This window comes from Theobroma cacao, chromosome 10 (genome assembly GCF_053813885.1).
Source record: "Theobroma cacao isolate CCN51 chromosome 10, ASM5381388v1, whole genome shotgun sequence".
Lineage (NCBI taxonomy): Eukaryota > Viridiplantae > Streptophyta > Magnoliopsida > Malvales > Malvaceae > Theobroma > Theobroma cacao.
In genome coordinates, this window is record NC_142648.1 from 10,153,705 (window position 1) to 10,225,793 (window position 72,089).

The 72,089-nt window shown below is 33.6% G+C and overlaps 1 non-coding gene across 1 annotated transcript; it reads left to right on the forward strand.

The window, feature by feature from the left end:
* The first annotated feature begins 28,105 nt into the window (after positions 1–28,105).
* Positions 28,106–28,212, forward strand: LOC148760364 (small nucleolar RNA R71). The gene has a single exon (XR_016023263.1). It is a non-coding gene; the product is annotated as a small nucleolar RNA R71 (small nucleolar RNA).
* The last annotated feature ends 43,877 nt before the right edge of the window (positions 28,213–72,089 follow it).

Genomic DNA, 72,089 nt, shown 5'->3' on the forward strand with positions numbered 1-72,089 from the left:
AAAGATCCTGGAGGCTGATGTAGCTATGACTTCCACTCCTCCTTTGAATATTTGCTGCAATAAAGTAATGCAGTATCCTAATCTGTGGATTGATTATCAGACCTGAATTACTTTTAGAGGAGTATTTTTCATTCCTTCCAGTGATGATCTCCCACAGTGAGGACGGATCATATTTTTTTGGAAGTTCAAATTCACCTATTTCACCCTTTATTTTCAGCAGGGTCCTTAAATCTCCAGCAGTCACAATAAACTCTTTTCCATTCAAATAGACATTCAAGCCATCTTCTACATAGTCATCAGAATCTATTAATTCTCTTTCTTTTAGAGCAATGCCAGAGTAAAATTCTTTAACTAGACTTGGACTATATGACCTATTCTTAAAGGTGTTGTAACCTTTAATTTTCAGCTCATCAAAGTACTCAAATAGACTGGTCTGGATTTCTACATTTTCCTCAAAACTCTTCCAATCAATAAACTTTTCATAGGAGATTGGTGCATTTTCTATATTCTTGAATCTATACTTATGTAGCTTATTTTTAAATTTTGAAGAATAAGAGAAACTGATACCTTTTTGGAGTGAGGGTTCTGTATCTTTCTTCTTGTCTGTTTTTTGCTTCTTTTCTCTTAGTGTCTCGACTATTTCCTTCATTGAAGTAGGCACGATTTTCTGTTTCTTCTTTTGACTTTTTATTCCAGTTTCTTCCTCCATTGGCCTTTTTTCTTTCTTCTTCCCTGATACTTTTTTACTCTGAGATGTTCTAGCCATTTTGATTCTAGAAATTTCTGAAGGTTTGAGTCGATTTTAGAGGCAACTAGGAAGATTTAGGTTTTTATTTCTAGAGCAACGGGTTACAAAGAAGAGGGAAGAAGAGGGAAGAAGAGGTTAGCAGTAGTTATTTCTCAAAAAACTTCTCATCTTCCTTTAAGAACTGCCCTACTTTTATTTCCTCATATTTTTAAATCTCCCTCTAAAATTTTGATTATTTACCTTTGGCAGCTCTGCTCTATTCCTCTTTACACTTGGTAAATCAAATTTTTACCACAATTTACTCTTATTTCTTTAAACTCATTGTGTCTTATTATTTAAGGATGTTAGGCCACTCTTAGTTGACTAAGAATTCCTTAGTCGACTAAATGCATTCTGTTTTCAATGTGAGAGCCAAGATTTTCTTATAATTCTTTTACATTAACCATCCCGAAATTTCTTCTAATCTCACAAAATCTATCTTCACTTAGTGGTTTGGTAAAAATGTCAGCTAATTGATGTAAGGTATTCACAAATTATATCTTAATATCATTTTTCATCACATGATCTCTAATAAAATGGTGTCTAATTTCAATGTGCTTTGTCCTAGAGTGCTGCACAGGATTTTTGATATATTGATAGCACTTGTATTATCATAGTATATCGGTACATTATGCATAGTTATTCTATAGTCTTTTAATTGTTGCTTGATCCAAAGGATTTGTGCATAGCAGCTACCTAATGATACATATTCAGCCTCTACTATAGACAGTGCCACTAAGTTCTGCTTTTTGCTGGACCAAGACATAAGCATCCTTTCTAAAAATTGGCATGTTCCACTAGTGCTTTTCCTATCAGTTCTGCTACCAGCAAAGTCAGCATCTGAATATCCAACTAAGTTAAGGGTTGAGTTTCTAGAGTACCATATTCTTAGTTCTTGAGTGTCTATGAGGTATCTAAAAATTCTCTTAACAGCTGTTAGGTTTGATTCTTTAGGTTGTGACTGAAATCTAGCACACAAGCACACACAAAACTGAATATCTGGTCTACTTGCTGTTAAGTAGAGAAGAGAGCCGATCATACCTCTATAGAGCTTTTGATCTACATCTTTACCTTTTTCATCTAAGTCGAGTTTGGTGGATGGACTCATTGGTGTGGAAATTGATTTCAGCTTTAGCATATCGAATTTCTTGAGCATATCATAAGTATATCTTTCTTGGTTGATGAAGATTCCTTCTTCACTTTGTTTGATTTGAAGACCAAGGAAGTACTTTAACTCTCCCATCATGCTCATCTTAAATTCACCCTGCATTTCCTTTGCAAAGTTCTTGCATAAAGCTTCATTAGTTGCACCAAATATAATATCATCCACAAATATTTGCAGAACAATTAAATCATTTAGATATCTCTTAATGAACAATGTAGTATCGATGCTGCCTCTATCATACCCTTTTTCAACTAGAAATTTTGAGAGCCTTTCATACCAAGCTCTAGGAGCTTGTTTGAATCCATACAAGGCTTTATGAAATTTGAAAACATGATCAGATTTTTCAAAGTCTTCAAAACCTGGTGGTTGTTCTACATATACTTCCTCTTGAATTAATCCATTTAAGAATGCACTTTTGACATCCATTTGGAACAATTTAAAATTCATGAAACATGCAAAAGCTAGCAACAACCTTATAGCTTCAATCCTAGCAACCGGAGTAAAAGTTTCATCATAATTTATTCCTTCTTCTTGGTTGTATCCTTTTGCTACCAACCTAGCTTTATTTCTAACTACATTTCCTTGCTCATCTCCCTTATTTCTAAACACCCATTTTGTACCAACAATAGGGTGATTTGAAGGCATAGGTACTAATGACCATACATGACTCCATGTGAATTGATCAAGTTCTTTTTGCATGGCCATTATCCAACTTTCTTCTTTTTCAACTTCTTTAAAGTTTTTAAGTTCAATTTGAGATATAAAAGCTGAAAACTCACAAGTTTCTCTAGTTGCTTTCCTAGTTTTAACTCCTTGAGAAATCTCACCAATTATTTGGTCTGGTGGGTGATCTCTCACAAATCTCCAACTCCTTAGTAGATCATCATGCTGATTTTTTGCTCTTTGCAGATCTTCTAGAGGTGGAGTTTCATCTTCTCTTCTAGGTGAGCTTTCTTCATTATTTTTGTTGTTTCCTAAGCTCATTTCCTCCATTTGTTTTTCTAGGACTTCTACATCATCATCATCATCATGAACTTCTTTTTGTAAAGCATTTGACTCATCAAAACTTACATGGACCGATTCTTCAACAATTAGGGTCCTTTCTTTGAGTTTAATGCATATCCTAAAAATATTGCTTCATCAGTCTTTGCATCAAACTTCCTTATGGGCTATTTTCCATTGTTCACTACAAAGCATTTACAACCAAAACTCCTAAGGTGAGAAATATTTGGTTTCCTACCTTTGTAAAGTTCATATGGAGTCTTTGAAATCAAGGGTCTTATTGAGACTCTATTTAGAATATAAGCTGCTGTATTTACTGCCTTAGCCCAAAGATATTTAGGTAGGTTGTTCTCACATAACATGGTCTTAGCCATTTCTTTTAATGTTATGTTTTTCCTCTTTACAACTCCATTTTGTTGGGGTGTTCTAGGTGCAGAAAAATTGTGATCTAACCCTTTTTCATTGAAAAACTTTTCAAACTCATCATTCTCAAATTCTTCTCCATGATCACTCCTTATGCTAACTATGGCTAGTCCTTTTTCATTTTCTACTTTCTTACAATAACTTAAGAATGCTTGTAGAGCATCATTCTTATGAGCAAGGAAGTACACCCAAGTATATCTAGAATAGTCATCAACTATTACAAAGCCATAAGATTTACCTCCTAAGCTAGTTGTGCTTATTAGACCAAATAGATCAATGTGCAACAATTCAAGAGGTTTAGATGTTGACACTATTTTCTTAGTCTTAAAGAATGTTCTAACTTGTTTTCCTAGTTGGCAAGCATCACATATCCTATGATTTTCAAATTTCAATTCCGGCAGTCTAGCAACAAGATTTTTCTTTATTAATTTATACATAGTATGCATGCTCACATGTCCTAATCTCGTATGCCATAACCAGCTATCATTTTCAGCATTTGCAACAAGACATACTTCACTATTCACATCAAGGTCTTCAAGAAAAATTACATACATGTTCTTCAACATTTTTCTTATAAATGAGATTTTATTTGTACTCATATCAATCATTTCACATTTAGTTGAATCAAAACATACTTTAAATCCTTTATCACATAATTGACTAATACTTAGTAGATTATGCTTTAAGCCTTTAACTAGCAACACATGACTAATTTGAGTTTGGAAACTCTTACCAACCGTACCTATACCATGGATTCTGCCTTTTGAATCTTCTCCAAAGGATACGATTCATCCCTTTCTCTTATCCAACTGAGCAAACAGCATTTCGTGTCCTATCATGTGCCGTGAACAGCCACTATCCAAGTACCAAGGCTGTTTCTTCTTGAGTTGAGCTCTTGAACATGTCTCTTTTAAGTCCAACTCAACCTACAAAATAGAATTTCACTTTTTCTTTATAGGTACCCATACTTTGATGGGTCCTTGAGTGTTAGTTGCAGTAAAGGATCCCTTAAGAACCAAAATTTTCTTAACTTTTTGCACTTTTCTTTTCTTAAAACAGTCATATGACAAATGACCATGTTTACCATAATTATAACATCTAGGTAATGCTTTAGCTGAATATTTATTGTGGTATGCATCTCTTTTTGAAGATTCATTTTTCAAACATTTAAGAGTTGCGTTTTCATCAAGAGTTATTTGCAAGGCTTTAGACTTGTTTTCCAGCTCTTGTTGTTAAAAACTCAAAGTCTGTTTTTGAGTGTTCTAACTCAACTTGCAAAATATTTCTTTTCTCAAAAATAGAGGTGAACTCTTGTTTGATTTGTTCCAAATCATTTTCAAGTAATGCAGCATTTTTCTTCAATGATTTGTATTTTGAAAAAAGTTTTTCAAATTCATTATAAAGGCACTGATACTTATCCTATAAATCATCATAAGAATTAATGCGGGGGGATTAGGGTACCTCCATTTCATCCTCTTGTGACATTAAACAGATGTTTTCTCTTTCCTCAAATTTCTCATCATCAGTTTTAGAGCTTGATGTGTCACTACCCGACCATGCAGCAGCCACCATTGCTTTCTTGGATTTCTTATTTTTCTTGGGGGTTTCATCTTTCAGCAATGGACATTCGGACTTGAAGTGACTAGGTTTCTTGCATTCGTAGCAGATCATCTCTTCTTCTTTGTTGGAGTCATTTTTGTTCTTCATTTTCCATGAAGCACCTTGGTCTTTCCTGGAACCTCTTCTAGTTAGCCTTCGATTTCTTCTGCTCATAAGTTTTCTGAATTTTCTTACAACTAGAGCTAATTCTTCATCATCATCATAGAAAAGCTCTTCCAACTCTTCTTTAAGGATGCTGGCTTTAAGTGCAATGCTCTTTTTCTTTTCCTTTGCTTCCCTTCGATCTTCTTATTCTTTTTCTTTAAGCTCCAGCTCATGAGTGAGAAGAGAACCACAAATCTCATCGAGAGTGATGATGTTCAGATCTTTAGCCTCTCTAATGACAGTCACTTTTGGTTTTCAGGATTTTGGTAGGCATCTAAGCAGTCTCTTAACTAATTCATGCTCAGGAATAGGCTTGCCTAGCTGACTTAATTTATTTGTAATGTTTGTAAACCTATCAAACATGCTAGTGATGTCTTCACTAGGCTCCATTTTGAACATTTCTAACTATGTGTTAAGAGAGCAATTTTGGACTCCTTTACTTGAGAAGTCCCTTCATGGATTATTCTAAGTTTTTTCCACACTTGTTTAGCTATTGTACAGCTTGAAACTTTGTTAAATTCAGTGGGGGTCAAGGCATAATGTAATGTGTTGATGACCTTAAAGTTTATTTAAACTTTCTTAGTTTCAGCCTTAGTCTATTCAGACCTTGGTTTGGGCATCAACTCATTTGTCACTACATTCACGGTTGAGGGCATAAAGGGTCCATCAGTTATGACGTCCCACATTTCATAGTCTATAGCCCTAATATAGATTGACATTCTTGTGCTCCAATAAGGATAATTAGAGCCATCAAACAGAGGTGGTCTGTTTGTTGATTGTCCTTTAGCAACTATGGTTTTTTATTGAGCCATTTGGATCTTCCCAAAGGATGTTAAGCCTTAAAAATAGGGAACTAGCTATGATACCAATTGTTGATCCCGTTAATATGTCCTAGAGGGGGGGTGAATAACACAATTTGGCTCTTGACAAGGTGTGGAACTATTTTTCAAAAACTCAAGAAAATAAAAACGGAGTATAAGATGCACAACAATTTAGAGTGGTTCGGTCTAAGACCTACATCTACTACCTTGATTATCTAACCAAGGATTTTCCCAACAATTCACTAAGAATCCGGTGAAATTTACAAGCTTTCACCAAGCTTTTACAATGGCTTTTCGCAGGCTCAGCCAAAACCTTTACACTAGTTTTTCACGGGCTCAACTAAAGCCCAAAGTGGTTTTCCAAGGCTCAACCACAACTTATAACATTCAAGCTTTCCCAAGCTAGAACAACCCCTTAGAGTGACTCCCTCACTTTAAGTATACAAGAAGAAAGGTTAAAGAAAGTACCTATGATCACAAGTTGATCTGAATGGTACAAGATTGAGTGCTAAATACAATGGCAAAGAGTAGGCGTTCAAGTGTAGACAAATGCAGTGAAGCTTTGCTAGTTTTTCAACTTTCTATAGCTCAAATCTCATCCAAGGCTTCTAAAAACTTATTTCTCATTGTTGGAAGACCCTTTTATACTTGGAGATGCAACTCTGATGGCAGTTGGAAACAGTTGAGGATGAGTTCTAGCCGTTAATCTATCTTGTAGTGCTCTGGTTCAAATTACAGACAGAGAGCTCTTAATCGACTAACTTGGTTGACTAAGTTGATTCTGTTTCTGGTTTGCAGATTCTGGCAAAGGGCACTTAGTCGACTGATTTTCTAATATTCCTTATACCCATTCTTTTCAAGCCTAAACACTTAGCTCATTAGACTTTAAGAGGCATTTATTGTTTTTCATCTATTGTAAAACTCTAAGTGGTTATGCCTTAGCCATTAAAAGGTAGATTGTAGAGGTTATACCTTTGCCTAAGTAAAAGGTAGTGAGGTTGTGCTTGATCCTTGGAAAAGGCATTGTGAAGGTTATGCTTGATCTTGTAAAAAGACATTGTAAAGGTTATGCTTGAGCCTTGACAATGTATTTTCATAATGGATTTGAAATTTTATAGTTAGCTAAGGGAGATGATGTAGGCAAGGAGGCTGAACCTTTATAAAAGTATTGTGTCTTTGATTTTCTTTTTCTCTAAACTTAGCTTATTAGTCTTATTTCAAAAGAAGACCAATTTTTCACCAAGGTTGCAAGAATTTTTCAAAAAGCCCAATTCACACTCCTTTGGTTTTATTCATTTGAGCTTATTGCATTAATAACTTTGCAGTTTTTGTCGAAAAAGATCCTAATGGGAAGAATTTGTCCTCAAAGGTCCACATGCTAATTCAGATGTTGGTGTAGTAAAGTTATAGTAGGCACCCTAATCCTAAGTGTACAAGTGAGTATAAGTGGTCTCTTGTCCTTTAATTGCTAAGACTAAGCATGCGAGTAAAACTTCAACTAAAAGGTTATGTCGTCACCACATTTCTTTAGCTTTAAAGTTGTAATAATAATAATTATTATCATTAACTAATAAAATAAAGTCCATGGATTAAAATATACTTTGCAAAGAGAATTATAAAGTTCTATAATTGTGAGATCCTTACTACATCCAAACATGCTGGTCATAATTATGAACTATAATCTCAAGTAAATTCAGATTAAATAATCAAACTTTTTTGCATTCATCATCAATTTCCAAATTGATTAGTTCATAGTTGTCAGTCAAGATTGACATTTAGCATTGTGTCATGACTACCTAAATATTAGAAAAAGTCAAAGAGGTTTGACTCAACTTTTCAATGTTTAGTCTTTCAGTATAACTCAATCTTTTATCATCCAACATCTTAATAAGAAAAAGCATGGCTTATTGTCTACTCTATAATTGTCTTTATGCTTTTAGTTCTCAAAGCTTGTCCTTAACTCCCTCATGAAATTCAAAAAACTCATTTCTCTATAATTTGTCTTAACTCATGGTTTACTAAATGCTGAGCTCGGTTTCACTTGAAGTTTGTTCCCCACTGTCATCCACGTGGACTAGTAAGGCAGCTTGATCCTCACCCACTACAAGCTTAAAATGGATTAAGTTCAATTTAAGTGGGAGTGTTTCACTAGCCCATGCGAAGGTTATTACCTCCCAAAAGCGTAACTACTTAATTGCCTCCTAATAAAAGATGTAGCTTGAGTAAAAGGCTCATGCATGAATGCAAATTTGTTGTGTTTGTGTGAAGGAATGGACTAGCCTTTGACCACTCATCTCATACCTCTCTATCCTAAATATTTGCATTTATTAAAACAAATTGATCAATAAATGACAATAAATAAACATGTAACCATAAAAAAGTGAATAAAGTAATGCTATCTAAGATTAAATAAATTATCATCGATTAATTAATGTTTAGGATAACTTGTAATTATTTACTAGTTTGGCTCTCAAAGTCCCTAGTTGAGTTGCCAAATTGTCGCTATGTGCGAGTTTGAGAACTCGTTTGCCTTGATGTGGAAATTTGGAGTTGCCATTAATCATTTTTTGTAAGGTGCAAATAACCACCTGTTAAACTTTTTCTCTTTGATGAGGTGGTAAATTAATTTTAAGTCTATCTAAGGAACAAAACCTAGTTTGTGTGTTTTTTTGAGTTGGTTGGGAGTACGGTTACGCACGGAGAAGGATTAGTACCCTCATGACGCCTGTTCAATGAACGTTACCAAATAATCACTTATTATCCTAATTTAACTTTAATATTTAATTTTATTCTTATATATCTCTTTATACATTATTCTTTGATTGTACTTTTAATTTTTATTCATTGTTAAATATTGGAGACTTTCTTAACACCCCTCCAACACTCTAGTAGGGATTTTTTGAAAATCCTCCTCTCCTCGATAGTATGCGAAAAGGCATACTTATCCCTTTCGAGGAGGCTTTGTCATTAGGTTTTACTTAACCATTATGATTTTCGGATTTGGATTTTACATGTTTTATTCTTTCTTGACCTTTTGGTTTCTCTTTTTTTAAAAAAATATTTTCATTATTTTTTTACCTTTATATATTCTTTTTATCGATTCATGAATGAAATCTTCATCTTAGAGAAATATTCCAAGACGATCCCAACTCCTTGGTGAAGTCTAAGGATTTCTTCTTACTTAGGGAATTTTTTGAGAAAGTTCGTCTCCACAAGCCCTTAAGAAGATCCCATTATTAGAGGTTGTCACTTACAAATCAGATACACATCATTAACGTACATGATGCAACTATGAAAAGATAATTTGTTTTTTCAATTTTTAATAATGGGGAAAAAATCTTGTATTGAAAAAATCATTCATAGGTCATCCCAACTCTTTGGTGAAGTCTTGAACTTTTTTCTCACTTAGGGAAATTCCTAAGAAAACTCGTCTCTATAAGCTTCTCAACAAAATCCATCATTGGGTTTTTATGCTAATTAACAAGATAATTGACTCGTATGAGATGCAAAATCATGGATGATGCACAATGAATGCATTAATAAAAGTGATATTTGATTTATAACCTTGTGATTATATAATTGATGTTTTACTTTAATTGAATACTTTTTATTCTTATTAGATTTTAAAATCATTATTTGAATTAATGGAGTTTTGGAATATAAAATTAAAATTTTCCCAATGCTTTGGTAAAAACCATAATTAAATTCCTCATTTAGGAAATTCAACTAAAAAATGTGACTCTTCATATTCTAGAAGAGATTCCTTCCTCTGAGTAATTCAAATAACATTTTATTTTAATAATAAATTAACAATAACAACAAGGCAGATGAAATCTTGACAAAAATTTCATGTCCCAATTGTCTTTAATCAAAAAATTCAGTACTATAAATTTTGTTTTCTTTCTATTCATTTTTATATCACAAAATCTAAACATGTATACAATTCCATTCTTTCTTTCATCTATATCATATTCATATGATTCAGAATTCATATAAAAAAGTCATATTTTTACTCCTATTTCATGGGCTTGGTTTTATTTAACTCATGTAAAAAAAAATTCAAGAAAACACAAACAAATTACTTGGTGTAGGGAATTAGGGTACCTAGCTTGTATATTTGTCTTAACTAGATGATTTCACAACTTGTTGATGCCATTGATCTATACTCAGCTTTTATAAGTTTCGAGCCACAATCGATTGTTTCTTTGATTTCCATGTTACCAAAGAACTTCCAATGAACACATTAAAACTTGTGATTGACCTTTTAGAATCAGTGCAACCTACCTAATCATTGTCTCAGTAAGCTACCATTTTCAAATCTAATTTTGATCTCATCAGAATGCCCTGACCAAGTGATCCTTTTAAATACTTTAATACTTTGTGAGCTATTGCTAAGTGTTTAGGTTCGGGCTTGTCCATAAACTATGACAATACCTAGATTGCATAGGATATATCTTGCCTGTTAAATGTACGGTAGAGTAATTTTCTAACCAACTGTTTGTAACTTATTGGATTAGCTAACTTTTCTTCATCTTCAATCCTCACCAACTTGTGATTATAGTCAATAGGTGTAGAAACTGTTTTGACACCAACTAGATCAAGCTCTTCTAAAAGATCTAGAGTGTATTTCTTTTGGCATATGGAAATAACTTCAAATGATCTTGCTATTTCCAGTCCCAAAAAATATTTGACTGTCTCAAGATCCTTGAGTTTGAAAATCATATACACATATACATATATATATATATATATTTATACATATCAATTCTCTAGCCTAGGCATTTTCGTCTAGGCATACCTTATACACACACACATATATATATATAGTTTTCTAGCCAAGGTTCATTCGTCTAGGCATGCATCATTTATCCTAGTTGTGAGACCTCGACCTCCATAGACACGTAATTAGAAGTAGATGCGATAAAACGAACTAGGGGTAATTTTATCATTTTTCTTAGTGATCCCCTAAAAATCTGCTTTTAAACATTATTAAGGCCTAAGTAGGCCTAAGGCATAAATGAATGATGAAAATAAGGATAAAATGACGAAAAAAATAGAAATAATGATGATTTCCAAGGTAGAGGCAAAATGGTCATTTTTCATCTCAAGTTGAAATTTCTAAGTTTCATGACCCGAGCATTTTTAGACTATTATGGATTTTGTCTTAGTGTCAAAGGAGTAAAAAGATTACATAAAGGATTGGAGGAAGACAAAGCCAACTTGTTAGGGGCATTTTCATAATTTAAGTGGAGTTTGGATAAGCTTTAGCTATAAATATCATTTTTCAGAAGCTTCTTCTCATTTTTCCAGTAGCTTCTTGTTCTTCTTCTTCCTCCCATCTCACGTTTCTTTCATCTTCCATGGAAGCTTGATTTGAAACCTCCATAACTTCTCTCAAGTTAGCTCTAATTTTCATGCTTTTGTGCACTTTTTCATAGAACCTTTTGTGCTATTTCACTCTCTCACTTTAAAACCCTTGAAAAGTCTTACTTCCATACTTCCTCTAACTAGCTAGGTGTTTTAAAGAGAGAAAGAAAGAGCTTCTATAATAGCTTGAAAATTTTTAGAAAGAAATTCAATTAGAAAGCTACCAAGGTGAGTAGTGAATTAGAGTTGATTTTTAAGTTGTTGAAAATGGCTAATGGATAGATTTGTGAATGTTTTGTAGTTAAGGATATTTATTCATCTTTAATGTGATTAGAATAGTGAAAGTAAATAGCCGCTTAATGGCAATCGGAAGCTAGTTAGGGATAACTAGTAAAACATGATTTAGGAGATAGCTTTTAGAATTATGGTTATGTGAATTGAGTTGATTTGTGATGCTATTGTGTGTGATAGGTTTCAATGAGACCCACTGGGTCCATGCACTGGTCATGGCCCAAAATTTGGGTCGTGACATTAGTACCATGGTAGCGCATATATTATGCAAAATGCATCACATGCATTTAATTAAATTCCACTCACCTTGACAATCGAAGGCTCATCCTTAGCCAAGCTCTGATTCTTAGCCTCCAACCGTCCTCCAACTCACTAGTGCATCAATAGCCTCTATTCTCCCTTTGGATAAATGAAACCAATATGAAAATATTTATTTCTTAGCTTTCGAAAATATCCTAGCTTTTCAAAAATACTAAAATCCAATATGTAAGCTCAATCTTTCAACAAATGAGCTAAACCATTACCTTAAAAGCTAGGTTGCCCAAATCTAGAATCGAAATCTCCAATGAACTCAATGGGAGAGAGTTTGACCAAATTTGAAAATATTTGAATTCGAAGTTATTAATCGATTAAATTGAAAATCAATCGATAAAAATGCTTAATCTTACCTCTGGATTATTTCCCAAGCTTGGATCTAGCTCAAATGGGCTCCAAATGGCATTTGGGAGCTTAGGGTTTTCTATGGGGTAGAGAAAGAATGAGAGAAAGTGCTGAGAGAATGAAATAAGATAAAATGGCCCGAAACCCCTTTTTATTTTTGCCTTTTCTCTTAGATGTATCGATACATTTGGCAATGTATCAATAGATCTGCCTTAATTTCGAATGAATGTATCAATACATTAAGGCAATGTATTTATACATTTTGGGCAAAATAGTCCCAGGTGCTTGTGCTTCAAATGTATTGATACATTAGGGCAATGTATCAATACATGTTCATCTTTCCAAGAATGTATCGATACATTTGCTAATGTGTTGATAAATCTCGCCCAGATTGCACCTTTCCTACACCCAAACTTCCAAAAAAAATCAGGACTTAACACCCTAAAATCATTTCCTGTTGATCTCATATCTCTAATAACTCATTTAATTCAATTCCTTATAAATATATACTCTAATATGCATCAAATTAAATCAAATCCTCAATCTATAGGATTAATTCATCATTTTCATCAATATTTACCTTAATGTTATACTTAGATGTCAAAGTGCCAAACATTTGCACAACTACATTAAGGATCTTAATTTGCACCCACATTCATAGTCATTTACCTCTAGACATAATTGTAATAATCAAAGCTTAAATAACTCCTTAAATCACTTGGCCATTATCACATATAGGCCATACAAAAAATCAGGGGTGTTACAAGCTTGGTGTTGAAGATGTCAATCCTAATTTGAATTTTTTACTTGTAGGATCGAGCTTTCAAACGTTGATGTCGATCTTATACCCCAGAGTTTGAATTATTTCCCTCTTTCTTTTTCAAGGATCGAGCCATTGAGTGTGAAGGTTGATTTTCCAAGCCTCTAGTGGTTCTTTTTCAATTTTCTTCCTTTTAGGATTGGGCTTGGCTTGTCTTTTGTTGACTCTACAAGCTTCTTTTGCATTTCCTTCATTTTGTATTAGGATTGAGCTTTGTAGCATGGATGTTGCTCTTGAACCAATAGCTTTTTTTCCTCCTTTCGTCTTTTGTGTGCTTAGGATTGAGCTTTAAACTAAGGATGTCAATCTTAAACCAATCCCCATGTTTGCTCTCTGTTTCCTCCAAGATTGACCACTCATCATGAAGAAGCTGATCCTCACAATTGAAAACTTAAAGTTTGAAAGCTTTTTTATTTCTTCTAAGTGTAAAAGACTTGTCAAACATTTTCTAAGACTTTAAGGGATTAAAAAGTGTTCAGTATGACATGATTAGATTAAAAATGCAATAAAATAAAAAAATGTCATACCTACCTTAGATCACCTTGTTGTTTTTAATGCGAACAGAACATTATGAGAAATGCAATCAAAATTTATTACCTTTCCAAATAATATCATAATCAAATGGTATCCTTTTGATGTTTAAAGCCTGTGTACACCCCATAGTGTGTAAGAACCCAAGCCACTCACTCGCTTGGCTTCTAATGTTGTACACACAGCCGCAATGGAATCTTTAGCAGGATGAAAGCTTTCAACTATGCCTTTGTGCCAGCGACATGGACAACAAATTGTCTTTCTCTTCTTTTCTTAGTCTCTAGCCGAATCACATAAGAAATTCTTCGAAAAGGCTCTCACAAAGGATGGCAGCACTAAAAATTGTTAAAAAAAAAACTAATGATTAGAAGTGGTTGAAACGATGACTTTATACTTAGGTTGATTAACTTATTAAGTTTGCTAATAAGTCTTCAATAGTATAACCTCTTATAATATTGGCCTTAGCACTTAATTAAACCATTTTAATCAAGTCCTTATTAGTTAGTTAAACTAGTTTATGATTTAAGTCCAACTTAAATCGTCACATTGCCAATTTAATCCATAATGCAACTTTATGTGTGACCCATTAAGTTCCTAACATGTTGACAATGAAATTGAATTATTAATCTTTATTGATTAATTTAAATGAATCCAATTCATATTAAATTAATCAATTCAATTCCATAGACCAAGATCGACATCTAGCAATGCATCATGACCACCTAATTGTTAGGAGAGTTAAAGGGTTCTTTGACAACCTTTTAATGTACAGTTTATCAATGTAATTCATTCTCTTATCATATATCTCGAAGATGAAAAGAGCTTGGTGCAATGTCTTGTTTTATTGACCTCCATATTTGTTCCTACAATTAGATTATTAGTTTTATAGAGACTTATGAAACTCATTCATAATCTCCTGATCACCTTGGGCAAGGATTTGATTAAGCTAATATCAACCGAAAACTAATGAAATATTTCCCTGTGAATCACTTGGGGTGATGATTTTTATCTTGACCATTCATTCGCCTTTTTATTCATACTATACTCATAAGCATCCAAATTTGGCATCTTTGGTAGGACTTATAAGGATGACATTAAATTATAGTACTCCACATATAAGACAACCTAGTGTCTCAAGTCTAAGGAGCAGTTACATGATTGATACATAAAAAGTATTGCAGAGACACTAAAGTGAGATATAAAATGCACTTTTCATCCCAGGTCATGTTCAGTGAACTTGCTCTCCCATGGCAAACACCCACATGCTAGTTCCAAGTATCTCTATACTTCAACCTATGAAAGTGATTGCTTACTTTACAAGTAAAGAACATAATATGGGCCGATCTTTGAGCATTATTGATGCCTCGTCTTAATAATACAATGATCAGGAGCTTTTAATGATAATGCTTTGATGCATTAAGATATCATAATTGTATTGTAACACCCTGTACCCTCGTATAGTAGCCAATACAACCTTATCGACAAGACGAAGGGTCAATTGACGTAAATCTAAGTGCCAAAGAGTGGTGACGGCTGAAAGGAATATTTTAAAATAAAATATTTCATACATGAGAAAATAATAATATTTTTATCAAGGATGAATTAGCGAGTTAAAAGGCAATTTGGAAGTGAACCGGGACTAAGTGAGATATTTTGAGACCTAGGGAGACAAGTGGAGGATTATGGAATAAAATAATATTTTATTAATAAAATAATATTAAAATTTTAATGTTTTATTAATTATTGAAATTATTCACGAAAGAGGACTATATGACTAATCTAAGTGGAGGAGAAAAAGTAAGAAAGAATTTAAAAGAAAAATGACGTAAGTGGGGCTCGCGTGCTTTTATTTAATAAAGCAAGAGAGGACAAGTATATATTTAAATATTATGGTGACACCTTGGTGAAGTGCAAATTTGATATTTTATTTGTACAAATGTAAAAGAAGAAAGATAGAAGGAAATTGAAATTGAAAGGAAGGATTGAGGACCAAATTGTAAAGGATGAAAAGTATGAAGGGTCCAATGGTAAATAAGGAAAAGTTGAGGACTTATGTGTAATTATAATATTTGAAGCTAAATGGACATTAACTAACCAAGGGAAGTTAGATTATGTGAGTTAATGAGGTGTGCATGTAAATTAACTATTACATGTTAATGATAGCATGTAAAAAGGAGAAAGTTAGTGAGGAACATGTGGGACCCCCACCATGTGAAGTAAAAGGATGGATAGGCCTAAATCTATTTGCATGTAAAGAGATTGGTGCATTAGGTGGCCAAATGAAGAAAGGGAAATATAGATGCATGTGACTTGAATGGTTTAATAGATGACCAAATAAAATATAAAGTGAAGCTTGTGCATGAAATGTGATTGGAGGAAGAAGGTGGTGCAAGGAATAAAGAATGAAGAAAGAAAGAATGAGAGAGTGAAGGTGGCAGATTGAGAGGTTTAGTAAGGATAGATAATGGGCCAATGAACAAGGTGGGAAATTAGTGCATGAAGAACCATTGGTTGGCAAAATGGCCAAGTGAAAATAAAAGAAAATTGGTGCATGTGTTGTGATTGGCTCTAAAGGGTAGCCAAATGAAAATAAAGGAAAATTTGTGCATGTGTTGTGATTGGCTCCAAAGGGTGGCCAAATGAAAATAAACGAAAATTTGTGCATGTGTTGTGGTTGGTTCCAATGGGTGGCCATATAAATACTAAGTTGCAAGAGTAAAAGAGAAAGGTGAATAGGCTTTGGTGAGACTTGAGAGTCGGCCATTTAGAGAAAAAAAGGAAGAAGAGCAAGCTTGAGAAGTTCCACCAGAGAGGAAGAAAAAGAGAAAGAAAAGCGAGAGAAAAGTGGGAAAGGCTCGGTTTTGGACAAGATCAAGAGAGACTGTGAGGTTTCCTCCCTCTATCTTGTAGATTTGTGTTATTTTATCACCCAAGGAGTCTTCAATACTCAAGAGAGAAGCCTTGGAGTGTTGATGGAGGTGTAAAGCTCGGTTTCAAGTTATAAGAGAAATAAGGTAAGGATTATGGTTTTAGCTTGAATAATCTTTGAAAATGAGTTGGTGACTATAAGGAATGTTTTGTGGCAGCAAAGATTTTGCTTGATTGAAGAAGATTTAGTGACATGCAAGCCATCTAAACCATGGATGCAAAATGGGTTCAAGGTGAAAAAGAAATGGTTAGCATAATACTATGTTTTAAGGCCTACGGTTGGTAAATTTTTGAAGAAATGATTTGTGAATCATGTTGGCAGCTTGATGATTGAAGTTTTGGAGGAACATTGGAGTGCATGTGCGGATCAAGCAACCTTTAAAGTAAAAATAAATAATGCTTTAAGTATAGTTGAGAAATCTTGAGAAATGGCTATTGTTGTGTTGATTGTAGACTTGAAAGGCTCATTGTGAAGAATAATGGTTGTTGAAAGAATCTAAAATGCATGAGCTAGTGTAAATGTTAAGTTTGCTTAGTATGTAGTTTGAAAGAAATAAAAATGGAATACTGTGGATGGAGGATTGAGAAATAAAGCTTTGAAAGCTAGATGGACAACTATGCATGTAAACTTGGAAATAATTGAGTGAGATTGGGAATGATTGTTGTTGTCGTATATTTGGTTATAAGATAAAAATATAAGATGGATTTGGATGAAAGTTGCTCGAAAAGGTTGAAATGGGCACTTAATATTATAAATAAGTTGCCGATACATATAATATAAAGAATTACGCAAGTAAAAGATACGAATTCCTTTGGTAAAAATATGTCAAGATGTATGTGAATATGCAAAGGCTAAGTGAAAAAGAATGATGATTTTAGCATGATGTAAGTTATTAAAATGATGATTGATGTTTGAATAAGAAAAAGAAGTGGGAATGATAAACACTAAGTATATTAAGCTTGGTTTATTGCTAGGAATTGTGCAAGTGGAAAAGGAATACCATGGTCATTAACTAAAGGAGGAAACGTAACTGGATAAGTGGCGAAGTGATATCTTGCCATTGTGAGGTGAGTAAGGGGTGTCTATTTCAAAAGATCTATACACTGTATATTGTTATACGTTTATTAAACATTGTCTGTTTCCTTTAAATGCAATTATGGATAGCATGAGTTGTTAGCCTCGATAGGCGATTTTTAAATGGATTTCTAATTGATTATAAACTGTTATTGTGGAAAACATGAGTTGGTAGAAATGTTAGGTGGATTATGGATGATATGACTTTTGAAATTGTTTTGGATATATATATAGATACGCTATATATGTAAAGTGCTTTAAAAACTGGGAAACAAGCCATTTTGAAATGTTTGCATCAAATTCGTGCCTTGTATTTTCGTGTGATATGCATAGTTAAATGCTTTTATTAAATGGTTTAAATGCAAAATTTTCAAGAGTCGGTTTTAGTCCGATCTTTATACAAGTGTTTACACCATGCCTTTTTATGTGAAAAACAATTTGAAATGTTATCAAACCTTGCTTTCAAATGATTTCAAGCAAAAGACTTAGAAACCTCGATTTGGTTTTGAAAATGGTTTTGACAAACCGAGAGCATCGAGAGTAGGCCGAATGTCACATCGGGATCGTGTGACCCTTGTGCATAAGTGAGCTCTAGCTAGAGAACCTTTGGGTCACTGATGGGCTGTTAAATGTGGCTGGGCCCATGGTCTGTGATATATACATGGTAAGGCCATGGGTTGATATATGTGGTTGAGACCACTTGATTTCTCTGATGTCAGCCAACATCATTGAGATTGCTATGGCTGTGGGAATCTGGTGGAGTGGTGCTATTGGATTGTTATTATGTGGAAGAGGGACCACAGATTGATTGTTTAGGATTACCTACTCAAGAGCCTAGGGAGTTTTTGACTCGTTCTCTTTTGCATAGTGGAGAGTTAATGTTTTCTTCTAGCTCCCCTATTTAATCAAAAGCTTTCAATGCTTATTTAATGATCATGAGTTGAGTTATGTGGACGTCTATGTTGATTTTTACACGCCACACATTTTGGGAGCATGCATACTTTTATACTGATATTTGTAATTTTGATGGAAAGTGATGATTTCGATGATTGAAATTTAATTTTTCTCCACTTTATTTCGGCATTGTTTTTCCAAGAAAGGTAATGCATCATGATTTTTCGGCATCATTTTCACAAGGCACAAACACCCTACTTGTTATTTGTTTTTTTAAGGTTATTATTCTATATTCCGATTTTATTATTCAAATGATCTACCTTAAGCTTGTTTCTCATCTATGCCCTGCTCACAGAGCCGATGATCAGTAAGTCTGTAAGACTCACCCCCCTTATCTCCTTTTTGCAGATAGTGATCGGCCTAGCATGAGTTCATCGGCGCATATTGTCTACTGCGGATAGGTAAAGGCATCTCATAGCACTTCATTTCGAGTCGCTCCATTGCTAGAGGTCGAGTCATTTATAGCATGACGTATTTGTAATTAGTGTCAATGTAAATGTGTAGTTTGTATTATAGACTTTAATGTATTTTTATGAGTATGGTGAATAAAGATTACGATGGCTTATTACGATTTATGTTCAATTCTTGATATAAAGAGTTATATGGTTTAAGTTATCTCATAGATTGATGGCATGAATAAGTAGTAATAACTTAGTTTTGATTAAGGCTTGTTCAGGACTTGGCAGGCTCTCTCACAAGACTCAAACGTCGGTAGCGATCAAGGAGTGGTCGTTACATGTATCACAACATAATTCTTTTGCAAGGCATATATAGTTCCTTAGGCTTTATCTACATAAGTATAAATAGTAATTAAATTACAAATTTATGGATAAAGAACTATCTCAATGTTGTTGTAAATAACATAATGTCATACATGAGTATCTAAAATTGTGATTCCCATACAACTATAGATTGGCTTATAGGGCTCATACCAACAATCTCCCACTAGGATTAAAGCTAATCGCCTACGTATCTAATACCAATGTTCTCAACATGGTGATTATTTTTTTTTTGAGACAATGCTTTAGTTAGAGGATCGATAGCATTATCCTCAATGGTTATACCCTCTATGCTAATGCCTCTTCTCCCAATGATCTCCTTGATCACATAGTAACGTCACAATACATATTTGGATTTTTGATGAGAACTTGGTTCCTTTGCTTGCACAATGGCTCCATTGTTATCACAATATAATGATATTGGATCAACAATGCTAAGAACCACATCTAGTTTAGTTATGAACTTCTTAATCCAAACAGCCTTTTTCGTCACCCTAGACGCAGAAATGTATTTGACCTCAATTGTAGAATCTACAATTGTCTCTTGTTTAGAGCTTTTCCAACTAACTGCACCTCCCTTAAGTGTGAATACATATCTACTTTGTGACTTGCTATCATCCTTGCCAATTTGAAAGCTTGCATTGACAAAACCCCTAACTTGGAGTTCGTCTCCTCCATAGACCAGAAACATATCTTAATTTCTTCATAAGTACTTCAAGATGTTTTTCACAACTATCTAGTGATGCTCATCAAGATTAGCTTGGTATCTACTCGTAACACTCAAGGCACATTTGGTATGTGAAATAGCTAAGCTATTCCCCTTTTATTCCCAACTACTATTTACTCCCCTTGTTTGGTTGGTAATTTAGCAAGGAATAGCAATTCCTTTGATTTAGCTATTCTTCATAATTAGAAAAAATTCTTCCTTAACTACACCCACCTCTCCCCATGGTATTAGCTATTCCATGTCTAATGCAATAGCTTCAAATTTTATTATTACTAAATTACCCTTCATAAATTTGGAAATTTACAACCCTCAACTATTAATGATTAAATTATAAATAAAATATTAATACTTAAATTATCCATTATTAATATTTTAAATAAATTATAAATTATAAATTATTAATATTTAAAAATTAATAATCATAAAAACTTTTAACTTATAAATAAAATACTAATATTTTCAAATATTAATTATTAAAATATAAATAAAATATAAATATTTTTAACTATTAATAATCAAATTAAAATAAAATATTAATATTTAAATTATCAATTATTTATATAATGATTAAATTATAAATTATTAATATTTAAAAATAAATAATCTTAACAATATTTAAATTATAAATAAAATATTAATGTTTCATAATGTTAATGATTAAATTATAAATAAAATATTAATATTTAAATGATCAATTATTAATATTTTAAATAAATTATAAATTATTAATATTTAAAAATTAATAATCATAATAACATTTAACTTATAAATAAAATATTAATATTTTTAAATATTGATGATTAAAATATAATAAAATATAAATACTTTTAAATATTAATGATTAAATTATAACAAAATATTAATATTTAAATTATCAATTATTAATATAATGATTAAATTATAAATTAATAATATTTAAAACTAAATAATCATAATAAGATTTAAATTATAAATAAAATATTAATATTTCATAATGTTAATGATTAAATTATAAATAAAATATTAATATTTAAATTATCAATTAGTAATATTTTAAATGAATTATAACTTACATATATTTAAAAATAAAATAAAATAAAAATAATTAATCATAATAACATTTAAATTATAATAAACTATTAATATTTTATAATGTTAGTATTGAATTATAAATGAAATGATATTATTTAAATTATCAATTATTAATATTTGAAATAAATTATAAATTATTAATATTCAAAAAATAAAATAAAATAAAATAAAAATTAATCATAATAACATTTAAGTTCTAATAAATATTAATCTTATATAATGCTAATGATTAAATTATATATAAAATTTTAACACTTAAATTATCAATTATTATTATTTTAAATAAATTATAAATTTTTAAAAATAAAAAATAAATAATCATATATATAATAAAAGGTAGTTGTGTCTTTTTATCTTCTATTTCTTTCTTATTCCAAAATTATTTTTAGCAACCAAACACTACAGTAAGTCATAATAACTGTTCCTACTCCATTCCATTCATTGTACCAACTAGGTAATAACTATTCTATTCTTTTCCCATCTTATTTTATTCTCACAAAATAGCTATTCTATTCCATTCTTATCTATTCCGCGAACCAAACGTGACATCATTGCATAAGATACATCTGGTCTAGTGCATAACATTACATACATGATAGATTCTATTGCTGAAACATATGGGATCTTATCTATGTGATCTCTCTCCTCCTGATTGTTTAAACACATGTCTTTGGAGAGATAGATGCCATGTGACATAGGCAAGTGCCCCTTTTTGGACTCCATCATGATAAATCTCTTTATCACCTTGTCTATGTATGTGGATTGGGAGAGACCAAGCAACCTTTTAAATCTATCTTTATAGATCTTTATTCCCAAAATGTAAGTTGTTTCTCCCAAATCCTTCATGGAGAATTGTTTGGATAGCCAAATCTTAGTAGATTGCAACAATGGTATATCATTTTCCATGAGCAATATGTCATCCATATACAGTACTAGGAAAATAATGGCGCTCCCACAAGCCTTCTTGTAGACACACAATTCATCATCATTCTTAATGAAGTCAAACCCTTTGACAGCTTCATCAACATAGATATTCTAACTTCGAGAAGCTTGCTTAAGTTCATAAATGGACTTTTGAAGCTTGCACACCTTATTGGCACTAGCATTGGATGGAAAACCCTCAAGTTATGTAATGTACACTTTCTCTTGCAAATTTTTATTAAGGAATGCAGTTTTTACTTCCATTTGTCATATATCATAATCATGGTATACAGGAATTGCAACCAAAATCCTAATAGATTTAAGCATACCTACTAGTCAAAAAGTTTTCTCAAAGTCAACTCCTTATCTTTGTTTATAACCTTTTGCTACCAGTCTAGCTTTAAAAGTTTGCACCTTGCCATCTACATCGATTTTTCTCTTAAAGACCCACTTGCACCTAATGGATTTTATCCTTTTAAGTGGATCCACTAAAGTCCATACTCAGTTTGTATCCATGGCATCCATTTTAAATTTCATGGCTTCTTGCCATTTCTTAAAATCAATGTCCAATATCTCCTTTTCATAGGTTATAGGCTCATCATTTATGAGCAATACGTCTCTATCCAAGAGAAATCCATATCGCTTAAGAACTTAACATATACTACTAGACCTTTGAGTGGTTATGTCTCTTGAGGTTATGGTTGTACATCAGATGTCATAACCTCATGTTCAGATTCCATAGGAATATCAATTTGTGGGTCTTGAACTTATTCTTCTAGAACTTTACCCCCACTAGCCTTTTCACTTAAGAACTTTTTCTCAAGGAAAGTGGCATGCCTTGAGACAAACAACTTTTGCTCAGTAGGTAGTGGATTGCCCATTCTTCGCAACCCACTTCTAGGGGGCCGAGGCCTACCTCAAGTGGGAACCGCAACCCACATTATGTGCTTGTCACGACCTTGACCCTTTTTTTTTTTTAGGCTGCCCAAAGGTGGTAGCCCAAAACAAAAGGCTGCGGCCTGCATCTAGTAGGCACTGCGACCCTTGTTGGTAAAAGTCGCCAGGCCATGGCCACAGGTTACGAGCCTCGCGGGCTAGGCCTTGACATACCCCCTTCCCCAATTTTTTTTAATTTTTTTCAAAAAAACTTTTTGATATATATTTTTTTATTTTTTTATGGGGGGTTGTACATGTTCCTGCAAAATAAAAAATAAATACTAATAATTAATAGTGGAATAAATAAAAATAATGAAAAAAATAAAAGAAAGTAAGTTAGAATGCTTGGGTTGCTTCCCAAGAAGCTTTTAATAAGTCTTTGGCTTGACTTTTTCTGGTTTAAATTATGTCGACAAGCGTGATTGAGGACCTTTGAAGATCAAAATCGCCTCCCCAATAATGTTTTACTCATTGTCCATTCACTTTGAAGGTTAATTTATCATCAGCCACCTCCACTACTCCATGAGGATATACTTTCATCACAGTGAAAGGTCTAGACCAATGAGATTTCAGCTTTCCAAGAAATAATCTTAAACGAGAATCATATAAGAGAACATGTTGGCTAGGCTCAAAATTGCTTTTTTGATTTTCTGGTCATGCCATCATTTTGTCTTCTCTTTGTAGACTCTTGCACTCTCATAAGCTTCTTGACGAAATTCATCCATCTCATTAAGTTGCAAAAGACGTATTTCTTTGGCTGCTTGAAGATCAAAATTAAGCTTTTTAATTGCCCAATATGCCTTGTGTTTAAGCTCCACTGAAAGATGACAAGCTTTTCCAAACACTAATATATAAGGAGACATCCCAATTAGTGTTTTATATGTAGTTTTATATGCCCACAAAACATCATCCAACTTTTTTGACCAATCTTTTCTGGAAGGACAAACAATCTTTTCCAAAATTCTTTTAATTTCTCTATTTGAAATTTCAGCTTGGCCACTAGTTTAAGGATGATAAGCAGTGCCTATTTTGTGTTTGACTCGACATTTGCCCAAGATTGACTTAAATTTTTTGTTACGAAAATGAGATACTTCATCACTAATTATGGCTTTAGGTGTTCCAAAATGTGTAAAGATGTTCCTTTGCCAAAAGTTTATCACTACCTTATAGTCATTCCTTGGTAATGCAATAGCTTTAACCCATTTAGAGACATAATCAATAGCAACCAAGATGTATTCATTATTGAAGGATGGAATGAATGGACCCATAAAATCAATTCCCCATACATCAAAAATTTCGACTTCTAGGTTGTTGTTGAGAGACATCTCATGTCTTCTAGATATATTGCCCATTCTTTGACATTTATCACAGTTTTCAACAAAATTATGAGCATCTTTGAAAAGAGGAGGCCAGTAAAAACCTGACTGTAGAACCTTTGCAGTAGTTCATTTCCCCCTATAATATCCTTTACAATCAGATGAATGGCAATGATGAAGAATATTTTCAAATTCTTCTTTAGGAACACACTTTTCAATGATTTGATCCCCATAATGCTTGTAAAGAAAAGGCTTATCCCACATGTAGTATTTGATATTACGCAAGAATTTCATTTTTGTTGACACTTAAATTCAGGAAAGAAGAGTTTACTCACGAGATAGTTCACAAAATCAGCATACCATGGAAAATTTTTCTACTTCTCGACATGAAACAACTACTCATCAAGAAAGGTCTCATTGATCATTGTTGAATTCCTAATTTTTTCTCCATTCTCCAATCTAGATAAATGATCCACTTGATTTTCTGTACCTCTAATATCTTGAATTTCTAAGTTGAATTCTTGAAGCAAAAGTACCAATCTTATCAAGCATGATTTTGTATCTTTTTTCTCGTTCAGATATTTAATAGCTGCATGGTCAGTGTCGACAATTACTTTAATACCAACAAGATAAGAGTAAAATTTATCAAAGGCAAAAACAATAGCAAGCAACTCCTTTTCAGTTGTGGTGTAATTTGCTTGGGCCTCATTCAATTTTCTACTAGCATAATAAATAGGATACAAAATCTTCGCTTTTCGTGGGCCCAAAACTACATGAACTGCATAATCACTAGCATCACACATTAGTTCAAAAGGAAAATTCCAATCAAGAACAGTGATAGTAGGAGCAGAAAATTAATCTCTTTTTCAACTCAACAACAACATCATGGCAAACATCATCAAAATTAAAAGGAGTATCATTTTCTAAAAAATTACACAATGATTTAGAAATTTTAGAAATATCTCTAATGAATCTCCTATAAAACCCAACATGTCCTAAAAAACTACGAATGCCTTTAACAAAGGTGGGAGGTGGAAGTTTTTCAATTGTTTCAATTTTTGCTTTATCTACTTCTAAACCTTTACTAGAGACTCGATGGCCTAAGACTATGCCTTCTTGCACCATAACGTGACATATTTCCCAATTTAAAACTAAATTAGTTTCTTCACATCTCTCAAGTACTCTAGAAAGATTAAATAGACAATCATCAAAATTATCCCCAAAAACTGAAAAATCATCCATAAATACTTCCAAAAACTTTTCAACCATATAAGAAAAAATTGCCATCATACATCTCGAATAGTAGCTGGAGAATTACAAAGTCCAAAAGGCAATTTACGAAAAGCAAATGTTCCATAAGGACAAGTAAAGGTGGTTTTTTCTTGGTCTTCAATAGTAATGGCAATTTGATTATAACCAAAATAACCATCCAAAAAAAAAATAAAAATCCTTACTTGCTAGTCTATGAAGCATTTGATCAATAAAAGGTAGTGGAAAGTGATCTTTTCTAGTGGTTTTATTCAATTTTTTATAGTCCATACACACTCTCCATCCAATCACAGTTCTAGTGGGAATGAGCTCATTATTTTCATTAGAAACTACTACTATACCTCTTTTTTCAAGGACTCATTGGAGTAGACTTATTCATGAACTATCAAAAATAGGATAGATAATACCCGCATCAAGCCACTTGATAATATCTTTCTTTACTACTTTTTTCATGATCGGATTCAACGTTTGTTGATGCTCAATGGTTACTTTGTGATTTTCTTCCAAAAGAATTTTGTGCATGCAAATTGAGGGACTAATTCCTTTGATGTCTGCAATGGTCCATCTAATTGCTTTTTTGTAGTCTCTTAAAACTTAAAGGAGTTTATTTTCCTGTTCATCAGAAAGATAAGAAGAAATAATTACTAGAAGTGCAGAAGAATTTCCCAAAAAAGCATATCTTAAATGATTAGGCAGTGGTTTGAGCTCAAGTGAAGGAGGTTCTTCAAAGGAAGGTTTGATTGGTGAAGTTGTAATTGATAATTCCAAATACTGAAATTGAGATCTTTGGAGACGTGAATGGGCATAAAGATGGTTAACATATTCAAGAACTTTTTCATCAATAATATCACATGAACAATTCAAAGAAGTTTCTAGTAGATCTTGATGATTTTCAATAAACACATTATTTGCTATGTCATCCACCATATTTAAAGCTCTAAACATACTAAATGTTCCCTGTTGATCTTCAACCTTTAAAGCAAAACTCACCTTTTTCCACATCAATTAAAGCTCGAGCAGTTCTCAAGAATGGTCTCCCAAGAATGATCAGTATTTCACGATCTTCTTCCATATCAAGAATAATAAAATCTACCGAAAAAATAAACTTACCAACTTTTACCAAAACATCATCCACAATACCATAAGAATAGGTGATGGATCAATTAGTAAGTCGCAAAGTTACAGAAGTTGGCTTAATCTCTTCCAAACCCTATTTTTTATAAATGGACAATGGCATCAAATTTATACTTGCACCTAAATCACATAACGCTTTAGCAAAACAAAGAGCACCAATAGTGCAAGGAATAGTAAAACTACTTGGATTTTTAAGCTTTGCTAGATGCTTATTCTGAATGATGGCATTGCACTCTTTAGTAAGTGCAACAGTTTCAAACTCCCCCAATTTCCTCTTTTTAGATAGGTTGTCTTTCAAGAATTTAACATATCTTGGCCTTTGTTCCAAAGCTTCAGCAAAAAGAATATTAATATGTAATTTTTTAAATACATTAATAATCTATGGAATTGTTTGTCAAGTTTTTCTTTGTGAAATCTTTGAGGAAAAGATGGGGGAGGTGTGGGAGTAGTTTTTAATTGTTATTTTTTTTTTAATTTTCAACAGATTTTTCAACCACAATTTTCTTTTTTAGCATCTTTTTCAATTTCTTTCTCATTAGATTGAATTGAAATTTTAGAATTTAAATTCTTACTACTAACCTCTTGACTTACCTCTTTCTATTGCAAAGATGGATTGCCTTACAATGTTCCTTATTTTCTCTTCTTAGGTTGGGTTCAATAACTTGGTAAGGTACCATGAGGTCTAGTATTTAAAGCACTGGCAAGTTGGCCTACTTGTGTCTAAAGATTTCTAATTGAAGCTGCTTGATTTTGAATAGAGGCATCATCTTTGTCATAAATGCATTAATCTTTGTTATGAATATATCAGTCATTGTCATGAATTGCATGAACATATCCTACATTAAAGGCTTTTTCTCTGGCATGAGGACTTAAGATGGAAATCCAGGAGGAAAGCTTGACTTAGCTACTGATGAAAACCCTTGGTTGTTACTCCATGAAAATTTAGGATGATTCCTTCAACTAGGATTTTAAGTGTTAGAATAGGGATTGTTCTATCGCCTATTTCCAACAAATTGACAAAACTCATAATAGATGGGACAATTGTCATTGGAATGTCCTTCCTCACAAAATTCACACGTCATAAACAAGTTCTGAATAGCATTAACACTCAGTTTACCTATTTTTTTTGTGAGAAAAGCCAATTAGGTAGAAACAGTATTTATCGCATCTAATTCATTAATTCCAGCAATTTTTCTTGTACCAAATCTTTCATATGATAATTATTGGAAGCTATCTGTTCAAGCAAATCATAAGCCTTATCAATGGATTTACTCATGAGTGCACCTCCAGCAGCAGCATCAATGGTAGTTCTGAAAGGTCCCAGCAAACCATTATAAAAAGTCTAAACTTGCAACCACTTAGGTAATCCATGCTGAAAACACCTTCTTATCAAATCCTTATACCTCTCCCAAGCCTCATGTAGTGATTCAGAATCAAATTGCATGAAAAAAGTGATATCATTCCACATATTTGCTGACTTAGCATGAGGGAAGAATTTTGCTAAGAATTTTTGAGCTAAATCATCCTAAGTATTAATGGAACCAGCAAGAAGTGAATTTAACCAACTCTTTGCTTTATCTCTCAATAAAAAATGGAAAAGCCTTAATCTTATGGCATCATCAATAACACTATTAGCTTTGAATGTATCGCAAACTTCCAAGAAATTTACAATATGAGCATTTAGATCATCATTAGGCAAACCCCCAAACTGAATAGCAGTCTGAATCATCTGAATGATTGATGACTTAATTTCAAAGTTGTTGGCTTCAATAGTAGGTCTTCGGACACTAGAGTGGAGACTTTGTACTCGTGGGACAGCATAATCCCTCAAAGACTTGGTCCCTTCCTCTTGTTGATTAGCCATTGTTTTACTTGGAGTATAAACTTTTTTATTTTTCCTCTGAAATCTTCGAAAAGTCTTTTCGATTTTTGAATTAAAAGGAACAATTTCCAAATTTTGGGCTCTTCGCATACAATAACCAAAAGTACCTAAAAAATTAAAGAAAAGAAAAGTCTAGATTAAAATTAAGAATGCTTGGTATTAATATTAAGAAGAAAGAATTAAAAATCAATTCTTTGGCAACGGCGCCAAAAACTTATTGTTGATGTCTCACGCAAGTACACGTATAGTTAACAAGTAATATAGTGATAAAGTAGAGTGTCGATCCCACAGGAAATTGTTTTAATTATTATTGTTAATTATTAAAATTATAACACTCTAATTTTATCCAAACAATTAAAAACTAAATTAAAAAGAAAAAAAACTAAAGACTAAAACTAATCTAAATTAACTAACAAAATTATTTTATTAAATTTGATTGACTTTTAGACCTAAGATTATGATGTCCCTCAATACTTCATCTGGTTATTGTCTCTCTCTCTTAACTTAGTTTAATGGATGAAATTGCTAACTTAGAGTCCTAAATTATTTACAAGTCTCTATCGAGTTTCTCATGAAAATATCTCTCCTAATTAATTTACTATATGTCTATATAAATTAAATTAAAGACAGATTCATTCAGTTTGTACACTACTTTTGGCTACATTTGTCTTATAGGTGTATGTCTACCTTATATGCAAATCAAACCACCAAATCAACTAAGTGTATTCGATCATACGCTATTCTATTCAAGGTCTACCTAAATCTCCTTCGTGAAGGTTTAGCTTAGGTTACCAATTCAATCTTATCGGTGGCTAGTCAACTAGAAGCATTAAAAACAAAATAAAATAAAACTTAAATCCATCAAACATAAGCAAAAAAGAGATAAATAAATTAGACTACGTGTTGAGTTCAATCATAATCTTAGATAAATAATTTAGTTCGCCATCAAGTCACACATCATCATCAAATAAAGTTTAAACATTAAAAACAAAACCAAGAAAATAAGAGAATAACAAAAAGATAGAAAAAACCAAGAATTGTAATCTTGATCTCCAAATCTCTTTGAATCATTCAAATTCTTCCTAACTTCAATGGCTTTGCAGCTTGATTCTTAGCTTTCAATCCGGTGTTTCGTTATCTCCCTGAAAGTCCTCCAAAAGGTTGATTTTATAGGGCTTTGAAGTTAGGCCAAGTTAAGTGAAGAAAGAAGTCAATTCCAATAAGGATTGCCTCATCATACTGCATGGGCTATGGCCTACTTCCTCTAAAGCCGCATCCTTAACCTTTTAAATAGCAGAAATAGTAATTGTTCGAAGATAGCTGCAGTACTCCAACTTCAACAAGATTTTTGACCACCTTCCATGCCAAATAGGCAAAGTGGTAAACATAAAAGTTGTATATTTTTCTATCAACTTTCCAATGGTTGAAAAATCACTTCATTTAAAGCTCTGTAGAGAGAGTATGGTTGAAATACCAAAACATGTGCAGTGAAAGTCTGCACCTTAAAATTGCTCTCATTCTTCCATTAAAAGTCTTCCTTCATTAAACACCTGCAAAAGCACAACTAAATCAATAACAATCTATCTTAATCATATTAACACTAAATTAAGCATAAAATTAACTAAGATTAGATTGACTCGCCTAAATTAACTAATTTAAAATAATCAAATAAAACCTACTAGTTTTTATGCATTACTACAAGAACTAAGCTAAATTACTATCAAAATTAAGTCCAAATAACTCTATATCAAAGAGTTATCAATAAGCATGATCCACCACTTTCAGTTAATCTTGATTTTAAGGTGGGATAACAAGTGTTACTGACCAAACTAGTCAAACTCTTTCCATGGAAACAAAAATCAAAGTGGTTTGGTCCTTACAAGGTGGTTAAGGTCGATCCGTGTTGTACAATAGATATTTTTAGTGAAGCTACCGAAACATTCGGAGTGAATGGGCAGTGTCTCCAAAATTATTTAGGAGGTGAATTAGATTGCCAAAGATCCTCAATTATTCCAATAGACAACAATAAAAGGGTATCATAATCAAGCTAGTGACTTTAAAGAAGTGATTCTTGAGAGGTAACTCAAGTTATATCATTTTAGGTTTAGTTGTTATTTTAGTTAGTTTTTGTTTTTCTATTTAAATAAGTAGTTATAACCTCTCTTTTACTTGTTTTGTTGAGCATGCGGTTTGGAAAGCATGAAGATAAGGAGAAAGAAAATTCAAGCTTTCAATGCACTGTCACTGTTGATAAGGGAGTTTTTTTTTTTCTTATTCTTTGTAGATTTTCACATTAAAGACAATGTGCAATTTAAGTTTAGTGGAGGGTTTTATTATTATTAGTTTTTGTGATATTTTAGGTTAGTTTATTTTCATTATATTTTTTAATTTGATGCATGTTTTAAAAACTTGAGCTAGATTTAATTGCATCAATTTCTTTTAATTTACCTATCCAATTATGAGAACTTAGTTATATTCTATCTCAATTCTTTGAAACATCTGAATATTGTTTGAGTGTTATATAAATTCTATTTCTCCATTAGTTTTTGATGATAATAAAACATTCCCATTCATTTATGTCTAACAATGCTACTTGAGTGTGTAGGTTGAAAAATGTATGGTAATAATACAATAATCATTAAACAGTAAATATCAAATCTCATGAGGTTGAGGAGCTACAATAAAAGTCACAAAACATAAGCCACTTAGTCGAATAAAGATAGGAAGTCAGCTAAAATTCAAAAATGGAGTTGGCAGGTTCAAAAATAGAATCAACTTAATCGACTAAGAGATATTGTTAGTCAACTAAGTGCTTACTGCCAAAAGTCGAGTTCAAAAATAGAACCAACTTAATCGACTAAGAGGAATCGTTAGTCAACTAAGAGCGTACTACCTGAAACTGGGATCAGAAGATAGAACCAACTTAATCGACTAAGAAGTATGTTAGTTGACTAAGAGCTCTCTGTTTGAAAATTTGAAGTTGAAGGTAGAAGACAGATTAACGGCTAGAACCAACTCCAAACTATTTCCAACAGTCAGAATCTGTCAAGCACCCATCAAAAATGTTTCTTCAAGTATTAAAAACCTTCCCAATGGCTAAGAAACTGATCCAAGGCTTCTAAGAACTAAAAGAGCTAAAAGACTAGTAAAAACTCTCTGCATTCTTTCTGCACTTCACTTCTATCCTTGTAAGAGATTCAAGCACTTCACTTTGTATCACTTAGATCAAGTCAGTGATTATAGGTACACCTTTATTTCTCTTATTCTTGTTGTCAAAAACCAAATCTCGAGCCATGACCGGTGCATGGACCCAATGGGCATGGCCCACTTGGCCTAAGCAAGCCTTTCTATGAAACTTGTTCATCAGACCATCTGCCCCTCATTTACCTCTAAGGTTCTTAATTCATAGTTTTCGAAAATAATTTCTTCTCAAGAATAAATCAAGGCAACCAAACATATACCATTCACAAAATAATATTACCATTTGCCAACTTGTGGTGACATTATCATGCAAACCAAACATACAATGTTTACAACGAATCTCACGAATTACATTTAAATAACCATATACACATACAAAAGACCTTGACTATTAGCAAAGTGACTCTAGCATGGATACTATCATGGGTTGTGCTAGTAAACCTATCATAAGATGAATAGGAGGAAGCACCCTTACCTAAGATCCAACTACCTTCGAGCTTGAAAACTAAAACATGAAGTTGAAAAGAATGAGTGTAAACCCAGTGAGTGAACATAGGAAGGGAACAAGCAAACGATACAGAAGGTTTTCGAAAACAAGATGCACTCATTTTAAAACCATGCAATTTGTATATCATAAACAACTCGATACCATGTTGATGTTTAACTCGTTTTAAAATACTTAGGAAATTCAACTTTCAATAATCAATGAAATCACATTTCAATTTCCAAACATCCCTGCTCTACAGGGCAAGTACACAAACGTGTACGAATTCATGTATACATTTTGTATATATATATATATATATATATATTTTCAAACATTCACTAAATATATCAAGATCATTCCCACACTAGTCAACATGGCTCAACGCATGCAACCACCATCCTCAGCTCAGCTTATGTGCACTCCCACACCGCACATGGCAAATATCATGTACACTCCCACACCACATCATCATCAGCATGTGCACTCCCACATCGCACACCACCGACACCGTCACGTGCATTCCCACACCCCACATGCACAGTTATAGTTATCATACAACATTATCATTATATTACACATTTCACAGCATAAAAACGTTTCATTAAGGGCTTGTTCCCATGCATATTTTAAAAAAAAGACTAATAAAATATTTCAAGTAATTCAGTCAAACACATATGCATTTATCCCAAAACATTTTAATGCAAGTTCACTCACCTATCTTTGTTGATTCTTTGATTAACTCCGACTTCAACTAATGCTCCAAATGGAGATGTGGGGTCTCGTTGGAACCTATCGCACACGATAGTATGACAACCAACCCAATTTACTTGAATATTATTCCAAAAGCTGTTTCCTAAATTAAACTTTACTAGTTATTCCTAACTAGTTTCCAATTACCGTTTGACTAGTCATTAATTTGCACCATTATAGTCACACTAGAAAAAAATAAATATCTTTCAACAATAGAACTGTGAGACCCCAACCTCTATAGGCTTGTAACTAAGCGTAGATGTAATAATACGAGCAAGGGGTAGTTTCGTCATTTTCTCTAATAAGCTCCCAAAAGAAAGTTTTATGATATTTTAAGGTCTAAATGGGCATAAGACTGCATAAATGACTTGTAATGATGAAAACACGAAGAAAACTAGAAATGACAATAATTTTCACAATATGGGCAAAATAGTCATTTTGCACCCAAGTCAAAACTTTTAAAAGTTTCGCAAACCTAAACATGTCTAGACCATTATGGACTTGGTCTCAGTGTTAAAGAGTAAAAAGATTGCAGAAAGGGTTGCATGAGAACAAGCTAACTAGTCAAGGGCATTTTCATAATTTTAAGGGAATGGATAAGTTTGGCTTATAAATATCCTTCTTCCAGTAGCTTTTTCTCCCATTTTCCAGCAACTTGTCTTCTTCTTCCTTCTTCCCTCTCACGTTTCTTTAAAACCTCCATGGAAGCTTGATATGGAGCTTGCATAATTTTCTCTCTCTAACTTTAATTTTCATACCTTTATGCCCTTTTGACTAGAACCCTTGAATTCTTTCACTCTCTCACTTCAAAACCCTTGGTAAAGCTTATTTCCATACTTTCTCTCACTAGTTGGGTGTTCTAGAGAGAGAAAAAGAGAATTACCCCACTTGTTTGGAAGCTATTGGAAGGGGATTCAACTACAAAGAAACCCAAGGGTGCGTGATGAACTAAGCTTGGTTTTTAGCTATAGAAAATGGCTAGTAAATGGGATTATGAGCTGTTTTATTGTTAATGTTCATTCATTTTATAGTAATTAAGATAGTGAACATAGATAGCCATTTAAAGTGGCAATTGAAAGTTAGCTAAAAGATAGCTTTTAGGGTTTATATTATGTGAATTAACATAATGGTGATGTTAATGTAATGGTAGGTTCCAACGAAGTTCCATCATTCCGTTCAGACAATTAGAGAAATTGGAGTCGGTTAAAGACTCAACAAAATACGGGTGAGTGAACTGCATTCAAAACTTGTTTTGGGGATATAATGTATTTGCCAAACATTTGAATGAATTATCAAGCTTTTCATAAAAACAAGTGCCTTGGGAACAAGCTTTTGATAGATTGTCTCCATGTTGTGACATGTGACTATTATTGATTCATGCACTACCATATTGTGTTGATATATATATATATATTGACTCGGCTATGTGCGAGTAGGGAGTGCGCATAAGCCGATGATGACCTCATTATGTGCGAGTAGGGAGTGTGCATAACCCGGTGATGACCTAGCCATGTGCGAGTAGGGAGTTCGCATGAGCTGGGAATGATGGGATGGTGTCATGATGGTGATCGGTATATGTATATGTATACATACGTAAACATGTGTTATAAGAAATTTATGAGTTATGTATATGGATGTAATGTATGTGAAATTCGGCATGTTAAACTTTAGGAAGTTGTTATGTATTTCTTATTGGTTTTGAACATTTCAGCAGGGTGGTTTTCTTTGGGAGAAAGGGAAATTTTTCATTGGTGCCCTGTATCTCGCTGCAGCGAGAAACTCTCAAGTTTGAGAGCCTTCACTAGAACTGGTTCTCGCTGCAGGGAGATAGTCATTGTAGCTTCTCGCTGCAACGAAAAGGAATCTCGCTGCAGCGAGAAACTCTCTGTTTCATTAGCTGAATTTCGCTGCAGTGAAAAACCTTCTGTCCATTTTGCTATCTCGTGGGGTTTTGCCATTTTTTTCCATTTCATTTATACCCTAGTGGAGCATGGACTTCCAACATGTTTGGGGATTATCTAACCAAGTTTGAAATGAGAAAATTTTGAAAGAAACCCTCAGTCGGTTGAGAAACCCTCGTTCGGCTAATAACTTAAATCCCAACGTCGCTACAATGAAAATTCATTCTCACTGTGGCGTAGTTGCAGCGAGAATGCCTTCCCGCTGCAGCGAAGACTCATCGTTGCATTTGACTTGTTGGTGTATCACTGAAGCCTTTATTTTTCAAATTATTGGTTATGTATGGGTTCCTCATTACCAAGTGATTAATCATATAAGGGTTTAATGAGGGGTTTTTAATATGAATGAAATTAAGTTGCATTGTTTTAAAACAAGGGCATCATAATTTTAAATTATTCCTTACAGTATGTTTGTTTGCTTCTTTGTTCACTCATTGGGTTTATACTCACTGTTTTTAAACTTCATGTTTTTAGATCGAGAGGTAGCCGGTAATTAGGATGAGGTGTCCTCGTAGACTTGTAACCATCTTTTGGTAGGTGTCTCGGCATTCAGTAGCTATACATTCATCCAAGTCTCTTCGCTGGAAGTCGAGTATTATTTTGTTGTGTATAGACAAACCTAATGTAAATTGTTAAGATACATGTTGTAGACAATGTATATACACTTGTTTGGTATGCCAGTATGAGATGGCAATGTGTAGTATTATTTTGATTCTAAGTTATGAAATGTGACTTAGTAGTTTATGATGGAATGATAAACATGTCAGATTAATAGGCTTGCTTGGGCTTAATGGATTACGTCCATTGGGCCCATGTGCCGTCATGGTCCGAAATTTGGGTCGTGATAAGAAACGCCCACAAATCTAATTACTAGCCATTATCAACAACTTAAAAATCAACCCTAACTCATTACTCATTGTCACAGCCCAATTCCCGAGCTATGATTAGTGCAAGGACCCAATAGGCATAGCCCACTAGGCCCAAGCAGGCTTTTCTATAAGAACTTGTACATTCGTCCATCTATCATGCATATCTCTTTAAGATCTATACTTAATAGGGTTCGAATGCCAATTTCTTCGAAAGCAATTCATAGAACCCAAGTAAATACTCACATTGGCACCATAAATCAAAATATACATAGATAGTTTGTCAAATGTATCTTAACAATTCACATTAAGCATATATGTGCATATACAAAGACCTTGATTGCCCGCGGAGTTACTCTGGGCGTGGGTACTAACATTTAGTGTCATGGAGATCTACCGAAAAACAGATAAGAGGAAACACCTCAGCCTAGGAATCCAACTACCTTCGAACCTGAAAACTAAAACATGAAGTTGAAAATAATGAGTATAAACTCAGTGAGTGAACATAGGAAAGGAACAAGCATCAATACAGGAAGTTTTAGAAAACACGATGCACTTATGTTGAAAACAATGCAATTTAGTTTAATTTCTTATAACAACGAAAATCCATTTTTACTACAGTGAAAATCAATTGGAAAACATATCTTAAATTTTAACATTCAATGCAAGCACAATATAAATTCCATAACCTCTCTATATATAACATATATAAACATACATACGACCACCGGCATCACCCCAACTCTCCCTTAGCTCATGTGCACTCCCACACCGCACATAGCTAGGTCATCATCAGCTCATGTGCACTCCCACACTGCACATAGCTGAGTCATCTTCAGCTCATGTTCACTCCCACACCGCACATAGCTGGGTCATCATTAGCTTATGTGCACTCCTACACCGCACATAGCTGGGTCATAATTATAACACAATAGTATCATTCAATGCATAACATTGACATCAACATAATGTGGAAACACAAGAATTCATCACATTCATATTTCACAACATAAAAACGCTTCATTAAGGGCTTGTTCCCATGCAAATTTTAAAGAAAAACCAACCAAATATCTGAAGTGGTTCAATCAAGCACATAATCATTTATTCCAAAACATTTTGATGCAAGTTCACTCACCTTACGATAGCGGGATGTTACATCGTTATTAGTTTGAAGGCGTATCTAGCTATTTCTACTTGCTGATCGTTCATTATCTCCTCCAACACGCTACCACAGTACACTACCTTTACTTTTGTACTTCCTAGCAATAATCCAAATTCAATATCTTTAGTGGACCTCATTTCTACTTCTCTTGTTCCTTCAATCATGAATCCTTGTTCAACTAACTTATATCTTGACACATTTTTTACCAAAGTGGCCTTTATCCTTTACTTGCGTAATTCTTTAGATTATGGATACCGACAACTTATATATAACTTTAGCACATATATAAATCTTGTCTAAGGATATTTATCAAGTTTATCCATCATTTCCACAATAATTACCTAGCATATGGTAGAAACTATAAATTTACTTTCATCAAACATTTTCTAAGTCTACATGTACCACCATCCTCATTTACATGTTGCTACCAAGCATAACATTAATATTCATTCATGCACACCAACATCCATAACCTTTTAAACCTTTCCTAACAACACATATCTACACACCAAACTTCCAATTAATATAATTGCCTTCCAACCATACCCATGACATCACAATAACACTACATATGCATACAATCATTCTCATAATATTAAACCAATCATAGGCTTCAAATTGTACCATTAAGCTTACCGTTTGGTTTTAGCTTGGATTTCACCCAACAAAATTCATAATTTCCTCACACCCATGGCCACCAAAGCTGCTACAAAATGATTCACACATTATTTCTCCAAAGATTTAACCAACCATGAGCTTAAAACACAAAAATCCTTACCTTATGTTTCTTAAATCTTGAGACCCACTTGATATTTCTTCACTTACTCTTGAATAACTCACTACCCAAGCCTTTCACTTTTCTCTCCTTTCTTTTCTTGGCCGATTCTCTCTATTTTTCTTTTCAAATGCATGGTGGCAAGGTGAAATGGCATGGGAGCATGAAAATGGCATTGAGAGCATGAAGGTGGAGGAGAAAATATCTTTTGGCTAGAGATAAGAACCAGACATGGGATAAGGACGAAAAGTCAAAGCTTTATTTTGGAAGCTTTGACCAACTAATGGCAAAATTATCATTTTGCCCTGCAAGGTTTTCACCCTTTTTAATTGTATCCTCCCACAATCTTTTAATTCCAATTTCTTTCCTTTTTTCTTCCTTAACACTTGTATCAATAAAATATCAAGTTTATGTTTCAACGCGGTATCACTGCAATATTTAAATATTTACTTACCCGTGCTAGTTTTATTTAATAAAGACACACGGGCTCCATTAACGTCAATTTTCTCCAAAATTTTCTCATTCTTCTTCTCCCCCACTTAGATTGACCATATACTCCTTTTTGATGGAAAATTTTGACACAGAACAAAATATTATTATTTTAATATTATTTTATTCCAACAATTTCCACTTGACTCCTTGACACCCAAAATGTCTTATTATGCCCCGATTCACTCTCGAATAACTTTTTATCTTGCTAATTCATCCTCAATAAAAATATTATTATTTAATTGTTATTTCCTCGCGTGCAAAATATTTTATTCCAAACTATGCCTTTCACCCTTAATCAGTTTTAAACACTCTAATTAACCTTAATTGGCATCCGATAAGCTTTATTAGCCAACATATCAAAGTATGGGGTGTTACACTCACCTTGGTGAACTTGTAGTTGAATCCTTTAGTGAGAATTTAAGAGAGAAAATTCTTTTAAGGGTTTTCTCAAGCTATTTTGAAGAGTCTCTCTCTTTAAAATGTTCAGCTAGTGAGAGAAAGTGCATAGGAAAAACTTTTTGAGAGTTTTTTAGGTGAAAAAGTGAAAGAGAATGAAAAATCCTATGAAAAAGTGTACCAAAAACATGAGATTTGAGGTTACTATAAGAAGGTTATTGAGGTTTTAAGGGTGGCCTCCATGGAAGATGGAAAACTTGAAATGGGAAAGAAGGGTGGGAAGAAGAAGAAGAAGCTGCTGGAATGAGGAGAAAGTGCTAGAACTTTAGATATTTATCTCTAAAGTTAGTCAAAGTTTCACATAATTTACAAAAATGCCCTTTTTTATTCTTCTAGTGCAGTGCTTTCACTTTGACAAAGATTTTGACCACCTTCCGATCAGATCTGGCTAAAGTGGTAAACATCAAAGTTTTAGCCTTGCCTCTTATATTTCTAATGGTTTAAAAATCATGTTATTTGGACTTCTGTAGTGAGAGATATACTTGAAAAATCAAAATATATGCAAATAGAGCAACAGTTAATTATGCACCTTTCTTCACCAATTGAAATTATTTTTGATCCTATTCCTATAAAAACATAAAATAAATATAAATAACATAAAACTAATATTATTAACTTAAAATAAATATTTAAATATAAATTAAACTAAACTAATAAAATAAATAAAAATACTTAAATTTGATCCTAAATCTAGTCCAACTTAGACTAATTAGGTATTTAATCTCCCATTAAATATATGAATTTGATGCACTCAACAGTCTACCTCTAGTTACGCGTCTATGGAGGTCGAGGTTTCACATTTGTATACTTAGAGTGTGCGAGACACTCTAAGGGAATTTATTCAAGCTTGGATTGCTTGATTGGGTGTATAGGTTCTAACTTAGCTTAGAAAGGTTAGTTTGGGTTTTGGTTGATCTTGAGAAAAACCATTATAAAAGGTTATAGCTGAGCTTGCTAAAAGCAATTGTAAAGCTTGGTGGGAGCTTGGGAATTCCACTGTTTTAGTGAGTTGATTTCGAAAATCCTTGGTTGAACAATCAAGGTAGTGGATGTAGGTCTTTCACCGAACAAATCTAAATTCTGATGCATTGTCTGCCTTGTTTCTGTTTTTGTTTTCATTTCTTCTTAAATTATTCTCTCATCTTGCTTCAGACTTCTCATTATTAATCCTTAACGTACACAAAATTAGAAGTCAATTTTGTACGAGCCAAAAAGTGCTATTCACCCCCCTTTTAGCATAATTACTTGGGACCAACAAGTGGTATCAGAGCCTATCCCTCTTTCTCAAGGCTTAACATCCTAAGGGATCCTAATGACTCTTCAAAAATTAGTAGTTGCTGAGGGACAATAAGCAAATAGACCACCTTTGTTTGATGGCTGAAATTACCCCTATTGGAGTACTAGAATGTCAATATATATAAGGGCAATAGACTATGAGATGTGGGATATCATTACTGATGGACCCTTCATTTGTTAAACCTTAAACGTAGTGACCAACGAGATGATTCTTAAGCTAAGGTCTTAATGGACCGAAGTTGAAGCCAAAAGAGTCCAAACAAATTTTAAAGCAATCAAAACACTACATTGTACTTTAACTCCCACTAAATTCAACAAAGTATCAAGCTATACCACAGCTAAACAAGTGTGAGACAAACTTAGGATTATTCATGAAGGGACTTCACAAGTTAAGGAGTCCAAAATAGCTCTCTTAACCCACAACTATGAGATGTTTAAGATGAAACTTGGTGAAAATATCACTAGTATGCTAGATAGGTTCACAAACATCACAAATAAACTTAGTCAACTAGGCAACCAATTCCTGAACATGAAATTGTCAAAAGAATTCTTAAAAGCCTACCTAAAAATTAGAAGCCAAAGGTGACCGCCATTTGTGAAGCCAAAGACTTAAATGTCATAACCCTTGATGAAATTTGTGGGTCTCTTCTCACTCACAAGCTGGAACTTAAGGAAAAGGAAGAAGAAGACAAGATAGAAGCTAAAGAAAAGAAGAAAAGCATTGCCTTAAAAGCCAGCATCCTTGAAGAAGAATTAAATAATCTATCTTGTGATGATGATGAGGAGCAAGCTATAGTTCCAAGAAGGTTTAGAAAGCTTATAGACCAAAGAAATCGGAGATTGGCTAAGAAAAGGTATAGAAGAGATCAAGGCTCTTCATGGAGAACCAAAAATAAAAATGAGTCCAACAAGAAAGATGTCACAGCCCAATTTCCAGGCCATGACCGGTGCAAGGGCCTAATAAGCATAACCCACTAGGCTCTAGCAAGCCTTCCTGTATAAAGCTATACATTAGCCCATTTATCATCCATATTCCCTTTTAAGATCTATAACTCATAATGTTCAAATAATAACTTCATTGAAATCAATTCATAAAATCCAAGCTTATACTTATAATGGTATTCATCAATCATAATATACATAAATAGTTTACCAAACGATTCTTAGCAAATTACATCCAGTTTACATGTACACATTCAAAGACTTTAACTGTTAGTGGAGTGACTCTGGGCATGGGTGATAACACTTAGTATCATGGCAAACCTATCGAACAATGGATATGGAGGATCACCTCGTCCTAGGATCCAATCACCTTTGACTCAGAAACCTAAAACATGAAGTTTAAAAACGTGAGAATAAACATAGTGAGTGAACATAAAAAGGGAACAAGCAAGCAGTACGAAAAGTTTAGAAAACATGATGCACTTATTTTAAAAACAATTCAATTTAGTTTAATTTCTTGTTTAAACCCCATAATTTAGCCTTTGATTATTTAGTCTTTTAATGTTGAAAAAAAATCCATGATTAACCATGAAGTTGGAAGGTGAAAATTATTGCAAATATCCACACAAAATAGAAAGTTTCTCATCGTGGTGAAAATAGAATTTCACTGCAGTGAGAATAATGCCTACCGCGCACACACAAAATATTCTCACCGTGATGAAAATGGAATTTCACTATAGTGATAATAGTGTTTGCCACACTCAAAAATTTCTCGCTACGACAAAAATGGAATTTCGCTACAGCGAAATTTAGGGCAAGTGGAATTATGGGGATTTTTGCTGTATTAAAAATCTGTTCCTGATGGAATGAAAATCAAATTGAACACATTTGACAATAATCAATTTTTCAACATTCAATCCAAGCACATATTATTTTCATAACCTTTTCTATAGCATATAAAAACATATTTATAGCATATATATATACAAGCACATATACAACCACCACCTCACCCAACTCATGTGCACTCTGCACGGCATATAGCCGGAGTCATCGTGTGCACCCCTACATCGCACACAACTAATGCCATCATGTGCTTCCCCCACATCACGCACATGGCATATATCATCATCATCGTGTGCAATCCCACATCGCGCAAAACTAATGCCATCATGTGCTCCCCCCACATCGCACACATAGGCAATCTCATCATCATCATGTGCACCCCCACATCGCGCACAACTAATGCCATCATGTGCTCCCCTCGCATCGTGCACATAGGCAATTTCATTATCATCGTGTGCACCCCCACATCATGCACAACTAATGCCATCATGTGCTCCCCCACATCGCGCACATAGGCAATCTCATCATCCACACTCCCTTACCCCGTTATCACCGACATGTGCACTCCCACACCGCACATGCACGGTCATAATTATCAACACACAACATATATATATATATATACATATACCAACATAATACAATAGCACATGGATTTGTCACAGTCACATTTCACAACGTAGAAACATTTCATCAAGGGCTTGTTCCCATGCATGTTTTTAAGAAAAGACAAATAAATTCTTTCATGTGATTCATTCAACACACATACCGATATCCCAAAACATTTAAATGCAAGTTCACTCACCGGTCTTTGTTGATGCTTTGATTGACTCTAACTTTGACCAATACTCCGAATGGAGATGTGGGATCTCGTTGGAACCTATCACACCCAATAGCATCTCAATCACCCAAATTGGCATTAATATAATTCCAAAAGCTATTTTCAAACTCAAGTTCAGCTAGTTATTCCTAACTAGCTTCCAATCACCATTAAGTGGCTATTTATTTCACTACTCTAGTCACCCTAAAAATGAAAAAACAACCTTAACAATAAAACACTCATAATTCCATTGTTAGCCATTATCAACATCTTAAAAATAAATCCTAACTTATTACTCACCTTAGGGTTTTTTCGTAGTTGAATTCCTTTTCAAAAGCTTTCAAAGTATTATGGGAAATCTCTTTCTCTTTTTCTTTCTCTAAAATGTCTAGCTAGTGAGAGAAAGTATTAAGGAAAGGTTTTTGAGGGTTCTTAAGGTGTAGAAATAGAAGAGCATGAAAAACCCTATGAAAGAGTGGGCAAAAGCATGAAACTTGGACTTTCTATGAGAGATTTATGGAGGATTCAATATTTCTTCTCATGGAAAATGAAAAAAAACATGAAATGGAGAGAAGGAATGGGATGAAGAAGAAAAAGCTGCTGAAAGTTGCTGGAACTTAGATTTTTGTGCTTCAAGTTAATCCAAATTTCACTTAATTTACCAAAATACCCTTAACACGGTGGCTTTGTCTTCCTCCCATCCTTTATGCAACCTTTTTACTCTTTTGACATTGAGACAAAGTCCATAATAGTCTAAAAATACTCAGGTTCACGAAAACATAAAAATTTAAACTCGAGATGTAAGATGACCATTTTGCCCCTATTATGGAAATTATCAGTGTTTTTATCTTCTTCATTTATTTTACCATCATTCATTTATTCCTTAGGCTTACTTAGACCTTAATAACATTAGAAAACTACTTCTAGGAGCTCACCATAAGAAATGATGAAATTACCCTTAGTTCGTGTTATTGAGTTTACTTCTAGCTACGAGTCTGTGGAGGTCGAGGTTTCACAATACGAGGGTACTGGGTGTCACCGTCTCCCCCACTTAAATAGAATTCATCCTTGATTTCACATCGGTGTCAAGTTATTAATCTCACTATATGATCTTATTTTGTTCCTTCCTTTATAGGGAATTTTGATTTATGCACTTCGTTACCTTCCATTCGACTAAAACATTTTACAAGATCAAGGTACGTAACTTATATCTATTATTATCTTTGAGTTAGAACCATGGTATTTTTCACTAATGTTCTCTTTTTTATCATTAAGCCGCCGAGCATGCTTTTGTCTTCCATCATTAACCTCGAATCATAACTCCAGCTTAATCATAGCGATTTTGATCATATATATACTCACTTATGTACACCTAATCATCATCTTATTACCTCATTCCCTGTCAACTCCCTGACATTCTGTCATGACCTGGTACTCCCCTCGAGCCCGTGACAACCGCCATGGTGTCTTGATAGACACTTATTACCCGAAATGCTAACCGAAACCCCGTAAGGCTTTAATATCAATTTCTCATTTCCCTTGTGAGTAACCGCTGCCAAATATCACGTTCTAAAAGATTTTAAACTATTTCCAACTTAAAACAATAAAAAAATAATTTTCGTCTCACAAGGGTATTTTAGTCATTTTTCCTTGAAAATTTTGAAACCCGCTAATAATGTAGTATACGGTGCAAAACACATATTTCATAATCAAAAATAAATTTGGATGTCTAAAACATTGGTTTAAAATAAAATTATGACTACTAGAATAAAATAAAAATATTGAATAAAATATTCAATTTTCTCATAAAATAATATTTTTATAGAATACTGCATAAATAATTTTTACAGCGTAAAAGCAAAATAAATTCATATATATCGTAATACAGTAAGCCAGAGTATTTAATTTAATTTACAGTAACAAGTGGGCCTTTGAATAACCAAAAGTAAGAAAGATTGTGAACCTACAGTTTGGAGGATGCAAATCCAATGGTGGTCCTCGATAAAATCAGCTATCTATAGACTATCTTGAGCCTGAAATGGGTGGAAAGGAGGGTGGTGAGATTATATAATCCCAGTGAGTAAACAAACATAATTCAAAATATCTAAAGTCGAGTAAAAGGAGACGATTAAAATATTACATCTAAATATCCATTTCATAACATAAATATTCATTTCATTTAAATAATCAATATGGCTTATGAATATCTTAAAACTTGGCTGATGCGAAAAACTCATACTCGGTGACACCTTGATCATAGGTATCCAACCAAGTCTGCCAAGGCTGTTACAAAGTTATGTATGCACAAAACATGTTTTTATTTTGAAACATAGCCGTTCCTTGGCATTAGCGGAGTTCATCATCACAAGGTGGTTTGGCATGATGTGAACTCTAACCATGCCTCAGGAGATACCCTACGCACCTCTCCGACCGAGGTACATATATATAACTAGATTTCGTGCCCCTCTAATAGGCTGGTCCACAGAACTCGCACACTGCAACAAGCTAAACCCACCATATAATCAGATTTGCGATAGCATGACATGGCAATTATTTTATTTTACAGCCTCTCAAGGCAAATCAATAGTTTATACATTTTCAGCACATTTACCAAATCAACCATTCATGCCAATATTGCCATAAGCCAATAAATTAAAACCATAAATTTATAACACATCAAGTGGTCTCCAATTACTCTATTTTCAAAACCATCATTTAACCTCAAGACAATTTATCAAATCTCTTCATCTAAACACATTTTGTTTATAAAACATAAAGATTTACCATTAAAATTCATTTTCATAAAATTTCACCAAAACCGAATAAAATCATACTTTAGATAATTAAAATAATGATAAGATTACTCACCTCACAATAGCGAGATTACTACGTCGCTATTGATTCGTATGTGTGTATAATTATTCCTAATTGCCAATCATATGCTTCGTTTGTCACGCTTCCACAACAACTTTCCTAGCAACAATTTAAACCCAATACACTTAGTGCATCAATTCCACTTCTCTCTCTCATTCTATCATAAATCCACATTATTTCTCCTCATTTCTTCCAATATTTTACCATTTAACTTAACACTCTCAACCAAATTATGCATCTAAATTCCTCCGACATCAATAATTCTTCACAACGAATCATTTAAAATTTCTTAACTTCATTCAAGCACTATTAGTAAATTTCACATTTTCTTCTTTACTTTAGTCCAATGACACCTCCTAATAAAATATTTAAATATTGTATTAAAGTAATTTAAATTTAATTCATATCACTAAGAATTAAAAATTTAATTAAACAAACGGCTAACTTAAAATAATACAATTTCATAATAGGCCAAATAAAAGCAAAGAAAATTTTCTTTACCTATTTGGACTAGATTAGTCCAAGTCCAATTTTTTCCACCTTTACTCTCTCTTGGGCTTTTCCTTCTTTATGGCTATTGGGCCCTTTTTATGGTCTCTCCCTAACTTTTTTCTATTGGGCCATGCCCACTTTTCTTTCTTGTTGGGCCATGCCCACTCTTTTTTTTTCCTTTTCTTTTCTTTTCTTTCTTTCTTTCTTTCTTTCACCGTCCAACAGCACCTTGCTTGTCTTTCTTTTTCTTTTCTCACATGCACAAGTTGTCCACAATTTCTTCCTCTCTCTCCCTCTCACCGCAGGCCACAATTTCTTGCTTCTTTCAGCCAAAAATTTTCAACAGCCAAAGCTGCTCATATTGACTTCAAAATCAGCAGCTAAGCTGCTTTATTTCTCCCTAAAAATCAGCAACTTAACTGCACTATTCTCCATCAAAAATCAGCAGCCAAAGCCACAAAGATTAACAACCAAACCGCACCTTTCAGCCTTCAAAATCAACAACTAAAACCATACCGTTCAGCCTTCAAAATCAGTAGCAAAAATTACACTTTTCAACCTTCAAAATTAGCAACAAAAACTGCTCCTCTCACCCTTTAAATTGACAAAAAATAGCTCTCTTTTGCTCCTTAAATGGTAGCAAAACCGCCCCTCTCAACTCAACTCTTCCACCTTTCTTTTCTTCCTCACCTCTCGACCTTCTCTTGTTTCTTTTTGCTTTTTTTGCTCACGCCTTCTTCTTGTTTCTTTTTCTTCTCTTCACTAACCGACTTCTCTTTTCTTCTATGTCTTCTTCACTTTACTTATTCAATTATATATATATATATATATATTTTATTCTCCATTTTGTCTAACTTGGCCGGCCCATTACACCTTTATTTATTTTCCTTTTGTTCCACATGGCCGAGCCCCTTCCATCAATTTAATTAAAGAGTGTTTTGACTGTTTTTATTGACCACATGGGCGGTTGCCCATGTTGGTCTTCCTTTAGTTATTTTATTTTATTATTATTTTTTATATACATACTTGTATTATTATTTTTACTATTTGTTTATTTTATCTCCTCCATTTAATTTCTCTACATAATCCTTCAACTTTTATATTTTAAATTCAATCCCTTTAATGCGTCTAAAAATTTCAATTTTCATATATCTTCCTTTCTCTGTATGTGTACCACCAAAATATGAAAATTGCACTTCAATGCAGTATTACCATAATATTTAAATATTTACTTATCTACCTTGGCTCAACTTAGCAAAACATGTGTATTTTACTTTTGTCGCTCATTTTTCAAAAATTTGCTTGTATTTCTTCTCCCCCACTTGGATCAACCATATGATCCTTCTTCATGACTGATTTCAACATCCGGTTAAATATTAATATTTTAATATTATTTTATTAATAAAATAATATTTTATTCTAAAAATTTTCTCTTGTCTCCCTGGTACCCAAAATACTTTATTTTGCCTCAATTGACTTCCGAATCACCCTTTTATCTCACAAATTCTCCTCTGATAAAATATTATTATTTTATTATTATTTTCTAGCATGCGGATCATTTTATCTTAAACTACTCCTTTCATCTTCCATCACGTTTAAACATTATAATTGGCCTCAATTCGCATCTGATAAGCTTTATTTGTCACCATGTCAAAGTATGGGGTATTAAACATTCATTCCTTCATTTTATCCCCATACACTATTGCATAACTTATGGCATTATAAACATGTCCTACTCATTCCTATACATATTTTCAACATCAGGGGGAATTGAATCTTTCAACCATTCCCTCACTTTTCATGTTTATTTCGTATTTATGAAACTTAAATCTTCTTAATCATATTAGTCCATTTTGCATGTCTTAATCACGCTATAGATTACATTCCCTTGATACCATTTCTTTGACTGTTTCTCTAAATTTCTTATATCAACATAGCTCAACTTCCGATGAGATCTCTTTTTGTTGTACTATCCATACAACTCATCAAATATATCATGTTCAAATTTCAAATCACTAAGAACAATTCTTTACCTTAGTTGGGTACATCATCAATTCCACACATACGTATGTACATGCACTTTTGAATGTCAACATTCCTCATTATGTGTGGGGATCCTTGTGTTCAAGCACCTTCGAGCTAAATTTCGCTTCTATTCATTCCTATCCATAACCAAGATTCAATATAATAAGTCTCATACTACATGTCAACATTCTCATATTTAATCTACGAACATTGGGGTAAAATCAATTTTTGATTGCCCTTTTTAGATGTTTAAATTACCATTCAATTTACGTCTTACCATAAGTTATCTCTTACATAATCCATACGAATTCTCATCATGCCTACGCATAACTTCACATCATTTGCATGCTTATACTCCCTTCTTATCACTTTTAACTATATACTTAAGTTTCATTGTACTATATATCCTTACACCACAATGTCATTAGTCACATTGCACTTACTAAATACATTTTCATTATTTTGCAATCCAGTATGCGTATATGCTTTATAACCTCATTGATCCTTCAAAGGTTCATCTTTTCTTGATCATTGCATCTTATGCAATATCACAATCCGTAAAAGTCATCCTTATATATCCCTTTTGCAATTCGACATTAACTAGTCACTTAAGATTTAAACTCATTCGAATCATGCGTGCCTCATGCATTTCCGAATTCTAATTTCCATAATACATTAGAAGGTTTCCATTATCCAACTTCATTATCAAGGTTACCTTCAATCATCTTTTACACTATTCTTTTATACCAATATAACATCAGTCTCTCTTAGCCAATTTACAATTTGCACTTGAAATGGCAAGACTTCAAACAAGGTTTTTTTTTTCTCCAATACTTCTCAATATCAATGTGAGTATCACTTTTAGCTTACGACGTTCTTTGTGTAATCACATAACTTAATGCTTGTTTTCACAAGACTCATAGAAAGATTCCTCTTGAGTATTTCCTTATGGATACTTATCTGAAACTTATGTCTCATCGCCTATGATCACTTAACCTGTGATTTACTTGTTAGGCTCTTCAGCAAGTTTCAAAATTTCATATATTATTTTAACTGCGTACGTTTGATCATTCCTTTTCAAGAATGTTCATATTTTCCTGAAACACTTAATCACTTATTTGCTCTTTAACATTCCGAGCATATCATTCCAAAAGACATGCACTATTCACCAAGATATTTTAATGCATACTCATTTCTTCAATCCTCAGTTTATATTCATAGATTTCTAGTATGCCATATAATTTGTCTTGTGTTGTTACTAATCCTTTCCATTCAACTAAGTCAAGACAAGATTTGTAATTCCTCATAACGATACTTTACATTAACTCATTTTCTATGTACGCTTGTAATTCTTCATTCACACTTTCATTATTTGGTTTTGACGTCCCTTATCAATGTCTCATATGTTCATCCAACTTTTCACTCACTTTTTTCTTAGCCTTTAACAAGGCTTAATCTTTTGTCTACTTTATTTCTTAGGATTTAACTTTAGTCAACATATTTTTTTATTTTGTTTTCGTCTTAATACTTCACGTGGTAATTTACCTCAATATAGCCATCTCAAGAACTCTCTAACTCCTCTTTTACTTACATGCCAACATATCAGGCAATAAAGAAACTTTTCAATTTACTCGTATAAACACTTTTCCAACACACTTGAAACTCCAAATAACAAAGCTCAACATTAAGATTAATGGCCATAGTTCAACTTGCAAGTTTTATCTTCATGCCACTCACCATTTGCTCGTGCTTTCTAGCCATGAGAGCGTCTTAATGCGGTAACTTTGGGTAATCAGCACTACGATGTTGTAGCTATTAGAATTTACCTTATCAAATTGATTCTTCTGCCTTTAAGGCTACTACACTAATCATTCTTAACCGCATGGCTTTCTCTTAAGCCTATACCATAGTTTCCATCAGCATGTATATCTTCATTTTGCTTATCATATGCTCTAGGCCAAGTTGATACCTTTAACTCATATTATCCTGTAACTCTTATCATTGATCACTAAGTCCCACCTTAGGATATCCTTTCCATATGGTGTAATGAATTCACAACATACATATCACTACACACATAATTATTCATTATTTATGGCATCCCACAATTCTTACCATCCATAATTAATTGTCTTTCTTGTCTAGTAACTCAAATAGTTATTGACTTTTAGTACAAATGATCATAAAAATAATTCATTGTTCTCCATATTCTACATTCACGATCTTTATCAAATCAAGAATTCATCTTTCCCAAGTTCCATAATTTACCTCCAATGGGCTATATTTGTGTCAGATTATCATTTTATAATGTTACGGCATCATTTTTATAATTCCCTCCATACTTAAGTTTACAATCCTTGACTTAATCACGTTACCCATTCAAAGTGTCACCTATAGTCTCACTGATTTCTCCCATTATTCATCTTAATAACTTTCGACCTTTCACAACACACTCCCCATACATGTTAGGGCATTCTCAATCTCATACCAAGCTTATAGTCATATAACCACTAATTAGGCTAAGTCCTTCTATGGGATATCTCCTTCCATATGACGCATGGGGATCACAAGATGTACAACTCCAAGTGTATGTCTACATATTGATAACCTCCATATATTGCATGATCAGGAAACCCACAATTTGCACAACTAGCTTTCTATCACAAGTTCGTGATCGGAACATTAATCTCAACATATCTATTCCACATTGGGTGGCATGTCAAAATCACCCTTTGAACACATTTCACTACTAACATTCACACACCTTTACCATGACATTTAGTGCAAATTTGATGAACCAATGATCTCTAAATAACTCTTAGGTACATAAATATCAAAGTGTACATCACTTTGATTTGCGAGCTTAACTTCACTCATCAATCCTTAACCGTTAACATTCGTAAGGTGGACAATTCACTTATGTCACGACCCGGTACTCCCTTCGACTCTGTGACATTCGTTGCAATGTCTCGATAGACATTCATTACCCGAAATGTCAACCGAAACCTCGCAAGGCTCTCGCATTAGTTTTACATCTCCCTTGTGAGCAATAGTTACTAAATATCATGTTTTAAGGGAATATAAACTATTTTTAAATCAAAACAAACAAAAAATAATAATTTCTGCCACACAAAGGTATTTTGGTCATTTTTACCCAAAAATTTTGAAACATGGTCTACATATGATATACGAGTAATAAGTGTCCATTTCATGTCTAAAAAAAAGTTTCGTTGTCTAATTCATCAATTTAAAGTGAAATTATAGCTATTCAAATTAAATAAAAATATTAAATAAAAAATTCTATTTTCTTATAAAACAATATTTATAGAACTCTGCGTAAATAATTTTTGTAGCGTAAAAGCAAAATAAATTCATACATACAGTGGCACACGCAGCCAGGTATATAAAATATTCTACAATGACATGTGGGCCCCCAAAATAAACATACTTGTACAAGACTATAAACCTGCGATTTTTAAGGGTGCAAACCCAAAAGCAAACCCTCGACATAATCAGCGGTCTACAGATTGCCCTGAGCCTGAAATGGGTGAAAAGAAGGGTGGTGAGTTTATATAAACTCAATGAGTAAACAAACATCATCTAAAATATCTAAAGTCGAGTAAATTGAGACAAATTAAAATAGTTCATTGTACTATGATTCATAATGTTTCAAACTCATTTCAACTAAATAAAATAATTTCATTTCACTCAAATAATCAACATGGCTTATGAATTTCTTAAAAATTTGGCTTATGCCAAAACTCATTCTCAAGGATACCTTGGTCCGGGCATCCAATCGAGTCCGTCAAGGCTGTTAAAGAAAAGTTCATATACACATAAAACACATTTTAAAGTTTAAAAGCATAGCGGTTCCTTGGCGTTAGCTGAGTTCACCCTCACGTGGTGGTTTAGCGTGTAGTGAACTCTAAAACTTTACCTCAGGAGATACCCTTCACGCCTCTAGCACCGAGGTAAAATATAACAGGGTTTACAATGCCCCTCTCTAATAGGCTGGTCTACGGAAACCCGCCACTGCAGTGACTAATCAATATCCCCCCAAATCAATAAAAGTTTTGACAGCATGATATGGCAATTATATTATTACCCAGCCTGTTAAGGCAAAACAAACAGTTCATACAATTTCAACACAATTTCCAATTCAGCCATTCATGCCAATATCACCATAAGCCATTCAATTCAAACCATAAATTTACAACACAATCAAACAGTCTCCAATTACTCAATTTCTAAAATCATCATTCAATTTCAAAATGATTTATAAAACTCATTTCATTTAATCACATTTTACTTATAAAATAAAAGGATTTACCATTTAAACTCATTTTTCTGTAAAATCACAAAAACGAATAAAAACTACTTTAGATAATTAAGACGATAATAAGGTTACTCACAATATCGGGAGTCGAAGTACTCCTAGTCTCGATCTTCGGGTACAATCTCCTTACCTTTATCGGAAGTTTCACCACCTAAACATAATGCACAACAAGCAATTTACTATATTTATACTAAACCGTTATAAAACTAATTTAGGCTCTATATGAATGCATGAAATGGGATGCGAAATGTTCAGATTATTATCTAAATATGGTGTTCTACGTAGCTTCAATTATGTATCGAAATAAAATGGTATTGGCCTAATTTGATCTACACCGATTAATTGGCCAATACATCCAATTCAACTCCAATTAACTTGATTCCACTTCCAACACTCCAAGTCATCAATTACAAATTAAATAATATGTAATATCACAAAAATCCATCATCAATATCTTCTTTGTAAAATTCGGCCATTGAAGGTTTAGTGTAGAACATGTAATTTTCAAGCTTGATTTTTACACCTTATATCATAAAACAACGAAAAACACCTAAATAGCATAAAATTCATCAAAGTCCATTATCCAATTTCTCTCTTGAAAATTTCAACCAAGGAGTGTGGGTGAAGGGCATGAAATTTCTTGCTTGTTTTTCATGCTAAATATCACCAAACAACTAAAAACACTAAGATACCTTAAAATCTATCCAAATAAATCATCAAATCTTCTCTCCCTAAATTCGATCAGCCATGAATCCTTCATGAGATCTTGAATTTTAACCATGGTAATTGAAAAAGAATGCATAGGAAAGGTAGATCACAAGCTAGAATTAAGAAATTTTACCTTTACTTGCTTAATTCCTTAAAATCCAATGAATTTTCTCTTGATTTTCTTCTCTAGGGTTTCTTTTATGCTTTTTCCCTTTTGTTCTTGCCTTGGCCAGCCAAGAGAAATGATATGGGAGAGTTTTAGTTGTGTTTATAAAGGAAAATATAATAATATTAAAGCTTGACACTTGTCACCATGTGATTGGTCCATACATAAAACTTAATAATTAAGCATTTCTTCTCCACCACATAAAATCCCTCAATTATCCAAAGTATAAAATGAATTTCATGGGTTTGACAAGTGTTAAGGTGGTGTAAAATTCCAAAAATTCTAATTACGTCCTTGTGGACACGTAAAATGACCTTTTGCCCTTATGTTCAAAAAATTGTTGGAATTAAAATTTTTCACTTCTCAAGCTCAAATTATGTTCCAAATAGTCAAACTTGATCAAAATTTCATCCACCATCCCAAATTTGCCCTCGAGTGAAAAAATGACCATTTTACCCCTACTTATGAAAATTCTAATTTAACTTCAAATCAATTCCCGAACTCTGAATCACCATATTAAGTCATTTTAAGATTCAATAACTCTCAATTGCATCTTAAAATCTTTATTTGAACTAGTTTGAGGCTTAAATCAACTTAGTTGTACCACTAGGTACACTACCAACTTTTAACGATTTTTTCGAGGTATTCAAGTATGCAAGCATGTAGTCAAATACATGAATGACATGGCAAGTCTATTATAGAGTAGGGCTTGACAACTTAATTGTTGCATCTCGCTTTTACGGCCATAAGATCCAAATTCGTAAACTTAAGATGCAGAAGCTCCCTCTTCGAGCTTATCCAATAGTCAACATTTTCTATATCTTTTACCTTTGGAGAAATCATATTCAAAACTAATCATTTACATCATAGGTTGCATACTGAACCATATAAACTTTTAAATTGATCTTTAAAGCAACTTGTATACTAAGCTCAAACATAGAACTCCATATGACATTTAGACTAAAATCAACACTTCTAAGTCATTTAACTTCAAGCTACCAAATCCATAACTAATCCTTTAATCCTTTGGCTTCATGCTAAGCATAGCAAAATTCAAGCTCATCCTTAAAGCAGTTTGGTTTACTAGCCTTTTTCTTGATGACCACACATTATTTATAACAATCACTAGTCATTCCAGTCAAAGTACGCCCCTTATTACCATTATCTCACGTGCTCTTTTATATTGACCTCAAATACAAGTCATAGTCATCAAATTTTCTTCCCATTGACAATGTTGGGCTCAACCTTTAACTCCACCAAATGAACAAGTTATTACAGACCTATTAATCCAACTCCACTTTCCTCCATCCTTAATTGAAGGGATATACCATCACACTAACCTTTTATTGGGAACGTTTCCTTAAAATCTTCCAACAACATCTTGTGTCTCGAGTGACATCTCAAACCCAGACGACAACACCATTTAAGACCTTTATATGATGTTAGCAAAAGGGTAGGTTACTAAGAATAAGAGTCTATATAGTCTCATCTCTATGACTTGTGCTGCAGTCACAAGCCATAACTAAGACTCTACATTAACTCCGACAACTCCGCTAACTGACATGAGAATTCCTAGGACTCGACAAAACCTAGAGCTCTGACAACACGTTTGTCACAACCCAATTTTCAGGCCATGACCGGTGCAAGGGCTTAATAAGTATAGCCACTAGGCCCTAGCAAGCCTTCTTGTATAAACTTGTACATTAGCCCATTTATCATCCATATTCCCTTTTAAGATCTATAACTCATAATGTTCAAAAAATAACTTCATTGAAATCAATTCATAAAATCCAAGCTTGTACTCATAATGGTATTCATCAATCATAATATACATAAATAGTTTACCAAACGGTTCTTAGCAAATTACATCCAGTTTACATAAAAACATTCAAAGACTCTGACCGTCAGTGGAGTGACTCTAGGCATGGGTGCTAACACTTAGTATCATGGCAAACCTACCGAACAATGGATACGGAGGATCACCTCGTCCTAGGATCCAGTCACCTTTGACTTAGAAACCTAAAGCATGAAGTTTAAAAATGTGAGTATAAATCTAGTGAGTGAACATAAGAAGGGAACAAGCAAACAATAAGGAAAGTTTAGAAAACATGATGCACTTATTTTTAAAATAATGCAATTTAGTTTAATTTCTTGTTAAAACCCCATAATTTAGCCTTTGATTGTTTAGTCCTTTAATGTTGAAAAAAATCCATGATCAACCATGAAGTTGAAAGGTGAAAATTACTACAAATATCCACACAAAATATAAAGTTTCTCATCGCTGCGAAAATGGAATTTCGCTGCAGCGAGAATAGTGTCTGCCACACTCAAAAATTTCTTTTGCTGCAGCGAAATTCAAGGCAAGTGGAATTAGGGGGATTTTTGCTGTATTAAAAATCCGTTCCTGATGCAACGAAAATCAAATTGAACACATTTGACAATAATCAATTTTTCAACATTCCATACAAGTACTTATTATTTTCATAACCTTTTCTATAGCATATAAAAACATATTTATAGCATATATATATATATATATATATATAAGCATGTATACAACCACCACCTCACCTAGCTCGTGTGCACTCCGCATTGCACATAGCTAGAGTCATCGTGTGCACCCTCACATCGCGCACAACTAATGCCATCGTGTGCTCCCCCCACATCTCGCATGTCACGACCCAAATTTCGGGCCATGACCGACGCATGGGCCTAATGGACAAGTCCACTAAGCTTAAGTAAGCCTATTAATCTGACATGTTCATCATTCCATCATAAACTATTAAGTTACATTTCTTAACTTAGGATCAAAGTAATATTAAACATTGCCACTTCATACTAGCATATTAAACAAGTGTATATATATGTTGTCTACAACATGTATCTTAATCATTTACATTAGGTTTGTCTATACACAACAAAAGAATACTCGACTTCCAGCGGAGGGACTAAGACGAATGTACAACTACTGAGTGCCGAGACACCTACCAAAAGATGGATACAAATCTACAAGGACACCTCATCCTAGTTACTCGCTACCTCGTGATCTGAAAACATGAAGTTGAAAACGGTGAGTATAAACCCAGTGAGTGAACAAGGAAGGGAACAAGCAACCATAAGGGAGAATTTAAAATCATGATGCACTTGTTTTAAAAAAATGCAATTTAATTTCATTCATATTGAAAACCCCTCATTAAACCCTTAAATAATTAATCACTTGGTAATGATGAACCCATACATAACCAATAATTTGAAAAATGAAGGCTTCAGTGATACACAAGCAAGTCAAATGTGACAACGAATCTTTACTGCAGCGAAAAGGCACGTTACAGCAAGAATGAATTTTTGCTGCAGTGACGTTGGGGTTAAGTTATTAGCCAAACGAGGGTTCCTCAACTGGCCAAGGGTTTCTCACCAAACCTACTCATTTTAAACTTAATTCACTTATTCCTTAATGTTGGAAGTCCAAGCTCAACTATGGTACCAAAGAAATGGAAAATGGAGCAGTAATCGAACCAAAAAGGAAACAAAACAAAAAGTTTTTCGCTGCAGCAAGAATGAATCTCACTGCAGCGAAATTTTGGTCTCAAAATAGAATGTTTCTCGCTACAGTGAAACCAAACTAGTGAAGCTCTCAAAAACCCAAGAGTTTCTCGCTACAACGAGAATGAATTTCGCTGCAGCGAGAACAGAGCAGCATGAACAAGATTTCCATTCCCCCAATAAAAGCCATCCTGTTAAAATGACACCGACAACATGAAACACATGAAATCCCCAAAGTGCAATATATCAAGTTTCACATACATTTCAATCATATATCATTTTCATGCTCTTTCATTTCATAAGAAAAGATATGCATACATACATAATAACATCCATATCATCATAATCACACCCGGCTCATGTACATCCACCCACATCGTGCACATAGCCGACGTCATCGTGTGCATTCCCCCACATCGTGCACAATCAATGCCATCGTGTACATCCCCCCACATCGTGCACACGGGCACTATCATCATCCATATCTCACACCACCATCATTGCCGGTATGTGAATCCCCCCATATCTTGCACACACACGATTACAGTCATCATACACAATATCAATCATCATGCACAACACACAAACATATATATATATATATATATATCATCATATTGCAATAGTGCATGAAGCTATAGCAATCACATATCACAACATAAAACCATTTAGCAAAAGCTTGTTCCCAAGGCACTTGTTTTTATGAAAAACTTGATAATTCATTCAAATGTGTGGCAAATACATTATATTTCCCAAAACAAGTTTTGAAGGCAGTTCACTCACCGGTATATTGTTGAGCCTTTAGCTAACTCTAATTCCCCTAATGATCCAATTGGGGTGATGGGGCTTCATTAAAACCTACCATCAAATTAACATTACCATAATGTCAATTCATACTTATAAACCCTAAAAGCTATCCCTTAGCAAGCTTTCAAGTACCACTTTAAATGGCTATCTATGTTCACTATTTTAATCACTATAAAAGGAATGAACATACTTAACAATAAAACAGCTCATAATCCCAATTACTAGCCATTATTCATAGCTGAAAATCAAGCTTGGTTCATCATTCACCCTAGGATTTCTTTGTAGTTGAATTCTCTTCCAATAGCTTCCAAACAAATGGGGTAATTCTTTCTTTCTCTCTCTAGAATGCCCAACTAGTGAGAGAAAGTATGGAAATAAGATTTATCAAGGGTTTTGAAGTGAGAGAGTGAAAGAATACAAGGGTTCTAGTCAAAAGGGCACAAAAGTATGAAAACTAGAGCTAGAGAGAAAATTATGCAAGCTTCATATCAAGCTTCCATGGAGGTTGGAAGCAACGTGAGATGGAAGAAGAAGAAGAAGACAAGTTGCTAAAAATTCAAGAAGCTGCTGGAAGGAGAAGATATTTATAGCCAAACTTATCTACTCCAATTAAATTACCAAAATACCCTTCCACAAATTAACTTATTCTCCTCTAATCTTTTATGCAATCTTTTTACTCTTTTGACACTAGGACAAGGTCCATAATGGTCTAGAAATGTTTGAGTTCATGAAAACTTAAAAATTTTGACCCGAGATGAAAAATGACCATTTTGCCCCTATTGTGAAAATTATTGAAACTTCTAGTTTTCTTCATGTTTTCATCATTACACATCATTTATGCGGTCTTATGCCTATTTAGACCTTAAAATATCATAAAACTTTCTTCTAGGAGTTTATTAGAGAAAATGACAAAACTACCTCTGGCTTGTGTTATTGTATCTATACCTAGTTACGAGCCTATAGAGGTCAAGGCCTCATAGCGCACATGGCATATATCATCATCATCATGTGCAATCTCACATCGTGCACAACTAATGCCATCATGTGCTCCCCCCACATCGCGCACATAGGCAATCTCATTATCATCATGTACACCCTCACATCGCCCACAACTAATGCCATCATGTGCTCCCCCCAAATCGCATACATAAGCAATCTCATCATCCACACTCCCTCACCCCGTTATCACCAGCATGTGCACTCCCACACCGCACATGCACGGTCATAATTATTAACACACAACATATATATATATATATATATATATATATATATACATATACCAACATAATATAATAGCACATGGATTCGTTACAATCACATTTCACAACGTAGAAACATTTCATCAAGGGCTTGTTCCCATGCATGTTTTTAAGAAAAGACAAATAAATTCTTTCATGTGATTCATTCAACACACATGCCGATATCCCAAAACATTTAAATGCAAGTTCACTCATCGGTCTTTGTTAATGCTTTGATCGACTCTAACTTTGACCAATGCTCTGAATGGAGATGTGGGATCTCGTTGGAACCTATCACACCCAATAGCATCTCAATCACCCAAATTGGCATTAATATAATTCCAAAAGCTATTTCCTAACTCAAGTTCAGCTAGTTATTCCTAACTAGCTTCCAATCACCATTAAGTGGCTATTTATTTCACTACTCTAGTCACTCTAAAAATGAATAAACAACCTCAACAATAAAACACTTACAATTCTCATTGTTAGCCATTGCCAACATCTTAAAAATCAATCCTAACTTAATACTCACCTTAGGGGTTTTTTGTAGTTGAATTCCTTTTCAAAAGCTTTCAAACTATTGTGGGAAATCTCTCTCTCTTTTTTTCTCTCTCTAGAACGTTCAACTAGTGAGAGAAAGTATTAAGGAAAGGTTTTTGAGAGTTTTTAAGGTGTAGAAGTGGAAGAGCATGAAAAAGCCTATGACAGAGTGGGCAAAAGCATGAAACTTGGACTTTCTATGAGAGATTTATGGAGGATTCAAGATTTCTTCCCATGGAAAATGAAGAAAAACATGAAATAGAGAGAAGAAATAGGATGAAAAAGAAAAAGCTGCTAGACGTTGTTGGAACTTAGTTATTTATGCTTCAAGTTAATCTAAATTTCACTTAATTTACCAAAAAGCCCTTAACATGGTGGCTTTGTCTATCTCCCATCCTTTGTGCAATCTTTTTACTCTTTGACACTGAAACAAAGTCCATAATAGCTATAAAATACTCGGGGTTCACAAAAATGTAAAAATTTAGACTCGAGATGCAAAATGATCATTTTGCCCTTACTATGAAAATTATCAGTGTTTCTGTGAGACCTTGATCTTTATAGACTCGTAGCTAAAAGTAGACGTGATATAACGAACTAGGGGTAATTTTGTCATTTCTTTAGTGAGCCCCTAAAAGTATTCTTTCAAACATTATTAAGGTCTAAGTAGGTTTAAAGTATAAATGAATGATGAAAATAAGTATAAAATGATGAAGAAAATAGAAATAATGATGATTTCCTAGGTAAGGGTAAAATGGTCATTTTTCATCTCTAATAGAAATTTTTAAGTTTTCATGAACTCGAGTACTTTTAGACTATTATGGACTTTGTCTCAGTGTTAAAGGAGTAAATAGAGTGCATAAAGGAAAGGAGAAAGACAAGTGGCCTTGTTAAGGGCATTATTGTAAATTGTATGAAAATTGGATTAACTTTAACTATAAATATCTAATCTCCAGCAGCTTTTCTTTAGTTTTCCAGCAGCTTCTCTTCTTTTTCTTTCTCCTATCCTCCTCTCCATTTCATGTTTCTTTGCACCTTTCATAGAAGTATCCTTTGAAACCTTTAAAATTTCCCCAAATTATCTTTATTTCTCATGTTTTTCTACACCCTTTTCATAGGGTTTTTCATGCTCTTCCACTTTTACACCTCAACAGCCTTCAAAAGTCTTTCTTAAGTACATTTAGTCACTAGTTGGATGTGTAGAGAGAGAGGGAGTGATTTTCCTTATTATCTTGGAAGAATTTTGAAAAGAAATTCAATTACAAATCCACCAAGGTGAGTGAACTTGCATTTAAAATATTTTGGGAAATGTATTGGTATTTGGATGAAGCATGTGAATGACTTTTATGTGATTTTTTCCTTATAGATTATGCATGGGAACAAGCCTTTATTAAAACGTTTTACGTGGTGAGTGTGCAATATGATGAATCCTTATGCTCCTATAGGATGCTGATATATACATATATATGTTGTATATCCATAGTTAATATTGTGTAATAAATATAACCATGCGTGTGCGCGATGTGAGGGATGCACATGCCCGTGATGACAAGTGTGGGAGTGTGGATGATGATATTGCCTGTGCGCAATGTGGGGGATGCACACGGTGGTATTAGCTGCGCACGATGTGGGGGTTGCACATGAGTTGGGTGAGGCAGTGGTGGTATTGGTGTTTATATATGTATATATATATATATATTTATGTAATAGAAAGTTCATGAATATGGTATATGGTTGTAATGTATGTGAAATCTTGCATGTTGAACCTTGGAAATTGCTAAGTATTTTCAAGTTGATTTTGTCATTGCAACAGAATGGCTTTTTCTTGATATAATGAGAACTTTTTTCTTGGTGTTTTGTTTCTCGTTGCACCGAGAAACTCTCGGGTTGGGAGGTTGGCTGCAGTCCTATAAATCTCTGCATCAAGAATACATTCTCGCTGTAGCAAGATGTTTATAGGTGGTTTCACTGCAGCGAGAAACCTTCTGTCGTGCTTACTGCCTTGTTTGGTTTCTGCCATATTTTCCACTTCTTTAACATCATAGTTGATCATGGACTTCCAACATCAAGGAATTTATTTAATTAAGTTTGAAATGAGTGGTTTTAGTGAGAAACCCTCGGCCAGCTGATAATTTGAGCCCAAATTTTGCTATAGCGTGATGCCTTTCCGTTGCAGCGAGGATTAGTCATTTTGCTTAACTTGCTTGAATGCTACTAAAGTTTTCACTCTTCAAATTCTTTGTTGTGCATGGATCCTTCATCATCAAGTGATTAACCAATTAAGGGTTTAATGAGGGATTTTAATAAGAACTAAACTAAATTGCATTGTTTTTGAAAATAAGTGCATCATGATTTCTTTAAACCTTTCTTATCGTTTGCTTGTTCCTTTCCTTTGTCACTCACTGGGTTTATACTCACTGTTTTCAACTTCATTTTTTTAGATCAAGAGGCAGTCGGTAAATAGGACGAGGTGTCCTTGTAGATTCATCTCCTTGGTAGGTATCTCGACATTCAATAGTTGTACTTTCACCCGAGTCTCTCCGCTGAAAGTCAAGTATCCCTTTTGTTGTGTATAGACAAACCCGATGTAAATTGTTAAGATGTATGTTTTAGACAATATATGTATATTTTTATTGGTAATGCCATTATGAGTTGGCAATGGTTAGCATTTTCTTGAATTGGAATTATGAAATGTGACTTTAGAAACTTTTGATGGAATGATGAACAGGTCATATAAATAGGCTTGCTTGGGCTTAGTGGGCCATGCCCATTAAGCCCATGCACCGATCATGGCCCAGAAACTGGGTTGTGACAGTTTCTATCTTCTTTATTTATTTTACCATCATTCATTTATTCCTTAGGCTCTTAGACCTTAATAACATTAGAAAACTACTTCCAGGAGCTCACCATGAGAAATGATGGAAATTACCCTTGGTTCATGTTATCGTGTCTACTTCTAGTTACGGGTCTATAGAGGTCAAGGTTTCACAATATGAGGGTATTGGGTGTCACAAAAGAAGAGCTTATATGCTTTGAATGCAAGAAGCTAGGGCACTTCAAGTCAGAATGCCCCTTGCTGAAGGAAAAAAGGCAAAAAAAAAAAAACAAGAAATCGAATAAGGCAATGGTGGCTACAACTGGGTCAGATAATGATACTTCAAGTTCTGATGCTGAAGAAGAAAAAGTTGAAGAAATAGCAAATTTATGTCTGATGGCAAGGGATGATGAATCCGAGGTATCTTCAACTCCTTGTGATATTTCCATTGATGGACTTCAAGAAGAGTATGAATGTCTTTATGATGAATTTGAGAAACTGGCTTCAAAATACAAAACTTTAAAGAAAAAGACTGCATCTCTTGAAATAGATTTAGAAAAGATTATATATGACCTCAAATCTGTTTTGAACAAAGAAACATTGTTCAAATAGAACTAGAACATTCAAAAATTGATTTTGAGACTCAAAAATTAGAATTAGAAAATAAAACTGAAGCTTTACAAAAAGCAATTGAAGAAAATGCTGCTCTTAAGAATATAAGAAAAAAAACTTCAAAAAGAAATACATACTTCAAGAAAAATTCTGATAAGGTATCATCTAGATGTTATATTTGTGATGGAGTTGGTCATTTATCCTATGACTACTATAAAAAAGGAAACATGCACAAAACAAGAAAAATTATGGTTCCAAAAGGATCCTATGTTGCAGCTAACCTTCAAAGACGCATCAAGGTATGGGTACCTATTAAGAAAAACTGAAAATTTGTTTTGTAGGTTGAGCCGAACCTAAAAGACACATGTTCAAGAGCTCAACTAAAGGAGAAGTAGCCTTGTACATGGATAGTGGCTACTCAAGGCACATGACTAGAAATGAAATGCTATTTGCTAAGCTGGACAAGAAAATGAGAGGTACCGTATCCTTTAGTGATGATTCAAAAGGTAGAATTCATGGCATAGCAACTGTTGGTAAGAACTCTCAAATTCAAATTAGTCATGTGTTGCTGGTTAAAGGATTGAAACACAATTTATTAAGTATCAGCCAATTGTGTGATAAAGGTTTTAAGGTATGCTTTGACTCAAATAAATGTGAAGTGATAGACATAAGTACTAACAAAGTTTCATTCATAGGAAAAAGAATTAAAAATATGTATGTTATATTTCTTGAAGATCTTGAGATTAATTGTGAAACATGTCTTCTACCAAATGTTGAAAATGATGGTCGGTTATGACATAGGAGACTTAAACATGTGAGCATGCATACAATTTCAAATTTGATAAGAAAAAATCTAGTTATAGGATTACCTAAGCTTAAATTTAAGGATGATCAAATTTGTGATGCATGCCAACTAGGTAAACAAGAAATTCCTTCAAAACCAAGAAGATTGTCTCCACCTCTAGACCCCTTGAACTGCTGCATATTGATTTATTTGGTCTAATTAATACAACCTGCTTAAGGAGAAAATCTTATGGCTTTGTGATAGTGGATGACTATTCTAGGTATACTTGGGTTTACTTTCTTGCTCATAAGAATGATGCTCTATCTGCTTTTATCAATCATTGTATGAAGTTGAAAATGAAAACAGACTTGTCATAGTTAGCATTAGAATTGATCATGGAGGTGAATTTGAGGGAGATGAGTTTGAAAACTTTTGTAATGAAAGGGGATTGGATCATAATTTCTCAACACCTAGAACACCTCAACAAAATGGGGTTGTAGAAAGAAAAAACCAAACCTTGAAAGAAATGGCCTGAACCATGCTTTGTGAAAACAATCTACCAAAGTACTTTTGGGCAGAAGCTATCAACACAGCAGCTTACATCCTTAATAGAGTCTCAATAAGGGCCATGATATCAAAGACCCCATATGAACTATACAAAGGTAGAAAACCAAACATCTCTCACCTTAGAAGCTTTGGTTGCAAATGTTTTGTGTTGAACAATGGAAAACATCCTCTAGGAAAGTTTGATGCTAAAAGTGATGAGGCTATATTTCTAGGATATGCATTGAACTCAAAAGCTTATAGAGTCTTTAACAAAAGATCTTTAACCATTGAGGAGTTTATCCATGTAGTTTTTTATGAATCTAATGCCTTGCGAAAGGAAATTATTGCTGATGAAGATGATACGGATGATCTTGAAAGACAAATGGAAGAAATGAGCTTAGATGACAAGAAAAACAGTAAAGAAAATTCCTTAGGAAGAGAAACAGAACCTCCACCCTTAGGAACCTTGCAACGGATTGAAAATCAACACAATGATCTTCCAAAGAGTTGGAGGTATATCGAGGATCATCCACAAGAGTAAATCATAGGTGATATTTCTCAAGGAGTCAAAACTAGGAGAGGAACTAGAGAAACATGTGAATTCACAGCTTTCATCTCACAAATTGAGCCTAAAAGCTTTGAAAAAGCAGTAAAAGAAGAAAGCTAGATTTTGGCCATCGAAGAAGAGCTTGATCAATTTGAGAAAAACCAAGCATGGACACTGGTTTTGATCAATGAATGTAAAAAGTGCATTTTTAAATGGCTTTATTCAAGAAGAAGTTTATATTGAACAACTCCCCGGATTTGAGGACTTTGAAAAACCAGATTATGTGTTCAAACTTCATAAGGCCTTGTATGGACTAAAACAAGCTCCAAGAGTTTGGTATGAAAGACTCTCTAGATTTTTAGTTGAGAAACGATATAGTAGAAAAAGCATTGACACAACATTATTTATTAAGAAATGCATGAATGATTTAATTGTTGTTCAAATTTATCTGGATGATATCGTGTTTGGTGCTATTAATGAAGACTTGCACAAGAACTTTGCTAAAGAAATGCAAGGTGAATTTGAAATGAGCATGATGGGCGAATTGAAATTCTTTCTTCGCCTCCAAATCAAGCAATGCTAGGATAACATCTTTTTAAACGAAGAAATATACATTCAAGACATGCTGAAAAGGTTTGATATGCTGAAGCTAAAGTTAATCAGCTAAAGTCCCTCTACCAATCTTGATAAAGATGAAAAAAGGAGCAACATTGATCAAAAGCTTTATAGAGGTATGATTGGATCCTTGCTGTACTTAACTGCTAGTAGGCCTGATATTCAATTTAGTGTATGTTTGTGTGCACGGTTTCAATCACAACTGAAAGAGTCACACTTGACTGCTGTAAAAAGAATCTTTAGGTACCTTATAGACACACAAATTTAGGATTGTGGTATCCTAGAGGAACATATTTCAATCTTATTGGATATTTAAATGCAGACTTTGCTGGAAGCAAAATAGATAGAAAGAACACTAGTGGAACATGTCAGTTTCTAAGAGATAAGCTTGTGTCCTAGTCAAGTAAAAAACAAAACTCAGTTGCATTCTCCACCGCTGAAGCTGAATATATTTCTTTAGGCAGTTACTGTGCTCAGATTTTATGGTTCAAACAACAACAAAAAGACTTTGGAATAATCTTCCATAACGTACCAATATTCTATGATAACACAAGTAGGATCAACATCTCAAAGAATCTTGTCCAGCACTCTAGGACCAAACATATTAAAATTAGGCATAACTTTATTAGAGATCATGTGATTAAAGGATACATTAAAATTGAGTTTGTTAGCACCATGAAACAATTAGCTGATATATTTACCAAGCCCCTAAATGAGGAAAGATTTTGTGAAATTAGGGGAAATTTAAGGATGGTTAATGTGCAGGAGCTGTAAGAAAATTTCTGAGCTTTCTATTCACAAGACAGTAGGCACTTAGTTGATTAAGAGAATCACTTAATCAACTAAGAGTATTCTATCCTTTTAAATAATAAAATTCAGTCATAAAGAGATAAGACTCAGTTAGTTAAGAGACCAAGAAAGAATGAATAAAATAATAAAAGGAAACAAAGATAGGGTATCAAGTGAAGAAAAAGAAATGAAAAACCGCTTAAAAAAATTAAAATGAGAGTAAATTTTTGAATTTAAAAAAAAAAGGAGTTACCAACCATTTTTAAAAAGGGGGAGACTGACGGTTTTGAGAAAAATTACTCTCTCTTCATTTTCTCTCATCTAAAATCGACCCTCTTAAAACTAAAATTCCTCCTTCCCAAACCTACGAAACCTTAAGCCAAAAACTACTTAAAACCAAATGGCAAAATCCTCTGTACCTAAAGACATCCTGGAAAAGAAAAAGCGTAACTGGCCAATGGAAGAGAGTCCACCAAAAAAATTCAGAAAAAAAAAAGAACAAAGTTGAGTCCGCTTTTACAGTTGTGAAAACTGGGAAAAGCAAAAAGAGAAAGAACAAAAAGCAGAGAAAAAGATAGAAAAAGAAAAACTCTCCAAGAAAGGTAATCTTTCATCCTTAAAGTTTAGAAACAAAGTTCATAAAGATAGGTTCAAAAAGATAGAGAATGCTTTTATTACATGTGATAAATTTATCGACTAGGAAAGCTTTGATAAGACCTCGAAAATTTAAGTTTATCAAATTATTTTAAGGAAATGAAATTGAAGAAATTTAGCACTTTTAAAAATAGAACCTATAATGCTAGTCTCGTAAAGAAATTTTACGCAAGCATAGCATTAGAAGAGAGTGACCTTGAAGAACCTGAGGATTTTAGTAATGATGGTCTGAATGTCTTCTTAAATGAAAAAGAGTTTGTGGTGACTGCTGCAGATTTGGGAAGTTTTCTACAGATTGAATGTGAAGAGGGTGATTATGAAATTCTTGAGAACTATGATCCCTCATCTTTGTAGGAGGTAATCACAAGAAAAAAAGAAATATATTCCTCCAAGAGTTATGCCAGTCTTATCAGAAGCCCTCACATTAGAATCCTACATTACTTTATTGCTACAAATATTCATGAGAGAAGAGGTAGTTTCAGCTATGTAAGTCTTCAGGACATGTGGCTAATGAAGCATGCCTTTAATGCTACTCCACTCAACTTGGGCCGATTCATGATTGAGAGGATGAGAGGAACTTGTCAGATTGATAAAGCAAATCTACTTTATGAGAATACAATCACCTCACTGGTAAAGAAAAAGGGGATTTAGAGCTCAAGGTATAAGAATGATCAAGTAAAGAGTAGGGACCAGGCAATTTACCGTGGAAGTTTGCCAAAGATGGGGTACAAACTTGAAAGTGAAAAATTTGTTAAAACCCCCAAGGCCTCTGCAATCCCTGCTCAGACAGAAACAGTACCCTCCCAAATCTCTAAAGACTTGATTTTGAACTTACTGATAAGGATCGAGGGAAAACTCACTGATCAATAAGCAAAGATGCAGCAAATTGAAGAGAAATTGAAAGAACTGGAAAATATGATAAAGGAAAAAGGAAAGTCTACTACTGACCCTGCAGTTGAAGACACCTCTACAACTGCAAGTATAGCACAAGTTGAACAAGTTGCTAAAGATCCTGTCTTTCAAGTTGAAGGTCAATCTGATCAACCAAGGAAATCTCCCTCTCCTGAGCCTCAAAATGAAGAAGAATCAATTGAAGGCACTCAAATACTTGGATATTTTAATGACAACCCCCCACTTGAGGAACATTAGCCAGAACAACCTTCTCCACCTAACACTGAGGAAGTATCAATCATGGATATTTTTCATCAAATGGTCAGAGAAAAACAAGTAAAGAAAGAAGTAGGAAAAGCCAAAGCTTAGACACCAACATCAGTAAGGAAGTCTCCTGAATTGGTTCACACTGCCAAAAAAAGTGAACCTGTAGATAAAGAGAAAAAGCAAGCAGTTACATCCTGTTGGCTCCATTAGTTTTTTATGACAGTAAAACATTCCCATTTCATGTGTGTCTAATATTTCTACTTGAGTGTGCAGGACAAAATTGTATGCAAATAAATATTCAATCATTAAAATGCACATATCAAAGAGCATAGAAGTAAGGAAGTCACATTTGACCAATAAGACAGAAGCCCCTTAGTTGATTAAGGAAGATTTAGTCAATTAAGATTCAAATTGGAAGAATGGCGGGCTGAAGAGTATTAAGAAACAAAACCAATTTAGTCGACCAAGGAATGAGTTAGTCGACTAAGTACACACTGCTAGAACTGCTAGAAACTGGGAACAAAAGATAAAGACGACTTAGTTGACTAAGAGCATTCTACCTACAAGTTTGAATTCTACACTAAAAGACAGTTTAACGGCTAAAACCAACTCCCAGTTGTTTCCAATGGCTAGAAAACTATCAAACTACCATCAGAGTTGTTTCTCCAAGTAGAAAAGAGGGTTCCAATAGCTAGAAAAAATTTTTCAAGGGTTCCAAGAAAAAAAAGAGCTCAAAATAGCAAATATTCTCAAAAATACTTTCTACACTTCACTCTAATCTTTGTATTTGAACTAGGCACTTCACTTGGTACCACTTAGATCAACTTTGTGATCATAGGTACACTCTTTTTACTTCTCTCTTTATGTTCTTAGAGTGAGGGAGTCACTCTAAGTGTTTGTTTCAAGCTAGGATTGCTTGATTGTGTTAAGGTTCTAACTTAGCCTTGAAAAGTTAGGTGTTGGGTTATAGTTGAGCCCGGAAAAAACTATTGTGAAAAGTTTTGGCTAAGCTTGGTAAAAGCCATTGTAAAGCTTGGTGAAAGCTTGTTAATTTCACCCGTTCTTAGTGGATTGGTTGGAAAATTCTTGGTTGGATAATCAAGGTAGTGGATGTAGGTCTTAGACAGAACCACTTTAAATTTTGCTATCTTATTTACTCTATTTTTGTTTTATTTTCATTCTTCCTCTTATCTTGCATTTGTCTTCAACTAAGAGTCAATTTGAGTAAAAGCCAAAAAGTACTATTCACCCCCATTCTAACACATTTATTTGGGACCAACAAGTGGTATCAAAGCAAGTTTCCTATTATTAAGGTCTAACAATTGGGAGGATCCAAATGGCTCAACTAAAATCAGTAGTTGCTGAGGGACAATCAACAAACAGATCACCTCTGTTTGATGGCTCTAACTATCTTTATTGGAGCACTAGGTTGTCTATATATATTAGAGCAATTGATTATGAGATGTGGGATGTTATAATAGATGGTCCATACATTCCCTCAACTCTAAATGTAGTGACAAATGAGATGATCCCAAAGCCAAGGTCTGAATAGACCGAGGCTGAAACTATGAGAGTCTAAACAACATTGTGCCTTAACTCCCACCGAGTTTAATAAAGTATCAAGCTGTACAACAATTAAACAAGTGTGGGATAAGCTTAGGATTATTAGCCTTCTTGACACATTATTATGAAATGTTTAAGATGGAGCCTGGTGAAGATATCACCAACATGTTGGATAGATTCACAAACATCACAAACAAATTAAGTCAATTAGGCAAACCAATACTCGAGCATGAGATTGTTAAAAGACTTCTTAGAAGCCTACCAAAAAATTAGAAGCCTAAAGTGATTGTAATTCGGGAAGCCAAGGATCTAAATGTTATTACTCTAGATAAGATTTGTGGTTTTCTCCTCACTCATGAGTTAGAACTCAAGGAAGAAGAATAAGAAGATAGGAGGGAAGCAAAAGAAAAGAAAAAGAGCATTGCACTAAAAGCAAGCATTCTTGAAGAAGAGTTGGAAGAGCTATCTTGTGATGATGATGAAGAGTTGGCACTAGTTGCAAGGAAATTCAGAAAGCTTATGGGAATAAGAAACTGAAGACTAGCTAGAAGAGGGTTTAGAAAAGATCAAGGTCCTTCATGGAAAACCAGAAACAAAAATGACTCCAACAAAAAGGAGAAGCTGACTTACTACGAATGTAAGAAGCCTAGACATTTTAAGTCAAAATGCCTATTGCTAAAAGATGAAACTCCAAAGAAAAACAAGAAATTAAATAAGGCAATGGTGGCAGCTACTTAGTCAGACAGTGACACATCAAGTTCTGAAAGTGAGGAAGAAAAAGCTAAGGAAAAGGCCAATTTGTGTTTGATGGCACAGGAAAATAATCCAAGATATTCTCATCCCCTTGTGATATTTCTGTTGATGAATTATAAGATGAGTATGAGTGTCTTTATGAAGAATTTGAAAAACTCTTTTCAAAATACAAGATTTTAAAGAAAAAGACTGCATCTCTTGAAAACGATTTAGAAAAGATAAGAGAAAAGTACAATTCTATTTTTGAGCAAAGAAATTTTCTGCAAGTTGAGTTAGAACACTCAAAAACAGATTTTGAAGTTTTAAAATTAGAGCTAGACAATAAGTCTGAAGCTTTGCAAAAAACACTTGATGAAAACATAGCTCTTAAATGTTTGAAAAATGAAACTTCAAAAAGAAATGCATATTATAAGAAAAATTCTACAAATGCAGTATTTAGATGCTATATTTGTAATAAAATTGATCATTTGTCATATGATTGTTTTAAGAAAAGAAGTGTGCAGAAAATAAGAAAAATATGGGTTCCAAAAGGATCTTATGTTGCTGCTAATAATCAAGGACCCATCAAGGTATGGGTACCTATAAAGAAAAACTGAAATTTTATTTTGTAGGTTGAGCTGCACTCAAGAGAGACATGTTCAAGAGCTCAACTCAAGAGGAAACAACATTGGTATAAGGATAGTGGCTGCTCACAACAGATGACAAGAGATGAAATGTTATTTGCTCAGTTGGACAAAAGAAATGGAGGTACCGTTTCCTTTGGTGATGATTCAAAAGGTAGAATCCATGGTATAGGAACTGTTGGTAAGAACTCCCAAACTCAAATCAGTCATGTGTTATTGGTTAAAGGCTTAAAACATAATTTATTGAGCATTAGTCAATTATGTGACAAAGGATTTAAAGTATGCTTTGATTCAAATAAGTGTGACATAATAGATATAAGCGCAAATAAAGTTTCATTTATAGGAAGAAGATTAAAGAATATGTATGTTGTGTTTCTTGAAGATCTTGATATAAATTGTGAAATGTGTTTAGTAACAAATGTTGAAAATGATAGTTGGTTATGGCATAGAAGACTAGGACATGTAAGCATGCATACTATGACAAAATTAATCAAGAAAAATCTAGTTGTTGGATTGCCAGATATAAAATTTGAAAATGATAAAATATGTGATGCTTGCCAACTAGGAAAACAAGTTAGAACATTCTTTAAGACTAAAAAGATTGTGCACATCGATCTATTTGGTCCAATAAGTACAACAAGTCTAGAAGAAAAATCTTATGGATTTGTAATAGTTGATGACTACTCTAGGTACACTTGGGTTTATTTTCTTGCTCATAAGAATGATGCTCTAGCAGCATTTATAAGTCATTGTAGAAAAGTTAAGAATGAAAAAGGACTAACCATAGTTAGTATTAGGAGTGATCACGGAGGAGAATTTGAAAATGATGAATTTGAGAAATTTTGTAATGAAAAGAGGTTGGATCATAATTTTTCTGCACCTAGAACACCCCAGCAAAATGGAGTTGTAGAGAGGAAAAATCGAACCTTAAAAGAAATGGCTAGAACTATGCTGTGTGAGAATAACCTTCCAAAATATTTTTGGGCTGAGGCAGTGAACATAGCAGCATATATACTTAATAGAGTATCAATTAGAGCCATGATATCAAAGATTCTTATGAACTTTATAAGGGTAGGAAACCAAACATTTCACACCTTAGGAGTTTTGGTTGTAAATGTTTTGTGTTAAATAATGGAAAACAGTCCTTAAGTAAGTATGATGCAAAGAGTGATGAAGCAATATTTTTAGGATATGCATTAAACTCAAAGGCTTATAGAGTTTTCAACA